We start from the raw sequence: 72089 nt of genomic DNA, 5'->3' as shown, positions 1-72089 counted from the left end.
CCACAACAGTGAGAGGCCCACGTACCGCAAAAAATAAATAAATAAATAAATAAATAAATGAATAAATTACCTTAAACGTGAATGGATTAAATGCTCCAACCAAAAGACACAGGCTCACTGAATGGATACAAAAACAAGACCCATATATATGCTGTCTCCAAGAGACCCACTTCAGACCTAGGGACACATACAGACTGAAAGTGAGGAGATGGAAAAAGATATTCCATGCAAATGGAAATCAACAGAAAGCTGGAGTAACAATACTCATATCAGATAAAATAGACTTTAAAATAAAGAGTGTTACAAGAGACAAGGAAGGACACTACATAATGATCAAGAGATCAATCCAAAAAGAAGATATAACAATTATAAGTATATATGCACCCAACATAGGAGCACATCAATACATAAGGTAACTGGTAACAGCTATAAAAGAGGAAATCGACAGTAATACAGTAATAGTGGGGGACTTTAACACCTCACTTACACCAATGGACAGATCATCCAAAATGAAAATTAACAAGGAAACACAAGTTTTATGTGACACAATAGACCAAATAGATTTAATTGATATTTATAGGACATTTCATCCAAAAACAGCAGATTACACTTTCTTCTCAAGTGCACACAGAACATTCTCCAGGATAGATCACATGTTGGGTCACAAATCAAGCCTTGATAAATTTAAGTCTTTTTTTTTTTTTTTTTGCGGTACGCGGGCCTCTCACTGTTGTGGCCTCTCCTGTCACCCAGCACAGGCTCTGGACACGCAGGCTCAGCGGCCATGGCTCACGGGCCCAGCCACTACGCGGCATGTGGGATCTTCCCGGACTGGGACACGAACCCGTGTCCCCTGCATCGGCAGGCGGACTCTCAACCACTGTGCCACCAGGGAAGCCCAGCAAGATCTTTTTTGATCCACCTCCTAGAGTAATGGAAATAAAAACAAAAATAACAAATGGGACCTAATGAAACTTGAATGCTTTTGCACAGCAAAGGAAACCACAAACAAGATCAAAAGACAACCCTCAGAATGGGAGAAAATATTTGCAAATGAATCAACAGACAAAGGATTAATCTCCAAAATATATAAACAGCTCATGCAGCTCAATATTAAAAAAGCAAACAACCCAATCCAAAATGGGCAGAAGACCTAAATAGACATTTCTCCAAAGAAGACATACAGTTGGCCAAGAAGCACATGAAAACTGCTCAACATCACTAATTATTAGAGAAATGCAAATCAAAACTACAAGGAGGTATCACCTCACACCAGTTAGAATGGGCATCATCAGAAAATCTACAAACAACAAGTGCTGGAGAGGGTGTGGAGAAAAGGGAACCCTCTTGCACTATTAGTGGGAATGTAAATTTATACAGCCACTATGGAGAACAATATGGAAGTTCTTTAAAAAATTAAAAATAGAACTACCATATGACCCAGAATCCCACTACTGGACATATACCCAGAGAAAACCATAATTCAAAAAGGCGCATGCACCCCAATGTTCATTGCAGCACTATTTACAATAGCCAGGTCATGGAAGCAACCTAAATGCCCATCGACAGACAGATGCATAAAGAAGAAGTGGTACATATATACAGTGGAATATTACTCAGCCATAAAAAGGAACGAAATTGGGTCATTTGTAGAGACGTGGGTGGATCTAGAGACTGCCATACAGAGTGAAGTAAGTCAGAAAGAGAAAAACAAATATCGTATATTAACGCATATCTGTGGAACCTAGAAAAATGGTATAGATATACCAGTTTGCAGGGCAGAAATAGAGACACAGATATAGAGAACAAACATATGGACACCAAGGGGGGAAAGTGGTGTGGGGGTGGTGATGGTGGTGGGATGAATTGGGAGATTGGGATTGACATGTAGACACTAATATGTATAAAATAGATAACTAATAAGAAACTGCTGTATAAAAAATAAATAAAATAAAATTCAAAAAAAAAAAAAGACTATGGGCATCTAGCAATTCCAAATTTGGTGACATGGTTAGGGCAGAACCTGACTGGAGTGTGTTCAAGAGAAAAATAGAGACAGTGAGTGAAGACTCTTTTTAAGAGGGTCTAGAAGGAAAAGAAGTAATGGAGAAGTTGCTGTAAGAAGAAGTGGGATCCACTTAATGATTTTCCTTTCTATGACATTTTTTAAGGTGAAAAAATATGTTTGTGTGGTGATGAGAATCCTCCAAAGTACCTGGAAGGAGAAGATAAAACCAGGTCGAGAGATTATTATGTATTAGGCTGATAAATTTGAGTCTTGTCTCATAAGCAATGAGGATGCACTGAAGTCAGTAGGCACATGCATGTTCAAAATTGATACGAAGTTGGTATTGTTAAAATGCAGGTCAGTGTTTATTGTGGCTTCAGTTAGGTTCAAAGTAGAAGACATGCAGAGATGGAAGGTGATTCAAATGATGTTACAAAACAGAATCTAGCATACATAACAACCAATAATGTTATGGAGTGGAGGGAAAAAGAGTGAAAAGTTCAGGTAACGTGTAAACTTTCATTGATAGGTGATTAAGAGACTAATGGTACTATTCATTGAAACCGGGAAATTGGGGAAGGGTGGGGTATGGACCAGGTTAACTAGTTGAGATAAGCAAGTATTAGGATGTTCACAGGACATCTGTATGGAACATTGTAACAGGCAGTGGAAAATAATCACTGTGTTGAAGAGAATTAACTTAGGAAAACTCTTGGGCTGTTCTGAATGTTTAAAAATCATAAAAGTTAGTAAACCAAATTAAAATAAAAATATAGCCAATGCTTTTGGGCCCATTTTCCTTTAACGTGATTTTGGAGGCAATGAGCGATGAGCATGATCACACAGTTATGCAAGAATCCTTTAATACTTTCTTAAGAAACTAAGCCATTATATAAGAAATAAAATAATACTTTCCTAACATCCTATATTATCACTTGAGAAGTACAAAGTAATATCACTAATTGGAAATGTAGGAGAAGTTATACCTTGACATTTTGATTCCAGAAGATACCGTTCGTTTTTTGGTGTCTGAGATATGAAGAAACCCTCATCAGAAATGAGAGTGACAAACAGTGCCCTTGAGAATTCTCAAATAACAGGTATAAATAACCACTGCCCAAGTCTATTACTCCAACTTGCCTTCACCTCAGTCCTAGTGTCTACACCTGCACCTGACCTGTGGTTCTTCTCTACCATTAATACCATTTTGCCCACACTTTGGTGTCAATTCTTAGTTTTCTGATACTTACCTTTCCAGATGTCCTAACCCTCACCCCAGCTTTACACTTAGCCCTTCAGTCCTGTTCTCAGCCCTGACCATCTCCTTCTGTCTACCCCAACTTCTTTTCATTGAGTCTTTCCCAGTCCAGTACTGAAAGCATGTTTCATTGCTTAATGGGATGGGCCACCTAGATAGGACATATTTAAACAACTTGAGAAAAGCTTGTAGTTCAGTTATCAGCTACCATGATAGCCTCAAGGTACAAGAACAGAGGAGTTATGCCCATTGCATCCCAAAGCATGGGCAGATAAGAAGGAAAGGAAAGGAGTAGAAGAAAAAGGTGGAGAGAAGAAAAGATAAAAGGAAGAGCACACACACAGAAGCAGAAAGAGAGGCTACATTTATCCTGGCCTGGATATTTATGCCATAGATCTCAGGTCAGATGTCATAATATTCCAAATGCCAATGCAAGGACTGCTGCCAATCCCTAATTAATTTTTTCAAATGTGTGTGACATGAGAAAGTAAGCTCAATTTAATATATTTTTCATAATTCAGGTTTGTTCAATTTATAACTGTCACTTATTCTGAGAATATATCCTTCCTATGTTTTGTATTAAAATGCTCCATTAAAAGTGATAAAACCAAATGACACTATTTATTTTTAATTCCTGGCAAAATTAAAAGTGGACAATTATGTGAATGAGTGTGCTTGTGTGTATAGTATGTGTAGTTTATATATCATTTACTCTAAAAAAATATCCCCCAATCTGGCAACTACTGTCTAACTTACTTCTGTATCAATATATCGCAACATGCAAGTTAGGCAGAGGTGTCTTTGAGTAAATAAAAGAACTCATCAACATAGCTTCATTATATATATACACTTCAATGAGTTTAGTTAGCAGCTACTGTTATCTTTACTTAAGTGGCCGAATGAAGCAGAAATAAAGTAAGTTATATCTTGAAGACGTAAAGAATAAAGAACGTAAAGCATCGTAAGAGCCATCATCACCTCAGCTGCTCTAACATCAGTAAGTTTGGGTACCAGCCTGGCTGGTAATCCTGAACCCCATGGAGGAATGGTTTCATATGAATTTAGGCAGTTCCCTATATTTTTCTTTTCTTATTTCCATGGATGTTCCTGTTTAGATTGGTAAACATTGGTAAACATCATCTTATTTGGACTGAACTTAAATGTTTCCTAGTGTTGAAACAGTTCTGGCTTGATTATCTCTTGTGGATAATTCTCCCCATTTTTGTTTTTTTTCTCTTGTCTCTACTTACCTTGCTAGGCAGGAGCTTCTAGGGAGCTGAACTGTGTTTGCCTACGTGTGAATGACCCCAGTTAACATATCAGAGGACCTCCTAATGTTCTCTCATTTTCTTCTGGTGTCTCTTAGTCATTTATTCTGCGTGACCTTTGGTATAACTTCCCTCCCCTGCTCTAGTCTTATCCAAGAAGATAACAGTGTCAGCTCTCCAAGTGTCAGCCTACAGTTCAATAATGTGGATCAACTTCTATTCCAGCTCAATCTTCTTTGCCTGTATAAATACAAATGAAAAAGAATTGCGTCCACCTCTCCTTAACATACTCACTCCTGACCTTTCACATTTTCACAAGTCAACATTTGCAAAGCCGATAGTATGAAAGGAAAAAAAATAGGAGGGAAGAGAGAAAGTATAACCTAGCATTTTCACTTTGCGGGAGAAGTATATTTACTTACAGCAACAGCTGACCTTTCTCAAGAAGGACATCTTCAGGCAGGTGGTGTTCCTGTTAATCATGAATTATCATTCTGCTCCTAGCTTCCGGACCTTCTCTTCTCACAAATATGAAGATAACGCAGTAACACAGGGGCACGCCAGATTCTCTTAGAATCACTGAATGCTAGTGCTGAAAAAGCATTTAGGGTCATCCTGTGCACAAAGTTATTCATTTCAAGAGCAAACATGACTTGAGAACTTTTATGTGCGCGTGCGTTTGAGGGGATCTGCCAGGCAATGTGCTAGGTGATGGGAATATACAAATGAAAGAAACAGTTTCTGTCCTCTTGAGTAAATAAATACTATCCTGAGAGGTTAAGTGACTTAGCAGAGGTTATGTGTTTAGAGGCTGTACTATGAGATAGCCTGATTCCTAGTATTACACCTTCATCCTCTTTCTTCAAGTCATATTTATTTACCCTTCCAACTCCAAGGCGATTAATAACAGCTTCCCTCATGCTCCTACTAAATTATCATTGCATCGTCCTTCTTCATCTTTGTGCCCACCACTGGCCAGTAGAGTGCCTTGAACATGGTACATGCTTATATTTCTTGTTAAATTTGTGTAAGTTTCCCCTGGGGGTAGACACAACCATAGCCTATGTTGATGGAATTGTGTGTGTGGCAACAGTGGAGATAGAGAAAATATGTAATTGTGGAGGATTGGGCTACTGCTCCCAGTGATTTCATGGTTCAGTGATTTGGAGGTTGAAAAAGGTTTAAACTGAGTCATGTACACACCGGTAAAGGACAGTCTTTTCAAACTTGCTTGATCCTTGTCTGCCTTGTGACTTTCAAACAACTGAGAACCTGAGAACTAATCATCTGCATCGCTTCTCAAACCATATAGGAAAGTAAATAATGCTTGAGAAGCATTGTTTTCTTGGCTTGCAGATTATAATACATTTTCCCATACCATTCATGTCACTGATAGACAAAAAGAATTGCTAGGCCCCTTATTATAAACGTATACAAGGTTTCATATACGTGTACTTATGGAACGTTAAAGTGTAGCAAAAACACCTGGCCAAAGAGAATCAGAAATTATCTAGAGCAGGAACATGGATAATTCTGAAAGATAAAAATTTCATTTAACTTTTAAGTTTTGCATCAGAAAGTGTTTTGTGAAAGTATAATAAATGATTTTATTTTCTATAAATGAGACGATTACAGCTTAAAGAGTTTGTCAGGATGTTCACCACGAATCAAACTAGTTTTCAGGGAAAACAGCTGGTGATGAAAATAGAAGAATAACTTACTTAAAAAAAACACAAAAACCAAAGTTTTTTATAGAAAATAAATCAGATTAGAAGTGAAACCCTCAGAAAGATATATTCAAAACTGAAACCAATTCTTTATGCTTATTGTGGTTGTTAAAATAAGTAGAAACTAGGTGTAATAGAATTTTGCTGTTTCTAGCCACCTGAGATTTATTTGTCCTTTTTTTTAAATTGTATAGTATCCCACTCAATGTAGATCTCCATCCTTCCCTCATGAAGTCTATGCACTTCAAGACTGAGTAACTTTGATATTTTCACTTCCTGGTTCAGAGGTATTCATACAACCTAAGTTGGTTCAATGTGATGGAAACATAGGTCTTCTTTGGAAATATCTCTCTTCCCTGCAGGATACAGTGAGAGAGCATGTTCCTATGTAGCCATTTTAAGAAAACCACAGGGAAAAGCTGAGGAGGGTGGTATCAGCTTCTGGGAGTAGAACTAATATTGGAAAAAGACAAACCAAGTCTTGGTAAGTCTGTGAAGAAACCACGTTAAGATTCTCATAAAATCAGGCCTAACCCTTCAGTTTTTAGGTATAGATGAGTCCAAAACTATATCTTGATTGTTTAAATCAAACTGAGATTTATTTTTTGCTTCTTGACAAAGGTTTATTACTAATACTTAGGGTCACCACAGCCCCAAATCTGGCCCTTGGCATGTTTAAAACTCAGTTGTTTTTTAAAAGATTTTTATGGGAGTATAGTTGATTTACAATGTTGTGTTAGTTTCAGGTGTACAGCAAAGTGAATCAGTTACACATATATATGTATCCACTCTGTTTTAGATTCTTTTCCCATATAGGTCATGACAGAGTATTGAGTTGAGTTCCCCGTACTCTACAGTAGGTCCTTACTAGTTATTTTACATATAGTAGTGTGTATAGGTCAATCCCAATCTCCCAATTTATCCTTCCACCCCCCTTTCCCCCCCGGTAGCCATAGTTTGTTTTTTACATAATCGTAAGTTTGTGATTCTGTTTCTGTAAAACTCAGTTTTATCCTTGTACCTAGAAATAATCAAATCCTTGGAGAATTTTAAAGTTATAGTGAATAGTTTTCCGATCATAAATTATCAAAAGAAGTAGGTTTCTGCTCCTCCGGTGATTCCATTTTCTCACCGTCCGGTCCCTGTGCAGTCTGTGTGGACCCAGTGGCTCTGGTGCCAGAGCTGGGTGTGAAGTGAGCGTGGGCTGCGTCTCTCCCTGGGTGAGCTGGGAGCCACTGCCTTGGCGGAAGGTAGGGATGAAAATGGAGAGGCTGGAGCCAAGGCCACGTGCCAGCCAGGCCTTCTCCTAGGCTCAAAGGCAGTTACCACCCTATCTGGCGTGGAGTTGGGGCTGAGAGCAGAACGCCTGAGGGAGTTGGGTTTCTCCTTGGGTGCGATGGCGTTTCCACCTTTGGTTGGGGGGACTATGGCTGCACTTCTGGGTGCTGGTTTCACTTTTCCCCAGGTATGCACTCCTGTTAGAGGCTGGGTCGGCCCTGCCCTGCTAAGCTGGTCTCGCTCCCTCCCACGTGTGCGCGGGGATGTGGGTGCCGGCAATGACTGGTCAGATGCCAGGCCCGGGTCTAGCCACCCTGTTCCCGCTACGTGTATGTGATCTCCTTGGCAACAGCAGCCTGGGCATTAGTGGGGAGCAGTGCCAGAGCAAGGGGGGCTGGAGCAAGAGCCTGGGGCACGCTGGGGTAGTCTGGCCCTCCTGCCAAAGCCCCAGGCAGTTTTCAATCTGCTGCCTCTGCACTCTGAATGGGAGGAAGCACGTGGAATCTTGGTTTCTTACAGCTTCTCAAACCAGTTAAGAGGACTTTTCTTCCCAGCGCTGGACCTCAGGGCTGCGGTGCCTAATATGTGGCTCAAACCCTTCACTCCCCAAGGAGACTCCCCATCCTGTGATATCCCCTCCCCTTCCGGGTTCCCCGCTAGGGATGTGGGTCCTGACCTGATCACTTTTCCCTTCCTACCAGATCTTACTTTACAGCCTTGGTGGTGGAAGAGCCATCCGGAGGCCTTCAGGTCACTGTCAGCAAGAGCTGTTCTATGTGTAGTTGTGGTTGGATGTGTCCTTGAGGAGAGGTTAGCGCAGCGTCCTCCTTCTCCGCCCTCTTGGTCCTGCCCCTTAATCTTGTTTTTCTTCATTAAACATTTTTCCCCCTTAAAGCATCTTTACAGGTTAATTTTAGAATGCATTCCTTTTCCAGAAACAATCTCACTCATCACATGACTTTTTAAAAATAATTTAAGGGGCTTCCCTGGTGGCGCAGTGGTTGGGAGTCTGCCTGCCGATGCACAGGACACAGGTTCGTGCCCCGGTCCGGGAAGATCCCACATGCCGCGGAGCGGCTGGGCCCGTGAGCCATGGCCGCTGAGCCTGCGTGTCCGGAGCCTGTGCTCCGCCAAGGGAGAGGCCGCAACAGTGAGAGGCCCGCGTACCGCAAAAAAAAAAAAAAAAAATTAACTAATTTTCTGAACATATTTTTAACTAATGCTGGGGCTACTTCGCTGATAGCTCCATGTGCTGACCATGCTTATTCACTGAATTTTAAAAATGTTTTGTGAACTCAGTTTATAGGCAGTAGATGTCTTGTCTAGGAACCAGCATTTTTGTGGGCAGAACTGGAGTCAAGCCCTACCCCGCATATATTATTTCAACTGTTTATGTCTTAGTTTTTTCACTGGTAAATTATCAGTAATAAAAAACAGTTACCTTATAGTCATCTTAGGAAGATGAAATGAAATAAGGCATTCAAAGTGCTTAGCACTAGTTTTCAATACATGGTAAACATTCAACTATTAAATTTTCACTATTAGTTTCACTGTCGTTCCTGATTATTATGCATCGATACTTAATCAGAGATTCTTGATGAAAAAAGTATGCTGGTTCAATATGATTATTTATATTCTACGAAGCAAAGCATTTATTCTAATATAAATGAACTAAACATACAGCCATAGCAACAACCCACAGATAAAAACTGAATGTAACAATTGTACTCCTACAGATTCTATAACCAAAAATACTTCTTAAAACCAAACTTCTAAATTGGACTGATAATCATTCTTAGAGGCACTAGGAATATCATTGGTTTCTGTTTCTGGTTATAAAAAGCAACCAAAAGCAATGATGAAAAACAATATTGAAAATGACTGTTTTTCATGCATGTGTGATTTTTTTTTTTCAAAAGTCTTCCTTATAAAGAAAAGACAGCATTGGAACATAGTGGTTAAGAGGAGGGACTCTGACACCAAGTGCCTGGATTCAGATCCACGTCCTGCAGCTTTTCATGTATGTGATCTTAGACAATTTCTTCACTTCTCTGTATCCTAGTTCTTTCATCTATACAATGGAGAAAATATGAGCATCTATAACATCAGAATATTATGAAACTTAAATGAGTTATTCCTTCAAGAAATTCACAATAAGCCCAACACATATTGAATATCATTAGTTATTAACTTTCCCAACAATTCTTTTAAATACCCAAGGCAAATATAATTTTCATTTTATAGAAAAAAGAAACTGACTTTAGAGCCACTTTTTTGACCAAAATTGTAGTACTTATTTTGTGATGGTGCAGGGGTTACAGTACAAACTTTCAAACTCCTAAACTGGTAATATTAATGCAGTAATGTATTATCTTTCCCACTGATGCAAAAAAAAAAAAAAAAAATAGTACAGAGAACAGAACTAATGGGCAGATAACTTGTTCAGGATTCATCACCATGTATGATTGTTAAAATAAGGACTTTCATACCAGCTGATAAATACCCACTGCCCTGAGCTTCCCAGGTGCCCTTTCCCAACCCCACCCACCATCAGTGCCTGCACTGATCTAGTCCTTTCCTCCAGAAGCCCTGAACCTTTCTCAGTTAGCAACTGAAAGATTAATGTCTACTACAGGAGCCTTTGGGTGCTGTTTGCTGCCTCCTCGGTTCTGATTATTTAGTGCAAGTGCAGTTCCTGTTTTAAATATTTTTAAAATCATCACTGGGTGCTAAAGACCTCACAGGAATGTTATGAGGACCAAAGGAAGTTACGTTTATGATGAGGATGATAAACTAGAAGATGCAGGGTATAAAGATGAGCTTATTTGATCTATTCTAGGCACATTCCTATGACACAAGTCTGAGCATCCTTGAAGGGTGACCTAGTGTTAACTCATCTCTCTATATTACAATACCCATTAGGTTATTTTTAGAGATCATCAAAAGTTATCAATGAACTTGAAGTCAACCGAAAATAAAAAAATTCTTGTCAACATTATATCTATCTATCTAGTCAATTTCATTTCCTGCCAAAGTGTCCAGAAAAAGGCAACCTGGAATTAATAATTAAATCCATTAATTCCATGGATTTGGTTTTGAGGACAGTTACCTCTCCTCAGGAATCATAATGTGAAATTATCTGAGTTAAATTTCTAGACAATTTTCTTGGTAGATAGAAATAGTTTTCTTTGAAGAAACAGCATTCTATATATAGTAAAATGATATTTTTCTTTTTCCAAAGCTCCAAATTTTGTTCAGTTATTTATATTTCTAATTTCATTTTCCATTTTAACATGTTTAACCACATGACATCTTTGCCTCACTAGAGAATGGAGTGAAATATAGAAAAATATAGTATAGTAATATGGGAAAATGCACGTTTCTCGAAACTAAGAAAATAGGTCATTTAAAATGTAATTCGGTCTGCAGTATACTGGGGGCACTTGGATGTTAGCTGTAATGTGTGCACTGCAGTTCATGCATACCCATTACAGTTTATTTAAATCTAACTACATTGCCTTAAAAATAATTATTCTTCTGCTTTAGAAAGAAAACAACATAAGCATTTTGGAAACTGTGTCTTTTGTCTTAATTTTAAAGGTATTAATGGGAGAAGCTGTGTTTCAAGAAAGTGAAACAGAGCAGGACACTGTGGTTCCTTCCCCCCATGTGCTCCACCTGCCTTTTGTGGAAAAACTTTAGCCAACGAATAAGTTTAATCAGAGAAGTGAGAAAATGCAGAAACAAAGGAAAACAGTCCAACAAGGCTAAATAATAATAGTTTAGTCATTAAGCATAGTTAAGGACCTTTAGTTCCTTCTCAGGTGCTATAGATAATATTCTGAGCTGTATCCTGTGAGCTGTCTTATAGATACCGAAACCCCTGCCAGGTAAAGAAGTTAACTACATGATGACCAGTCTGACATAAGCTGGCACAGTTCCAAGAATTGGCCTCAAGGACATGGGAAAAAACCGACCCTGGAACTGAAGACTAACTGTACTTTAAAACAATCAAGATGACACTGGTCAGATCACTGCATGGCTAATTTCAAGATGATTGTCAGAGCTGATTGTACTGTTTCTACATGTAGCCCCCTCCCTCTGTCTATATAAGCTCTTGCCCACTGGTTGGGGGGGATTCAGCCTTTGGACAGGAGACCACCCCCCATTGCCGGCATCAGAAATAAAGCAAACTTTCCACCAACTTACCTCTTTGTTGGCTTTTGAGCTGCAAGCTTTTGAGCAGCAAGCATCCAGACCCTCCACTAACAAAAGGACAAGAAAACGGAAAAGTGATTAAAATGCTTGTGAGGAGTGGAGAAGAGAAACTGAATTTGCATAAAGTGACATACTTGAACGTTGCTTTTGACCACCTTCTCTATTACATTTCTTCATTTTGCATAATAAAATACATTTGTTATGCTGACATGGCACTAACACCACTAGCTCAATAGTAAATGTTATTGAGATTTTTTTTTTTTACACATAACTGATTTGGTTAAATTTATTCAATGAACTAGTTAGTTTAGTATTGTGTAGACAAAAGTTTCATGCATGGCACAGAAATGTAGACATGATTTTCAACTTGTGTTAGTGGTGTTTGATGTGAAGCAGCAGAGGGAAAATTTTTAAAACTTGCCATTATACACGCACCCAGTTATCGGCCCATCACGCAGAAGCTGTTTTCCTCAAGCCTAATAGGGCATGAGGAACCTATAACCAGGAACCAACAAACATCTGTTTATACTATCCTGAGGTCTAGGCTGAAGCCCATGGAAGCTGTGTTTTGGGGAAATGAAGAGTGGCCCAAACTATCAGGATGCTGCCAAAAGCCCAACCCGTTGTCACTGAAGGCTGCCTTAAAATGACACAATTCAAAAACGTCAGAACAACCTCTTCAGAAGGAAAACAGGTATGACTACGTAATGTGGTCAACAGGTAAACAGAGCACAATAAACTCTAATCATATCATTTCATCTCTTCCCTTCCTAGACTCATTTGAAATAGAAGCAAGAGAAAAAGCACTCCCGGCGTTTGTAGATGACACCCCAATATTCACAACTATCAGGCTGCTAAGTGCATGCCAGGCATCTTTAGAGCCCAGCGTGTTTGCAAACTCACTTTCTTCCCGACTCTGACTTCACAGTAGGCTGTACCATTTTCACATACGACGCAAGATTCATTGGAGCTATGATTTAGAGAAGTTTCAAAATAGGGCACAGTGTCACCTGTCTCAGAAAATTTCCCTTTAAAAGCAAATCCCATTCTTGGAGTAATTCATCCATGTTTCCTTTTCTTCTTGAGTAAATGAAAAAGTTGGAAATAAAACACATTATCTCCCCATCTGCCTCGACCCTATCAATTTTGCCACCCGCTACAATCACTTTTCACACCACCCCGCCTGAACCAGAGGGACAGCCATTAAAACACTACCACAGGGCTTCCCTGGTGGCGCAGTGGTTGAGAGTCCGCCTGCCAATGCAGGGGACACGGGTGCGTGCCCCGGTCCGGGAAGATCCCACGTGCCGTGGAGCGGCTGGGCCCGTGAGCCATGGCCGCTGAGCCTGCGCGTCCGGAGCCTGTGCTCCGCAACGGGAGAGGCCACAACAGTGAGAGGCCCGCGTACCGCAAAAAAACAAAAAACAAAAAAACCCACTACCACACATTGGAAGCCAAGGCTGCTCCAGCCCACAGCTGAACTTAATAAAACCGTTAATGTCAGAGCCTGCCGGCTAGCATCCCAGGAATGCCACTTGCTCAAAATCCTTCCATTCCAGCCATGCATGTGGCATTTCATCCTTCTCCCCATGCAGAACCATGCCATCTGCTATGAGACACAGATATGCCACATGCCAGGTGACATTTTCCTTTAAATTTTTTTTTTTTTTTAAACTGGGAAATATACTCAACAGGCAGAGCGCAAGAAGAAATTTGTGCACTACCTAGGCCTGTTTTTCCAATCTCTTGATATTTATTATATCCTGGCTCTGCTTTTGAACGGTTGGTGAGTAATTTATGGGCAGGCAGCCTTAAAAATAAGTCTTCAGATATGTAATAAAAAGCTCTGAGCACTGGCGCACTAATAAACCGAGGGGTGACTGTGGAGTTGAATTACAAAAAAAGAAAAAGAGTCATTAAATCAATAATACTGAGGTCTGATAGAGCTGTGTGAAGTCAGTAACATCATAACCTTTTATACTGACTTCAGCGTGGGAACATGCTATTATCTGCGGCAAGTGATGGTAAAAGAATTGAGATCTGATACATTTGATCTAACAGGAAAAGAGAGGGGAGGTTTTGGAGATGCGTCTTGCTTTTGTCCATTTTGGATAAGGATTCAGTTCTACATGCATAGAGGGCCATGCATTTAAAGTCACTCCTAGGCTGTCGTGGAGTCAAAGGAAAATATGGGAGAGTCTATTTATAAACACAAAAAAAGAGAGAGAGAGCTTAATCCTTTTCTCCATGTTCAATTCAAATTACGGCTATAAAATGTCCTTCCCTTCAGGGACCTCTGTAAAAATCTTAAGCTATGGATTTGGCGTTTTTGTATATAAAAGAGAAGTAAACTACAAGATTCATACATAGGTTCTCAGTAGCCTCTCTACGGAAGGCAACATGTTTGGTTAGGTACCAGAGCCTGTCTTAAGCCAGATCAGCTACATTACGACCCACTATACTTGGTGCATACCTTAAGACTATCTTATTGATTCTTATTTGGTATAATTAGGAGTGCTAGCAGTGGGACACCTAGAAAACTTTAGATTGAAGTATGCAATGAGCATGGCACTCAAGCTTAAATACGATCAGAATTAACTTTCTCCATATACAATTACTTGGTCAATTGTTTAAACATACACAGATTATTTCACAGTTTACTACTTCTGGAATTGACTAATAAATAATAGGCTTATATTTAATATATTCTTAATTATGTCATCTGTCCTTTTATTAACTATTAATTTCCTCCTTGACTTCATACATTCAAATATCCATTCACCTCACTTCACTAAAATTTGCCCTGAAGCTATCGATGACCTCCCCTGACTAAACTCCCTAATGCTGACTTTGGCAAACAGATGGATTCCTTGAAAACATCAATCTGATCATGTCAATTCTAACGGACTCCTGCCTTCTCCTGTCCTCCGTCTCCCAGCCCTGACAAATTACTTAAACGCTGATGTCTCAGGATTTTTGCCTCTGGTCCAGCCCACCTGACACCAGGGTACCTTCTGCTCAATCCTCCAGCTTTCCTGTATTTTTCTTGTATTTGTCATGGTCGCTCCACCTTTGCACATGTGACTCCTTTTCTGAATGCTCTTCCTTTTCTCCTCCCAACAAGGTGCTCGCATGGTACCTCTTACTCCTCAGTTGTAGCATTTATTGCAACTTCAGATTTATGCTAATTCTTTGGTTATTGGGGAAACTTGTTCTTCTGGACTAGTTTGCACACTTTCTGAAGCCATGAGAAGCATATATTTTGCCAAACGTCGAATCTCTCGCATCTAGCATTCCACTTGGTACATAGTAAACACACAACAAAAATGTGCTCCATGAATGAATGGAAAAGTTTCATTTCTGCTATGCTCCTTTCTGACTCACATTCCACTCCTGTTCACTAAGTGCCAGGAAGTTAAGAGAATGCACTTGAGATGAGGATGAAGAAAATTAGCTTTTGATTCAATCATAAAATGCATATTGTGCCTTTTCCAAAACAAGTTGAACAAGACAGTTGTCACTCTACTCAAAGAATGTATTTTCTAACATGATGAAATGCAAAAGAACAAATAAAGAAAAAATAAGGTAAACAAAATTATGGATTGTGAAGAGTGCTAAAAAGGAAATACATAAGAGAATGAGAGAAAGAAGACCAGGTTTGTTCTTGGGGTGGAAGCATCTCTGGGAAGAGCAAGGTGAGACACCCAGGAGGAAAAGAAATGAACTGTACAGAGAATGAAGGGGGAGAACATCACAGGTGGAAAGAATAGCATATATAAATACTCTAATGTAACAATTGACCTGGCATCTTCCAGAAATAGAAAGAAGTTTAGTAAATTAGCATAGAGTGGCAAGCTTAGATCGAAGATGGTCAGGGCTCTGCAGACTCTCAGAGGAGTTCAGAGTTTATCTTAAATACAATCATGGCTACTGTAGGGTTTTTAAAAGGCAGTGCCGTCCTCTGGTTTACATATTACTTTGGCAGGAAGAATGGACGTGAGTGGGCAAGAGCCATTAAAAACTGGCCAACTAGAAGGTCAAGGACTACTGAAATAACATGGTATGGAGAAGGCTATGGCAATGGAGATGGTGTAGTGTGGACAGATTTGAAGTAAAGTATAGTGAATGTAGAAATAAGAGGACTTCCTAATGGCTGTGGGTGTTGGGATGTACAAAACATGCAATTAAGCACCACTTGAGGTTTCCAGCTTCAACACCTGGCTAGACGGTGGTGACATTTGCTGAGATGGGAAGCTTGGGGGAGGAGAGAAAGGGGGCAACAGAGCCAAGCAAGGCAGATGAGAGTGGGAATTAAAGGGTCAGTCTTTTTTGAACAAGATATTTTGTCTTTCTGCTTATAAACATCTCTACAAAGCTGTCACTATGCATTTGTATCATCCAGTTAAAATGATAGATCTTTATGCTATACTGGTTACTGGAAAATGGGATCTTATCACCTTTCTCAATGTCAACTATATAAATAAGAGAGTCTAAACCAGATACGAACACTGGATTCAGTGAAATTAGTTCAATATATAAGGTCAGTGTCTGCCCCAAGTCTGCAAACATCCACAGGAAACATCATTGTAACAGGTCCATTGGAGGGAAGAGCGGAAAGCTAGTAGGTAAAGAACCAGAGGTTCTAGTAGTTCCTCCACTAATTAAAAAAGAGGTCATTTAGCAATGGAGCAGAGAAGTGAGCCCCAGCTGATCAAAACTTGGAGCATCAGAAGAGAGTCCCAAATATGCTGTGAGATGAAGAGAGGCTGTGAGAGCATCTAGTCAGTATAATTCAATTAAAGGGAATGGGCTCCAACAGGGTAGCAGCACATGAAGTCACTGGAGCAAACTTTTGAAAGACAAAAGCAATGGCAAACCTAGAAGTCTGGAACTCCTTGTTAAAAAAAAGTCAGAAAAAATCCCCTTGAAAAGTGCAAAATAAAGACATCACCATTTCCACAGTTGTAGTTTTCAACACAATGGGGAGGACACAGGAGACGGCTGGTAAGTATTCTCCCTTCTTTTTGACTAATGCTTTCTCACTTTCTCCTCTCAAAATAGCGGCCTTCGAGTAATTAACTGAATCCCAGCCATGATATAATAAATTTTAGACACTAGTCACTCCTTTAAGACCTATTGCTTTTGATTTTGATAAGACACAGAGCACTTTTAAAAGGCAATGAAACTAGGGCATCTCTCCTTAGGAAAAATGCATTTAGAATTACATACATTTATTTACATATAATTTCAGGGGGCTCACAGCACTCCTCTCCCTCCCCCCAAACAGATCTTGCAGAAATAGGAGGATATCAGGTGAAGAGCTCCTCTTGTTTTAGCTTTAATGAAAACGATCTGGGGTTTCCCTGGTGGTGCAGTTGTTAAGAATCCACCTGCCAATGCAGGGGACGCAGGTTCGAGCCCTGGTCCGGGAAGACCCCACATGCCGCGGAGCAACGAAGCCTGTGTGCCACAACTACTGAGCCTGTGCTCTAGGGCCCGCGAGCCACAACTACTGAGCCCATGTGCCACAACTACTGAAGCCCACGCGCCTAGAGCCCTTGCTCCGCAACAAGAGAAGCCACCGCAATGAGAAGCCCTCGCACCGCAATGAAGGCCCAATGCAGCCAAAAATAAATAAATTAATTAATTAATTAATAAAAAAAAGATCCGATAACAAAAATGTGGGTTTGGGATCAGTCTGGTAACAATCTGTAGATTTCCTCTGTTGTGTTGGCAGCTGAGGCTGGCTCTCCTTTCCTGTTGTTCTGTGGCCATAAATGACAAATTGTTGTCTGAGGTCCCTTTCAGTCTCTGGGACTCCCAATATTTCAAGAGTTTTTTGATGTTGCTGCAAATGAAGTTTGGTCTCAAAAGGCGTAGTGGTACCCTTCCAAGTTTAATAACTAGCATTTATCACACACTTCTGTGGTTGGACATACTCACACCAACCTATGATGTAAGTACTGCTATTTGCTCCATCTTATATTTGAAGAAACGTCAATAAAGGAACTTTCTGAATGATAACCATTCAATCCTCAGAACATGGAAGACTACAATTCCCAATATACTTGCATGGAGATTGGGCCATACTTCTCGTTCTGTCTAATGGAAAGTGAATGGAAATGTTTTTCCCTTGTCCCCAAAATGTTCTGTGTGATGTTTTAAGTTTTGCTACACATTCATCAGCCAGACGAATGCATACATTCAGCAGAGCACCTATGTGATGCCAGAAGTCATCAGATGGAAGGGACACGGACCCCCTAGTCACCACCTGGGGTAAAGACACCCAGGAAAGCCACTCAACCAGGAACATCTGAGCTGGATTTTTTGAGAGCTAGAAACAAATTCACTTTTATTGTGTTAAGCCAGTGAAATTGTAAGGGGGTTGGCTAAAGCAGTGTGTATTAACAGCCCTGATTAAGATAATTATATACAATCATTTGACAGAATGAGATCAAAACCCAGGTTTTCTTACTTCAAAACACTCAAGTATAATGGCAACACTACGCAGTAACCTAAGTGCTTTATCTTTTGATAAAGATACAGTAATTGATTTGTTGCTTGAGAACCACAGATTTTTAAGGAGAGCTAAGAGGGGCCTGTCCCAGAAATTCTGTTAGTAGAATAAAATAAGGGAATATTTGCGCAGTGTGTCTTAGAAGAGAAAGGACAAAGAATGCTTTGAGAATGTTTCCCCAGCCCCTGTCTTAAGCATATGATGCTCTGGCTGTAAAATCCTTCTCCTAGTTAGCTAGGAAACTGTGAAGAAAACAACTTGAAAACTTGAAAAGAAATCACAATCATTTCCACAGAATGGGTCTCTGAACCTTTAGGATAAAAAGAGATTTCTGTGAGAATTAAGATAATTACTGAAGGAAGATTGACAGAAATTGTTACACCAGCATGAGTGAAATCTGGAGCTGTGTTAATGAGAACTGGGACACAGAAAGAAAATCTTGATGGTACGTAAGAGAAATAAGTGGCTATCACTTCAGATGGAATGCTATTAGGTCCTGGACTCTTCCAGGAGTTTAAAAAGAAGTAAGAAAAAAAATAGAATTTTCTTGAATAAAAGGAAAGAGGAAAAAAATAGAGGATCTGGGATTGAACTCTATTCTGTATCCTGGGAAACAGAAAATGAACAGATGGCCATAAAAATGCAGAGATTTACAAATATGAGAAAAATAAAGAATTTTATGACTATAAAAGTGGATCAAGTTAGTTCCTCATACTGGGAGATATTAAAACAGAGTGATGCAAGAAGAACAGTTGGCAGTGGAAAGAATAGTAGGTAACCTCTTGGTTAATAGCTTAAATCTAGTTCCAGATGACTAAATGATGTCTGGTTTTCTCATTAGATCAGTGGAACATATTGTTAGAATGATTTCTTTGTATATTGGTAAAGAAGAGAATGGGGCAATGACATTATATCCTCTTCTTTGCTGAGAAGGTGATTTCTACTGGCAATGGGCTCTCTTTGTACCTTAGAGATCGGTCAACACATGGGAAGAAGAGGCCAAAAGGCCTCTAGGGCTCTTTTCTGCCATTACCCTCTGCTCCAAGTTAGGCTTGGAGAGTGAAGCAGTGCTATCATGTATTACTTATTATCTCGTTCTTCAGAGGTGAATCTCTTGTGAAATTATAGGCATCAAAAGACCATAGACAACTCACTTATAAAGATGTCACTTCTCTCCATTTTGACCTAATAGGTTCAATGCAGTCAGATCAAAATAAAATGTTTTTGTTGTTGTTTTTCTTGACAAGCTCATTTAAAAGTCTATATGGAACTGCATATAAATGCATTCTGAGTTGTCTTCAGAATGTGTAAAGAGCATCTACGAACCAATAAGAAAAAAAAACAGGCAATACGATAGAGCAAAAGACTAAAATGAGCATTCACAAAAGTGGATTCCAAATTACCATTACATGTTTGAAAAGCTGCCTGACTCTACCAATAATCACAGACATGCTAATTAAATAAATTAGATAATACTATACAAACTCTAATACCAAGTGTGGCTGAAGATATGGAGCACAGGTATGCTGTTGGTGGGAGTGGAATTTATATAATCACTTAGAAAAATATTTAGTATTATCTACCGAATTTGGACACATACATATGCTGTGACCAGAATGTCCACATGCCCTAGGTTACACAAGATAGACTCAATTTATACCTATTCCTCTGGTATAATGACTAGTAGTACCTAGTACTGGTTTGGATGATAAATTTTATTCTACCAATAATGGAGATATTTCAATTAGGTATACACCCAACAGAAAAGTGTGTATATGTGGTGCAAAGGACATGAACAAGAATGTTAACAGCAGGACCATTCTTAATAGGCAAGTACTGGAAACAGCCCTGATGCCCATCACAGTAGACTAAATAAATAACATTTGGTAAATTAATTCAATAGAATGTTATATAGCAATATAAAACATAACAGTCTATTTTAAGATGATAGTTTAAGTTTGAAAGCATTCTAAAGCTCTGTATTTGTACTCTGCCTTACCCACATTTTGTTCTTGATGATACAATTTACATCTTTTTACTTCCTGTATCTATTAACAAATTGTTATAGCTATAGTTATTTCACTACTATGTGTAGCTGTATATTTGGTGTGTCTATGGAAAAAGTGAATTCAGGAGCCTGCTACATCACCAGCTTGGACTGAATGATATAGCAATAAAATGAACAAATTACATCTACATATACAATATAGCTATACAGGACTTCCCTGGTGCAATGGTTAAGAATCCGCCTGCCAATGCAGGGGACACGGGTTCGAGCCCTGGTCCAGGAAGATCCCACATGCCACGGAGCAACTAAGCCTGTGCGCCACAACTGCTGAGCCTGCGCTCTAGAGCCCGCGAGCCACAACTACTGAAGCCCGTGCGCCTAGAGCCTGTGCTCTATACCCCAATAAAAAGAAATAGCTAAAAGCTAACACAGTAAAATATCTGATTATGTGGTTGATGAATTATAGGGTGAGTTGAATTCACAGTCTCACTAGTCCTGTTATCTAAATATGGGAGAGGATTAATTGTCAAAGAATGCAATCCTAAAACATAGTTTGGGGATATTTGGTTAGACTCAGATGACTCTGGATTACTCAAATCCTATAAAGTTGCAATACCCAAGGACCATTCCTTGACAGAATAACTCACCCACATCTATTCTCCTGACTTGTTGAGAGACCTTAAAATAAACGTGTGTGAGGCAAGAGCATATTGAGTGTCCCAAAGCCCCACCCCTATCAACTCTCTTCGCTCCCATATACGTATATATAACTCAAGTCAGGTCTCTAGTTGGAAAATACCTAGTAGGTTTTCATAATCGTAATGGGAAGATACAGTCAGTTAACATCAAGAAGAAACTCTTTTAGGTATATTTCACTTTATTTTTAATTAAAGTACAGTTGATTTACAACATTGTGTTAATTTGTCACTTTTTAAGTCACCTATTCCTTTGAGACGTATCCCTGAGTGCTTACTCCGTAACGGCAGTGTTCTAAATACTCGGTATAGAGTAGTAAATCAGATGAACACAGTCCCTGCTCTCATAGTAGAGAAACTGAATGAAGTGAGGAAGTGAGCAGACCATAAGGAGAGCTGGAGGAAGAGCATCCTGGCAGAGGGAGGAGAATTTACAAAGGTTCCGAAATGGAAATTAACTTTGCTCTATTAGGAAGGCCAGTGTGTCTAAGGCAGAATGGACCTGGCTGAGAGTAATAGGAAATGGAATCAGAGAAGCAGGCAAGATTCCAGGTAATATAGGACTTTGTGGACCATCATGAAGACTTTGGATTTTGTGCAATCATTATATGACCACAGTGGCTATTACTTATCTGAGAATATGCTTTAGAATCTCATTATTAAAATAACAACATGCACTGTAGGAGGCTTTTGATATGTAAATAAGGAAAAGGAACCAGCCTGGTTACATATCCCAGAATGTCAGAGCCAGCCCCAGAATCTCCAGGAGTGAGTCCTGACCATTAGTATCTTTTATAAGCTCTGCAGGTAATTCTAATGCACAGCCATGGCTGAGGAATATTTCCATAGAGAAAATATGAAAAAGTATCCGAAGAATATCTTTTCCAAAGGCTGGAGAGGAAGGAATAGCTCCTGATTTCCATTCTATCCTAGACACTAACAACCTGGTTCAGTTTATCTCTGAGTCTAAGTGTTTCAATCATCTTACAAATAGGCGCTACTGCAAGATAGGCTTGTGCACATTGAAATAATAACTAATAAGCCCTCTCCTCTCGGCAATTAATTTCTGAGGTTTCTAAAATATTTATAAAGCATATATCATTTCTTGGTGTTATGTATAATATAATATTTGCCCTAAAGGAACTTATATTCCAAAACAGATACATTTAAGAAGAGGCTCAAACACTCCAGGGAAGTATTTTCATTATTTATTGGAATTGCAAAGTTTTATTTTTCTCCAAATAGCTTAAGGTGCATTACCTACTCTCTAACTTGGTGAGAGGATGGACACACCATCCTGAATAATGGATTTTAAGTGACATGTTTACATTTACATTTAGGATCTCCCTACCTTTCTTGTTTCTTTGATTTCCTTTTTCTTTTTTGGGTTGCCTAAAAATCTTTGCTCAACTATCATTTCAATTGAGTTGAAGAAGCAGAACTTTAACAATGACTTAACTTTCATAGCTGTGAAATTCTCAGGCATTAGAAATGAGATTCTGCAACTCTGGGATACAGACTTGAAGCTGACTTCAGGTTGGAATGGTACCACACGTCTGCATGGGACGCTCAGCATTTATACTAATGTTACCTAGAAGGCAATGCTGCTTCATGTGTTTCCCTTGAGTCTGGCACTGGGATAGCGAATATCTATTATCTAGTTTGTAATCTTTGAACACAGTTAAGCATCATCAGTCTTCTGTTCCACTACAAGGGAGAAGTTAAAAAACATCTAGAGGGGCTTCCCTGGTGGCGCAGTGGTTGAGAGTCCACCTGCCGATGCAGCGGACACGGGTTCGTGCCTCGGTCCGGGAAGATCCCACGTGCCGCGGAGCGGCTGGGCCCGTGAGCCATGGCCGCTGAGCCTGCGCGTCCAGAGCCTGTGCGTCCAAAGCCTGCGCGTCCGGAGCCTGTGCTCCGCAACGGGAGAGGCCACAACAGTGAGAGGCCCGCGTACCGCAAAAAAAAAAAAAAAAAAAATCTAGAATATCTTTCTGTGCCCTGATTTAAGTAGAAGTTTAGCTCAGACTATTTAGCTGAACCTTTTATCAACCAAAATGTAAGTGCCTGAAGGAGGGGGTCAGGTGCGTCTTGCTCACCATTGCAGCCCGCAGTACCCAGCAATTTATGAGCCAAAGCTAAGGCTTCCCATAGATTTCAGCTGAAAACATTGGGGCAGCTTAACAAACATGGTAATGTATGTTTTGAGGAAATTAATGGCCTCTCAATAACAGATTAAGAAACTATCCCAAAGAAGTACACAGAGGCTGATCTTGAAAAATGAAGGGTTCATCCAGAGAAGAAGGAAGCATGTACCTGGTAAAAGAAACAGTCATCCAAAGGCATGAATCCAAGAAATCAACAGCACAATCTGGGACGTGGAAGAGATGATGGCTTGAGCAGAGTATGCTGTAGGGAAGAGCCTGAAGATGTGACTTCAAGGAAAGGCAAGGACTTAGGCATTTGGGCTCCACTAGATAATTTGTACTCTATTCTACAGATCAAAGGCAGTCATTAAAGTATTTTAAGGTGGGAGCTACCAAGATCACACTTGCATTTGAGAAGAATCACTCTTGGGACTCTAAGATTGAAGGACAAAGTGAATCTGGACATAGGGAGACTGTCAGAAGATAAAAGATGAGCCTGATAAAAGTAGCATGAGTGGATATTAGACGTATTCAAGAGATACTAAGGCGTAAGTAGAAAAAGTTTAGTCACCGTTTGCATGTAAAATTTGGAGGACAAGAGATGTCTCAGGTGACCATTAGGTTTATGGCTTATAAAACTGAGGGGTGGGGCTTCCCTGGTGGCACAGTGGTTGAGAGTCCGCCTGCTGATGCAGGGGACACGGGTTCTTGCCCCGGTCCGCGATGATCCCACATGCCGTGGAGCGGCTGGGCCCGTGAGGCATGGCCGCTGAGCCTGCGCGTTCGGAGCCTGTGCTCCGCAACGGGAGAGGCCACAACAGTGAGAGGCCCACGTACCGCAAAAAAAAAAAAAAAAACACACAAAGAAAAACAAACAAAAAAACAAAAACAAACAAAAATAAAAAACTGAGGGGTGGAGTTGCCATAATTCTAAAAAAAAAAAAAACCATAGATGAGAAGCAGCAGATACAGGGGTAAATACGGTAAATTAAACCTCAAGTAGATACCTGTGTGATATCTAGGTGGCACACTCCAGTAAGCAAAATAAAATGACTACCATTATTGAAGACCGATCAGACACCAAACATTACTCTACTGTAAACCTCATCCAGTTTATACCTCATAATTAATCATAATAAGAATTATTCTCTCAGAGGCAATTCTCTGAGTTTTTAAATGTTTAATTAAGACCAGTGCAACAATAATGTTGAGTGTCAGCGTCACAATAAGAATTCACATGTACCTGAATCGAAACCCCAAATTTCTATTCTTTTCCAGTGCTTCTGTGAAATTTAGGAGACAGATCAAGACTGGAAATAATTATTTGGGAGTAATCCAGCTATATACTATAGTGAGAACCACAGTAAAAATATTTTATACAGGAGGGTGTGTATAGTGACACTAGTAATTGTTAGTTACTCCTAAGACCAAAATGTTTGTCCTCCTTACCTTTTCCTGATCCACCACATTTTAGTATTATTCCTTCTTTCCTAATCCATTCTCACAGCTGCTAGATTAATTTTTCTAAAATCCAGGCCAAATTATGCCACACATTGGCTTAAGTAAGCATCCATTTATTCAACAAATATTTGAACATTCAGTGTAGGCCTTCTAGATAAAACATCAAAATTCTTGCCCTCAAGGAAGTCACAGTCTCTTGGGGAAAACATTGAAGCAAGAGGGCAATTTAAAAATAGTGGAACTGTCAAAACAGAGCTAAGTCCATTGTTCTACAGCAACACAGAGAAGAAGTAACTAAACTACACTGTCATTGCAAGGGTGGACATCCCCCCCAAAAAAGATGCTCTATGAACTCTGTTTAGAAAGTTAGGAAGAATAGAAGAAAACGGTATCAGGGAGCCTTTTTGACAGACAGAACTTTATTGCAAAGCAAAAAAAGTATGATGCCTTTAAGAAACTGACAGATTAGGTAGGGGTAAATGAAAAGAGCTGTGGAAGAAATCAGGTGACAGATCATAAAAGGTCTTGTGTGCTTAGCTCAGGAGCTTGGATTTTATCCTGAAAGAAATGAGAAACCATAGAAAGGTGTGTAACAGAGGGATCTGAACAGATTTACAAGTTGGAAAACTATTCTCACTCTGATGAGTAGATAAGCATGAGATGAGCCTAGGAACAAGGATATCAGTTAGGAGGCTCTAGAAATAGCCCAGATAGAAACTGATAACATTGATTATTGCTCTAAATGAATTCCTTAGCCTGACATTCAACACACGCGACATTCTGACTTTTACCTTCTTTCCAAACCTTCTGTTCACTATCCCCTTTCCAATAGACTATGCTCCCATCAAAAACCATCTGGTTGTTTTACAAGTATTACTCTCATCTCCTGTGTTTTGAACCCTAGACCCTGGTTCAGGCTATCTTTATGGTTTGGCATGCTGTACAGAATGTTGTAGATGATCGATCCAAATTGAGACAATTGATCTTTAAAAGGCAGATACTTTAAAAAAATTAAGTTCAAACATTTTATAGCCAAAGTCACATCTTACCTTGAAGTCTTGCCCAAATGTTTTCGGAATTCTTTCCTTAAAAGCTAAAATAGTTTGAGAATTCAGTCTCTATGTTTAGCCTTTTAAAATTGATCTCTCTGAGCTCATGGTACCATTGTCACTATTGGACAAAAAAAGAAAAATTTCTTTGCACCCTACTAATTGATGGAAGTGTCAAAAATGATGCCAATTCTGGTTAAACGTCATAAATAAATTCATGAAGTGTGACTGCCTTTCTGATTCCAGAACATCAAATTCCCACTAATTGAAATCAGACTACTCTCTCAGCTCTTGCTGCTACAGGATTATTATTTTCCAATTTCTTGCTAGGTATCAAAATGACTTAGGAAACTCCAATAATTAATGCTGCTGTTTGGCCCCTTTGAAGGCTCTTGCAATCCAAGGGGGGTTAAAAGGAACTTCAAAACATGGGTTCAAATTCAAAGTGTCTTGAGGAAACGGTTTAGAAATATGTTTTATGCCAAAAGGTAATAAATAAATAAATAAATAAATAAAAACTCTCCGTGGCCAAACTTTATTTTTACATAGTTGCAGAAATTATAGTGTAGCTAATAAAATGAGAGTGTCATACACCTACTACAATATAGTACAAATCATGAATTATACAACAGGCAAAAATAAGAAACTGCAGTGGAGTTAAACCTATATGGAAATAAATAAAACACACAAGCAAAGTAGCCATCATGTTGCTTCTATTAGTAAAATGTGCACGCACAGGGGCTCTTCAGAAAATGAATGTAATATGTTAACAGCAATTATTATTTTAGAACTTCACTGCAACTGGGAAATAGTTGGTAATTAACAAGTAATTAGAACTGCAAGTTCTTTGGAAGGTAAAGCAATGGTTTGTAAAAATACTCATATACATTGCATGAAAGGATAAATCAGATCTAATAGACATTTTTTGGATTGGATATAGTAGAGTGTCTCTTTATCATAATTCTTGATAATTGAAGGAAGTCTGGTGTTTTCTTGTGGTTTTGTATGTCTGCGCATCTCTTTATATGATTGGGGTGGGGGTGAGGGTGTGTGATTTACAATAATAAATATACGCTTGGTCTTAGTCTCGATTCTGGCACAGAGCCCCTAAAACTCCTGGAATTTCCTAAGTGGTAAGAGCTATAAAGGTGTCTTGTAATTCATTACAATCCCCTTTCGATCACACCTGAGTTTATGTTAATGAGGTGACTTTTCGAAAGCCCCTAAGTACGGCTGCTGAATGCCAGGGGAAACCAACCACGTGATTATAGGGTTGAAACTTTCAGTCCCACCACCCAGACCTCCTGAGTGGGGAGAGGAGCTGGAGATTGAGTTCAATCATCAATGGCCAATAATTTAATCAATCATGCCTATATGATCATGCCTTTATGAAGCCCCCGTAAGACCCAAAAGGACAAGGTTTAGAGAGCTTCCGGGTTGGTGAACACACAGAGGTGTTGGAACATTGGTGCACCCAGAGAGGGCATGGAAACTCAGCACCATTTTCCCCATACCTTGCCCTATGCCTCCCTTCCCTTTGGCTATTCCAGAATTATATCCTTTTATAATAAATTGTTAATCTAGTGAGTAAACTATTTTCCTGAGTTCTGTGAGCATTCTAGCAAATTAATTATACCTAAGAAGGAGGTGGATTTATACAACCCACCGGCACTCATAAGCACAGGTGACAACCTGGACTTGGAATTGGCATCTGAAGTGTGTGTGTGTGTGTGTGTGTCTGCGTGTGTGTGTTGGGGGGGTGCTCAGTTTTGTAGGGTCTGATACTATCTCCAGGTAGTGTCAGAATTGAGTTACACTGTAGGACACCCAGTTGATGTCACAGAATTGCTTGGTGTGTGGAAACCCGCACACACACACATTTGGTGATGAGAAGTGTCAAAAGTACTGAGTCCAAGCAATAAAGGAACAGGAGGATGTGAGGTTTTCTTTACCAGGTGTAAACTGGAAATGTTAAAATCCCTTTTTTTTTTTTCCTGGAGAAATCAAGCGAAGTTCATTTGCTCTTACTCATCCTTATTGAGTGTTCATTTGTGATGAAGATTGTTTTATGTGATGAATAATGTTGACTTATATTTATGTCTCACCTCTTGTCTTTAGGGTCATTAAAAACAATGCAAAGAGGGCTTCCCTGGTGGCACAGTGGTTGAGCATCTGCCTGCCAATGCAGGGGACACAGGTTCGAGCCCTGGTCTGGGAGGATCCCACATGCCACGGAGCAACTAGGCCCGTGAGCCACAACTACTGAGCCTGCGCATCTGGAGCCTGTGCTCCACAACAAGAGAGGCCGTGATAGTGAGAGACCCGCGCACCACGATGAAGAGTGGGCCCCTCTTGCCACAACTAGAGAAAGCCCTCACACAGAAACGAAGACCCAACACAGCAAAAATAAATAAATTAATTAATAAAAACAAAACAAAACAAAGGTCTAGTCTTTGCCAAAGAATGATTGAAGTTTAAAAAAATAAAATAAAATAAAAAGTTACCTGCAATAATACTAGTTCCTAAAAAAATAAAATAAAATAATAAAAAAATAATTTAAAAAAAGCAATGCAAAGAATTTACTTATGAAACTACATGCCATGCTGCCTGATGTGATAAACCATATGCCCTACATTTCTCCTTATGCTCCACCACTTCTCCATGTCGCAACCACCTTGCCCAACCAAAAAATCAACTTTGGAATTGAATATTTAAAAATAATTCAGTCAAGGGCTTCCCTGGTGGCACAGTGGTTGAGAATCCGCCTGCCGATGCAGGGGACGCGGGTTCGTGCCCCGGTCCGGGAAGATCCCACATGCCGTGGAGCGGCTGGGCCCGTGAGCCATGGCCGCTGGACCTGTGCGTCCGGAGCCTGTGCTCCGCAACGGGAGAGGCTACAACAGTGAGAGGCCCACGTACCAAAAAAAAGAAAAAAAAAAAATTCAGTCAAGACATTAAAAAAATGGAGGCATTCAACTAGAATCTGGAAAAGACAAGAATTTTTTAAAACTGGAGGCATTCAGCTGGAATCTGGAAAGGACAAGAATTATCAGTCCTCCTGCACTACATTCGCGAGTCTATCCCTGGTGGGCCATATACTGCAGCCAAATCTTGTCTCCATGATTTCCCTAGTGGTCAGGGTATTTCAAGGGCTTCAGAAAGAATCAATGCACTACTTATGTGACTCACTTTTCACCTTTATTAGTCTGTCCCACAAGTAAAGGCAGGGTTGGGCTAAAGGAACTTATTACATTTATTGGCCAGAATTATATTAGCCACTCAACTTTTAAAGAGGCCACAATATTTTGTGATCCGTGATGACCAGAGTAGCCCTCCTTAAGCTAAGAGGAGTCAGATTTCAGTTCTTAAAAAGTATTAACTGGTTATCTGAAAAAAAATAAAAAGGCAGAGAAGTCACTTGATCCTAAGAAGTTCCTGGAAACATGAAGTTTGCTCTTTCAGATCTCAGCATTTAGACTTAAGATCCTCTTGTCTAAGACACAACTGATAAGTGTCAATGAACATGCAGTAACTTCCACAGTTCCATCAGTTTAATTAGATGCACACCAGGAAGCAGTGTCAGAACCTTCCCATTGTTTGATAAATAGAACATTGCTTTATAATACATATGCCGCATGCTTTTTCTCAGTATTTTGCAAACAATATAAAGAATTGCTTGCAAATTCCCTTAAAAGGATCTACTTAAAATGTCCAACTCAGTGACTAATTAGCAGATAGCTATCTGTAAATTAATTTATCACATAAATTCCAAAAAATGAGCTCTAAAAATATGACATTTTCAGCAGATCTGCTGGAATTAAGATCATCCCTTAAATGTTAATATTGCGTTTATGTCTTGATCTGCCTACTCTAGACTCTAACCTCACCCAGAAATTAATAGACAGAGTTAAGCTTTATTAAGCAAGATTTGATATTTGTTAAGAAAATATTTTATTGAAACAAAACACCTCAAATCATAAATGCACAATTCAGTAAATTTCCCCAAAGTAAGCACAAAGATGTATTCGGAGCAAAGGTTCAAAAAGAGGACTCTATGACCTTTCTCCAATCATAAACCCCTTAAGATAACCAATATCCTGACTTCCAGCATCATGCATTAGTTTCGCCTGTTTCTGAATGTTGTGTACATAGATCCATATTGTACATGCTCGTTTGTATATGAAGTTTTCTATGTTATGCTTGTAAGATTCATTTGTGTTGATGTATAAAGCAGTTCATTCTCATTGCTGAATTCTCATTCATCCCATTGCATGAATGGGCAATAATATTATTTGTCTATTCTGCTAATGAATATTTGGGTTTTTGCCAGTTTGAGGGAATCACCATGTTGTGATTATAACATGTTTTTCTGTTCATGTATGTATGCTCTTCTAAAGGTATAAACTTAGGAGTGGAATTGCTGGGTGATAGTGTTTGCATATGTTTAACATTAACAGACACTTACAGTTTTCCAAAATGATTGTACCAACTTACACTCTAGCTAGAGTGTTCTTTCTTCAGTGTGACATCTTTGTTATCTAACTGTAGTGTTTAGTTTCTTTGCACTTTCTGTAATTAGTGATATATGAGGATATATATCTACTGTTTCCCTTTGCTCTCCTTTCTTGCCTTCTTTTGGGTTAATCAGTTTTGTTAATTACTCAATTTTTCCTCTGTACCAGCTTGTTGATTACATATATTTTATCCATAGCTAGATTTATTGCTAGGTAATATAAATTAGGATTTTTATAAATTCCTGAACAATGCTAACATCTTAGAATATTTTTACTTCATTTATGTCTCTGTCTTTTTATTACTGTTATATTTTATTTCTACATATGTTTCAAATCCCACAAAACATATTATTATTGTCTTGTACCATTCTTAACACTATGACTCTATCTGGAATTATTTACAGTTATCTTCATATTTACATTGCTCTTTATTTCTTGCATTTTCCTAGTTCCAACTCAGGTCATTTCTCGCCTGCCTATATAAATCCCTTTAGTATTTTTCTTAGTGTGGTTTTCCAGCAATAAATTCTCAGATTTATTTATTTATTTACTAAATTATTTATCTATTTATTTATTGGCTGCATCGGGTCTTCGTTGCTGCGCACAGGCTTTCTCAAGTTGCGGTGAGCGGGGGCTACTCTTCGTTGTGGTGCCCGCGCTTCTTGTTGCAGTGGCCTCCCCTGCTGTGGAGCACAGGCTCCAGGCCCGCAGGCTTCAATAGTTGTGGCGTGCAGGCCCGGCAGTTGTGGCTCACGGGCTGCAGAGCTCAGGCTCAGTAGCTGCAGTGCACAGGCCCAGCTGCTCCGCGGCATGTGGAATCTTCCCTGACCCGGGCTCGAACCCGTGTCCCCTGCATTGGCAGGAGGATTCCCAACCAGTGCGCCATCAGGGAAGCCCTCAGACTTATTTTTAAAGTACTTACTTTTCTTTTAATTACACAAGATATTTCCACTGGGCATAGATGTGTAGGTCAGTGTCTATTTTATTTCAGTACTTTTAAGATATTACTCTATTGTCTTCGGCCTGCCATGTTTTGCTGAGAAGTCAGTTTTCAGTCTTTCAATTACCCTTTGAAGACAGTGTGTATTTTTTTTTTCTGATTGCTTTAAAATGTTCTCCTTTGTCATTGGTCTTAATCAGCTTTTCTCTGGTGTGTAATTCCACATATAATTCTCTTTGTATATATCTAGCTTGGGGGTACTAATGTACTTTTACATTCTCTTCTGAAGTTTTTCATCAGTTTCAGAAAAGTATGGGCTGTTATATCTTCAAATATAACTTCTGTCCTATTCTCTTTGCTCCTTTCGAAATTTCAGTTTCACATATATTTGATGATTTAATCATGGCTAATATAGCTCCTTTACTAAATATACGTGTATGTGTATATATATCTCCTTTCTATATCTTTTGTATTTTCTCTTTTTGGCAGGGGTGTGAGGCTTTCTGTGCTTCATCCTAGTTGCTGCCAAATAACTTACTCCATTTAATAAAATTAATTCTTTCTTTCACTTTATCCAATTTGCTTTTAAATTCATAATTTCAGCTATTGTACTTATTAGCTCTGGGTTAGCAGTTGTATTTTTTCTTATAGATTCTATTTCTCTGGTGAAAGGTATCATCTTGCCATTTATTTTTAAAAATATATTCATCACAGTTATTTTAATGTCAATATCTGATAACTTCAAAATCTGGTACATTTATAAATCTATTTCTATTTTTTTAATAAGCCCAGTAATTTTTGATTTAATGCCTGATATTTCGTAGAATATTTTACAGAAACTAGAGATGAAGGTGTCTTCCTCCAGGTATGGTCTATTCTATCTACTACTTGGCAGTTATAGTGGACAGTACATTGCCTAAATTCCATCTGGGCCGGGCCAGCTGATTTGAAGCAGGTTTTCAGGTTTTAAAGTGTTTACTCCATTTTTATCCGGATCACTCACACTCCTAGGCTTCTGTGTTTTAGGGAGTTCCTAACTGAGACTCTGGTTGTTTACTGAGGCTTTGACTCCTTGCTTTTAAACAGTTTTCTTCTTAACTTTTCAATATGTCATACTGTGAAGCTTAAGGTTTGGGAACTTTTTCTGACAGTTTGGCAAAAAAATGTTGCTTTTGAGTATTTTGCCCATGCCCCATTTTCCTGTTGCTTCACTGACATTTTGGGGGTGATCATCAAATACCAAGGATTTAACAATATTTTATATTCTTATAATTTCTAAATTTAAATCTTCAGTCTTAATCTCTCTATTCAACTCCCTATCCAAATACAAAAGGATCATTTCTACCTGAATGTTATGTAGGAAATGTATAAATGCTGACTCACTTTGCTGTACAGTAGAAACTAACACAACATTGTAAAGCAACTATACTCCAGTTAAAAATAAAAATTAAACTCAAACTTTTCTCTAAATGGTGTTCTTCTCCTGTATTCCATAGTTGTTAATAATATTCATCAAATTATACAAAAGTAATATTCCACTTGACTATTTGCATCACCAAATATTCTCAGTTCGAAATTTAGTTATATATTCATCTTATTATGTTTCTTCTATTTCCACTCTATTTTCCTAGCTAGGATTCTCTCATTTAATTTTTAACACTGTTTCCAGAATCACCTGAGGCATAGACCTGTACACATCATCTTCCCATCCACAACTCTTCATTGAATTAAAGTTCTTAAAAAGATAAGTTTTAAATTCCTGAGCATTAGTGTTTTACCAGTCCTTTCACAATTTTACCCATCCTTCCCCTTTTTGTCTTATTCCCAGAATCTCATGTCCAACTTATTCATACCAAATCTCATTGATTCCCAACTCTACCACAACTTAATTTCTCCATTCCTTTCCTCTTGCTATTATAGCCAGCTATAAAGTTGTTTTCTTCCTTTGAAAAACTGCTTCAAGGTCCATAATAAATAGTCACCTTTCTGTGAAGCCTCCCTTTTCCTGTTGCCAGCAGAATTAACAATAATCTTCTCTATCTATACCATGAGTGTACCCCTATTTTTGAAATTAGAACCTTGTATTATAATTATGGGTTTATCCCTCACTGAACTATAAATTCCTCCTTAATAATAATCACTTATTATTAAATTTAATATTTCCATAACTTAGCATAGTAGATGACAACACATTCGATATTTAATATATGTTAGAATAAAGTTGAATAAAGTTAAGCTTAATATATTAAAGTAGGTTGTGCTGGTGTCTTATAGTTGAGCTGAGGTACCATCAAGCTGGTGAATCAGGATCTATTTCTAGTCAATACAACCATCCATTGTTTAGTTATACATTGTAAAAGAGCAAGTTTTCCTGTTTGAATCTTACTTTTAGCAGCTAGCTTTCCTCCAACTCTTACTTCAGTTTCACAGGTTGCACCATTTAACCTTATTTAGTTGTCTCGCAAATGCCGTGGTCATATAAACAAATTGAAGAAAAGTAAATTCATGGATGAGCAAAGAGCAGTCAACGCTCGGTATCTGCAGGTTCCACATCTGCGGGTCCAACCAACCGTGGGTTGCGGGTACAGAGTGCCTACTGTAAGGGACTGGAGCATCCACAGATTTTGGTATCCAAGGGGGGGTCCTGGAACCAATCTCCCGCAGACACCGAGGGATGACTGTGATCTCTAGGACAGAAAGAATAAACTCAAAATGTGAAACCAGTAGAACTGTCAATGAGTTAATGTATTTTTAAGATTCGAGCATGAAATCCTGTGAAACGCACATTTCAATAATCTTTATCTTCTTTATGAGCACAGAGCTTCAACCAAAAGGAAGATTAGGATAGAAGCAAAAAGATCTTCTTTACTGTCATTAAAATGATCTATTTCCTCACCCATTTCCTTCTTTACTTTCCATTATTTCCTTGACACCTATCCTCTTTTTCCCTGAAAGATACATTTTAGCCATTTTTATGTTTATCCTCCGCATAACTTGATTTTATTTCTCCTTAATGTGTATGAGAATTGCACCCATCTTTCAAAATCTGGCTCGAATTCTTTTCTTAATCATTCCAACTTAAAGATATCAGTATAGACGATCTTATTCTCAAAGCAGAAATAGAGACACAGACGTAGAGGACAAACGTATGGATACCAAGAGGGAAAGGGGTGGGGAGGGATGAATTGGGAGATGGGGATTGACATATATACACTATTGATACTATGTATAAAATAGATAACTAATGATAACCTACTGTATAACATAGGGAACTCTCCTCAAAGCTCTGCAGTTACCTAAATGGGAAGGAAATCCAAAAAAGAGGGGATATATGTATATGTATAGCTGACTCACTTTGCTGTACAGTAGAAACTAACACAACATTGTAAAGCAACTATACTCCAGTTAAAAATAAAATAAAATAAAATGTAAAAAAAAAAAGGTATTACACTTGCACCTGAATTTTGGTCCCATCTACTATCTACAACACTCTTGTTAATAATCACATATTGCCTTTACATCTGGCTCTCTTCTTCCCCAGGTGTACTTTGCGTGATGAAAAAAACAGTTAATATATAACGTTTCTTTTGTTCATCCTCACACATCTCACAGAATGCAAGTAACCCCAACAGACACTTAATAAACATTAGCAGTGTTTAAATGACTTTGCATCTATCAAAAAGAATCAGCAAGAGTTCAGAACTACAACACAAGCAGCTGACCGTGCAAATTTCATCTGAAGGGTCTATTAATAAGACCAATATTACCATATTTACCAATACTATTTTCTTTCTCCTAAGAGTTTGATTAATATTTTCTGTTAATTAAAATGTTTTTGTTATGTTTTCTGAACAACTTTCATATTCTATGCTAATTTTTATATTGTTTATTTATGGTCACTTTTTAAAGATTGAGATATTGATTCAGTTTTGTTCTCATGCTGAAATATACATTCTTTGGGTAACTTTTACTAAAATCAACATGACTCCATGCATGTTGCTTTCACTCTGTTTACCTTTGCCTTTTTTTTTTCTTTCTCTCCTAAGGCTCATTTAGCTCAGACACAATTTTTAATTTCCCAGGAGCTTGTGCTTGTTTTCATATCATGTTTTTCTCTTTTTTTTCATCTCTGTGCATGGAAAGAGAAATGACTTGACAAAAACAGTTCTGTTCAAAAGAGCAAAACAGTACTAAAATGTTGGAGGTAGGGGAAGGTGAAGCAGAACTCAACATCTGTCAAGGTAATTTGTTTCAAGAAACAGTAACAATTTAGCTATAAGTTTTTAAACAGAATTTTCCAAGGACCTGGAAGATTTGATACAGGGGACCTTGGCCAGCCCTAACTTCATGACAATACTTTTGTCTACAGCAGTCATAGTTAACTCCAGTGCAGTCAAGAAAGCACATTCTCTCTGTTTAGTTTGGGATGGGGATAAACAAATTTGTGTAAAATACAATCTTTATTATCTAAAACACATATGAGTTACTCACTAGAGTTTTTCTAAGTAGAAAACACATTAATTTAGAGTGAACTAAAAATTGCTACATAGTTGCAACAAGACTGTTCATTTGTGTAGCATCTGCCCCTTACTGTTTATTTCAAGGTTCTCAAAGAGGAAGCCATCAGTATTAACAGCTTTAAAGAAGAGAAAGAAGAAACAGAAAATATCTCTCATTTGATTCCATAACAATTGCCATAGAACAATTTTCCTCTGCCTTTAGTCTCACAATTTTCCTCTGCCTTTAGGTGTATTCCTTTACAGCCCTCTCTCTCTCTCTCTCTCTCTCTCTCTCTCTCTCTCTCTCTCTCTTTTCTATATTCTATTGCATCCTGTCCTACCTTCCACTATGTATTCAGAAAAAAAAATATTTGGGAACTAGTTTTCTTTGAGGAGAAAGGAAGAAAGAATGTGATTGAGATTGGGAGAAAGGAGTAGCCAGGAAAAAGAGAGGGAGAGGAATAAAAGAGAAGGAAAATAAAAAAAGAGCGAGAGGAGAGGAGTATCACAGGCAGGATGCTTCTCAGAAGTCAGGGAATAAAGGGAAGGAAGCAGGATGAACAGCACCAGACCCCAGCAAAGCCTCTCTCCACACACCCCTTAAGGACATTACAACAAAGGCACCCTGAGTTCTCCAACAATCATGGGTGTTGAAATCTGAATGTAGGTTGTTTCTACTGCTGATACAGTGCATTTGTCTTCCACACATCTGCCTCCTGTAGCGTAGTATTGATCCCAAGGAACAAAGGTTACCACTATGGTTTCAAGAATAAGAAGTGAATATCTTTGGAAATAGGTCAAAGGAAACGCTAGCGTAGTAAAAAGTCAAATAAATAGCAAATTCAAAGAATTCATTATTAACAGAATTTCAGAGCCTGTACATAGCCAGAAAAAATGTCAAATTATTTCAAGAAGAACCTTTAATTGCAGCTTAAATTTCTAATCAGATATTGTAAAAATAACTTTAAAATGAATAGAATATATAATTTTTATATTCCTTTGTGATTTCATTTAATTATTTTCATGAGTTACTTTGTCAAAGTTTCCCCGTAGTTGAATCTGATACTAATATACAAATGGGATGCTATGACTTCAGTTTGATTCTAAGATCTTAGGAGATCCTATTAAAGATTCCCATGAAGAAATTAAGAGAACTTTCTATGACATTAACAAAGCAGGATACTCTTTTCTTCTTAGTAAATGATGAAGGACATTAAACAAAGAGTTAATGATCTAATTCCAGACTTGACAAGCACACAGGTGGTAGTGTTTCCCCCTCCTGAGAGCAAGGAAAATTTCTATTGAAAATATAAACTGCCTGACTCTGGAAATTGCATCCTTCTGCTTTTTCACAATGTTTATAGACGTGTCTCAACAATTCCCCCTGCCCCCCACATCTGTCTTTCCCTCTAGAGAAGACACCATATTCAAAGAAACAGCTTCATAAATCATGGCAGGCAGTCCAAGACAGGCATAAAGTGTAAAAATATGAAAACAAAAACTCTGAAACAAGAGAAGACTCAGCACATGAACCATTCCTTCCACATCCATAATACCTTCTCCAGAACTTGATCAGGTTCTCAGAGAAAGAAAAAACAACCAAAGTATAAATAAGTTCTGATATTTAAACTCTCCTGACAAATTTTTTTCCATGCTTGTTAAAGGGTCAAGTAATAGAATCTTTCTGAAACTTCATGAATAAAATAAAAGTACTCCAGGAAATTGAGGAAATGAAACATTTTAGGGTGACATGCTCTGGAATAAGTAACATTTTTGGGTGGATGAAGATAAGTGGGAACCTTTCCAGAAAATGGAATCCCTGGAATCCTCTGGAACACAGAGGTCCTGGCAACTGGCCCTAGAGCTCCAGAAAATGCAGCCAAGCATGATAGAAGAGGCAGTCTCCTAGCAATGTCTTGACAACTAGCTAAATAAAGCAATTATCTGAGAGAATTGGCAATAGGGTGGCCAACCCATACCGCTTGCTCAGTTCTGTCCTGGTTTTAGCGCTGAAAGCTCAGCAAGAAATCCTGGTATTCAGAGATAGGTACAAACATTTGGCGGGAAAATACAAACAAAACAAAACAAAAAATGGGACATTTCAAAAAAAAAAAAAAAACCCATGGGTTGAAAGTAATACTGTTTTTAGTGTCACATGAATAAGGCAGAGGTTACTCGCCTTCTGTAATCACTCTCACTGATTTTCCCCCTGACTGGTGATGTTAGAAATCATGATTCGTCCATCACCATAATGTATCACCATTGTTGTATCATTCCAACTGCTGTGACTTAAGTGTGCAGCTTAAGTATGTTGTAACCATGAAAACTAACAGTCCATCTTTGACTTTGCCTGAGGACAAACTGCTCTGCTTTTTATCCAGATGGTGCTAGTTTAATTTTTAACATTGTCAATATTGGGACCACATTTTTCTAAGAGGTCAGATAATGACAATGAAAATGGTGACAATATCAATGCTAGCATGACCCAGACATCACCAGAAAAGAGGGATAAATAGCTGTGTTCATTTAGAGACAGGTGAAAGGACTGGGAAAGGAAATAATCAAAAACAGAACGTCCTGCCAATATGCCAAATATAATTTTGGTTTGGGCATGGTGGAGAAAGGATATGAAAGCAAATATAGAGCCTGAATCTCATAAGTTAGGCATGAGAAAGGTAAATACTTCTAAATCAAGCATTTTTTTAAATCTCACCAAATAAAACCAATGCTCATTTGAAAATAACAGGTACTGGATGACCGTGGACATACCACAAGGATACACACACACACTATCCAATTCTTCCCTTAATTTCTCAGTGCAACTAAGTTAAGTGACAGTTCCTGATTCCGATTTTGCAACTCATAAAATGTGGACAAACAACAGTCAAAATTTTGATACAGGTGTGTTAGCCCCTTAGGTATTTATATGAATCCATTTCCCTGAGAAAGAAAAGTTGAATTGATGATGATACCCAATACGTTTAAAAATGGTGGCATATTTAACATGGAGACCCTCCATATTAAAGATAGATGCCAAGGTCGTAACTGACAAACAGCTAGTCTACCAAAACGAGATTATTGATACAAAATAAATGCACATTTTTGGAAAGGTGAAAACAAATGTATACAAATTTGAAAACCTGTTGTTGCCAGTAAGTAAAATCTCAAATATTCTACGTTCAGACATTTTCGTGGAGAAGCTATTTGGCTTGACGTCATCGCTTTGGACTGACACCAGGATTCAATGTAAGTGGGTGTGAGAAAAGCAGCCTGCAACTGTTCATAGTGAGTTGTGTGTTTGTACTAAGTTTTTTCACCACGTAAAGGAAAAGAAGGAAGTTCTAAAAGCTGCAGACACTTCAAAGAAGTATCGTTAGAAAAAGAAACAAGATAAAAAATACCCTATAATATGGCACAGAAAGAAACATGTATCTTTTTAAAATTAAATATAGGTAAGATCTGTGTACTTAGTCCTATTCTGCTTTTAAAGTATATTATATTTATATATCTTAAGAAATAAAGTAATTTTGCCTACAAATTTATACACCCACATAAAAGATTTTTAAAAAGTTAAAAATAAGCCACTAAACCAGAGGATAAAAAGAAACATTACAAAATATTGTTATGTTCTCTCATACACATTACTCAATTAATCCTACCATAAATTACTACTAATTGTCACTGTTAACTAGTCCTATTTTTCTGCTTAAATAAAAGCATGTATATAACAGAAAAGTAAATAATAAAGTATAATATAAATTTCATGTAAATACATATTTTACATAAGTTTATGATTGAGTCATAAACATACATATATAAGTATTTATTATATATTCTATTACTTTGTATTTTTGGTATGGCCATGCCGCAGATTGGCTTTCTAAAAAGTTGGCCACCTTGTTGGTAGAGAAATAGAATCCCCGTTTGAAGGAAAAGAAGATACGTCAGTGAGCTTTTGCAATGTTAACAAACAATCCCCAAATCTCAGTGGCTTAGAACAATGAGGGTTTACCTCATGCATGCTTTTTCCAATGCGCTTTGGCTGCATCTCTGCTGTCCATTCGTCTTCACTCTGGAAACAAGGCTGATGGAACGGCTCCTCTCTGGGACATGCTGCTCTGGTTATGGCAGAAGGACAATCAAGCTTTCTCAGATGTGGCTTGGACCTCCTTCTGCCGGCATCTTATTGGCCAAAGAAGTCAAGTTGCACTAGCAAATCACATGACTAAGCTAGATACCATGGATTGGGAGTGTATAATCCTCCCACAGGGTGGAGCAGAGAGTACTTGAGAAAATTAACACGGCTTCCTAAGTATTCTCACTTGGTCACAAGTATTTGTTTCCCTCCCTCCTTCTCCCACAACACGCTAACCCCTTGCCAAGGTAAACAACCTCTAGCTCCAACTGGAGGTAGCTCTGCTCTTCGTCTTCTTTATTCTGAGACTGAGCCTGAAAGAGAAACCCATACAGGGGGCAAGCTGCTCTTGTGATAGGGGAAAAGAGTAATGGTAGAGCAATGCTATGGCTTTCAAACTTTCTGCTCACACATGGCATGTGTCATCCTGGTCACACTTTATTGACCGGTGCAAGTCCCATCACTGCCCCTCGTATCAGTGGGGAATGATACCATCTCCTTGGTTACCAAGTAGGGCCACAGATACTTGGAAACAATAGATAACCTTCCCAGAAGGAGAAAGACAGACAACAAGGCAGAAAGAAAGGATTTGCCATAGAATAGAAGACAGAATACAGTGTGATCCTATGAGCCTCTGGAGCAGCAACCCTTTTATCAGGTGCTTGAAGCTTTGGTTTCAGGTGGAGAAAGGATTGATCAAGACAGCCAGCTGCCTCATACAGCATGTGAGTTTAAAATAGAGTTTTCATCAAAGCATCCTAGACATTATAGCAATAGGCACACCTCAAATCAATATTGTTTGTATGGTGCCTACAATTCACAAGCTACTCTTCTTCATAAGGTTAAACAGGTATTTGCAACTATTATCTCATTTATTTTTTTAAGGTTATTTAAAATAATATATGAAGATAACTGATCAGTTTAAACATTCTTGATGAAAGCAACACAAAACTAAGAATAAAAGGATTCCTTTAAGCATTATAAACAATGTATATTTTAAGTCCTCAGTGAGTATAACAATAAAGAATGAGCATTAAAAGTGTTCCCATGATGGCATAAACTACTCAGATTACTCAAGGATGCTTTGCTGCCTCTGTTACTAAATGTTTTCTGAAATTTCTCCTCCATACAGTAAGATCTGACACAAGATTTTAAATAAGTGTTTGAAACAAGATTTGAAATAAACACTGACAGGACAAAACTCATCTGATAGGCTATAAAAGATAAATAGTTAAAAATCAATAATTTCTTATATACCTTCAGTTAGAAGATGTAATTGGAAAAAGATATTCCATTTGCAAAAGCATCATAAACTATAAGGAGAGATTGAACATTAAATATATTGTCAAATGGAACCGAATTTGAATCCCAATTCTGCCACTTACTGTGTGTCTCATCAAATTGTTAAGTTTTCTAAGTTCCAGTTTCTCTCACTTGCAAAATGTAGATAAAATAGTACTCATCTCATAAGATTGTTGTAGAGGATAAGTAACAAAACTTTTGGAGAGTTTTCTGTCTGTACAGTGCAATTCTCTGGAGTTTGTATATGCTATCTCAAATAATCCTAACAATGGCTCTATGAAGTGGGTAATATCTTCAATGTTTTTTTTCAGATAAGTAATATGAGACCACAAAATGCCAAGTGGCTTGCACAGGGTCAGTCAGTACCAGTAAGCAAAGCAGTGGTGGGATTTTAACCTGGGCTGTTTGACGCCAGAACCCTAAACACTGCATACGATTCACTGATATTTATTGAGGGGTTACTGAGTTCTTGGGATATATCAATGAACGAAATAAAGATCTATGACCTCAAGGAGGTTACATTCTAGCCAGTGGAAAGAGATGGAAAACATACATAATACATAGAATTATATAGTATGCTAGAAGTCACAAGGGCTATGGAAAAATTAAAAAGGTAAAATCAGAGTAAGGAGGAAGGCTTAGGAGGTGTGGAACATGCTTCATTGAGAAGGTGAGATATAAGCAAAGACTTGAAAGATACCAGGAACTAGAAAAGAAGGCATTGGAGGAAGACCATTCTAGGCAAAGTGGACCAGAGCAAAGGGGCTATGGAAGGGTGACACTTAAGGCAGTAACAAGGATGAAAGTGCAAGAGTGGACTGAGCAGGCAGGACAGTAGGAGATGGAAACACAAGTAAAGAGGAGCCAGTTCTTTTTTTTAATTTTTAGAATTTTTATTGGAGTAGATTTACAACATTGTGTTAGAGCCAGTTCTCTATGAGCTTTGACTCTAACATGGAGCGCCATGGCAAGAATGACAAAGATCTAACATTTAAAAATGTCACTCCAATTGCAGTGTTGAGAATGGATTACAGGGGAGCAAAAACACAGCCACAGAAACCTGGTCAAAACTATTGCTGTGGGGCTTCCCTGGTGGCACAGTGGATGAGAGTCCGCCTGCCGATGGAGGGGACACGGGTTCGTGCCCCAGTCCGGGAAGATCCCACATGCCGCGGAGCGGCTGGGCCCGCGAGCCATGGCCGCTGAGCCTGTGCGTCCGGAGCCTGTGCTCCGCAACGGGAGAGAGGCCACTACAGCTAGAGGCCCGCGTACCGCAAAAAAAAACAAAAACAAAAACAAAAACAAAAAAAACTATTGCTGTGGTAGGAGAGGAAAGCGATGCATTGTACTACCAAGGCAGTAGAAGGAGCGGAGGTACTCTAAAGAGAACATATAGTCAGATTCTATCTATAGAAAATAGACGCAAGAGGGAGGAGACATGGGGATATATGTATATGTATAGCCGATTCACTTTGTTATAAAGCAGAAACTAACACACCATTGTAAAGCAATTATACTCCAATAAAGATGTTAAGAAAAAAGAAAATAGATCCAACAATTGGATTGAATGTAAAGTATGAGAAAGATGGAGTAGTCACAGATGACAAGTTTTTTATCTAAATTGACCTGAGCATATAGAAGGATGAAGCTTCCATCAGCTGAAGTAGGGAAGGCTGCGACAGAACCATATTTGGTAGGAAGGACCAGGGTTTCACTTTGGGCACGTTGAACGTGAGATATCTCTTAGCCATCCGAGTGGGGATGTGGAATTGCCAGTTAGATATGTGAACGAAGAGTTTAGCAGAAAAGTCTGTGCCTGAGGTATTAAACCATGAGACTAGATGAGATCAAGGAGGATGTAACTATGAATAAAGAGATGAGGACCGAGGACAGGGCTGGAGTGCTCCAACGTTGGGAAAACTTGTATATTTGATTAATATAAGCAAATTAAATATTCCTAAGACCAATTTGGAAATATGTATCAAAATCCGTTGAAAGCTGTCAGGAATTCCGGAAGAGTCTACCTCAAACCAAAATTTTCTCTGATATAAAAGGACTTGACTTGCCTCCATTAATCAATATTAAGGTGCAAATATCACTGGGAAGGGCAGTAAGTCAACTGTTATCAGTCAGAAATGGTTGGTCAGGGCTTCCCTGGTGGCGCAGTGGTTGAGAGTCCGCCTGCCGATGCAGGGGACGTGGGTTCGTGCCCCGGTCCGGGAAGATCCCACATGCCGCGGAGCGGCTGGGCCCGTGAGCCATGGCCGCTGAGCCTGCGCGTCCGGAGCCTGTGCTCTGCGGCGGGAGAGGCCGCGACAGTGAGAGGCCTGCGTATCGCAAAAAAAAAAAAAAAAGCTTGGTCATATTAGAACCATTTTCCAGGACAACTAGTTGGTAACAGCATCACATAGACTAAACACATGATATAGAAATTTTAATAGAGGAAGCAGCCCTGAGACCAGTTTAAAGAGCAAATCCTGCCCAGAGTCAAGAGGATGCTTTGTAAGTAGGGAAGTGTAAAGAGAACAGGCACATCCAGATGTATGGGCTAGTTACCAAGGTACAGCAAAAACAATAACAGAGTGGGCAGAACACTTCTAAATGTAGATGGCATCACAACGTTGGCTTTTGGTCATCCCACTTTGAAAAAAACAATAAAGAAAATGTACTACCAAGGAAGAGGGCATGACTGTTCAATCCAGGCATCCAGTTCAATCCAGGTTGGTCACCAAGGTGACGTGGAAAAGGCTTTGCATCTCTGCCCCCTCTGGATCTTGTGAGTCGGCTCTCAGTACCAACCATATAATAAAAACGTAGGTCATGCTGAGGTTCAATAAGACTCACTAGCAGATGCAATCACGGAAGGGACCCAGGGGAGAACTTCTCTAGGGTCTCCCGTTCTCACAGCTGTGAATATGGTGAATGAGTTTTTGGCATCCTTTACTTCTTTCTTCCCTTCACACTCCACAATACTTCCAGAAGAACTTCCTAATTGCCTCTGTACATTAAATCTTTCTAATGATAACAGCATTAACTCAGGCTCACTTTTATTTTGGGCCAAATTATCATCATTGTACCATACGGAATTAATTAAAATGTAGCCAGGAAAGGCTGCTGTGAACGACAGAAGCAGAGTTTGATTCTAAAAACCGGTGGGAATCATCAGTGAGACGGGATGAGCAGCCAGCAGCCCAGCGCCAGAGCCCTGGCTGGTATTTCAAGAGCTATTTGTAAAGGAGGGCATAGTGGGCTGGGGGCAAGGGACAGTGAAGACAGAGGAAACATGGGTAAGAAATTGAGACAACAGTTTTTAAAAAAAGCTTGGGCTGTTCAAGTTGGGAGAATCATTTGGTGTAATTGCATATGTTCGGCATTTAATATCTCTAGAGAGATTTAGCTTGAGTTGAGACTTCTCACATTTAATGAAGCGAAACTCTCTCCGGCCATTGCAAGACATATCTAAGGATGAAAACCAGTAACTTACAGCTTTAGTGACCTTATTACAGTGTACTTTGTGCTTGCCTGCTCTGCACTCTTATCTGGGCCATTATCAAAGGCTCCGTGGAATATTGGCCATTAGCTACATGCAGACCAAGGGGCTTTGTCTTCAAGGGCTGTGAGCGATGGGTGAGATAGATATTGAATATTTTATTTTAACTCCTAAGAAAAATCAAAATAGCAACATGCTCTTTGAAACTCTAATATGCATGTGAATGGTGGTGATGAGGCAAAGTCTCCAATAACAAACAAGGCTTGGTGCAAAGCCTTCTAAAAGATGAGCTAATTACACTGACAGCCCAAATAACAATGAATATTCTCCACTAGCTGCTGAATAGCTCCTGATTTTGAGATGCCTAACCTACATCTGTGCTATGGAGATGGAAATAACAACGGGACAGAAAACACCGTCATGTTTGCCAGATGCCACTGGCTCACAGTGGGAGAATGAGGCATTCAGGTTCTCTCATTTGGGTGGGTCTTATTGTCAGGAATTAGCTCCATGGAAGAAGATGCACTTCAACACAGGTGCACGCATGCACCATTCATTCAACAGGTACGCGGAGCTCCTACCGTATGCTGGGCAAATTTCTAGACCAGGAGTTGGCAAACTTTTTCTGTAAGGGACAAGATAGTGAAATTTTGTGGACCATACATGCTTTCTGTCACATAGCCTTCTTCAGTTTTTTTTTTTAAACAACGCTTTAAAATGTAAAAACAATTCTTAGTTTGGGAGGTCAAGTAAAACCAGCTGCAAACTGTAGTCTGCTGATCAATGTTCTGGGCACTTGACCAAAACTGCATGACCAAAATAAAATAACCACACGCACAAAAATCCTGTCCTCAAGGAGTGTGAAGGAAGGAACGCAACAGAAACACACCATTAATATCATAAAAAATATATTAAAAAGTGATTAGTGCTAGAGCACAAAGAAGAAAGTAGATCTGGGGATGGTGGGGGGATAATTTAAAGAAAAAGAAATAGTTGGAAGAAAAAGACTTTCTTTCATTTGAGATTTCGTGACTTGAGATCTTGATGACGAGAGTACCTCTTGGATCTGAATTTTCATGCTTCAGAAGAGGTTATCTGGTTCATGGAAATCCCAGGTATTTTAGAGCCAACACACCTGAACTTAAGTAACAGCTCTGTCACTTGGGAGTGGTATGGCCGTGGGAAAGTGACTTCACATTGTTGGACTTTCCTTTCCACATCTGCAAGATGGGAACCCTCATGCATGTCCTGCCATTCTACAAGTTTGCTGTGAGGCTCAACTGAGTTAATCAACATGCCAGTGCTTTGTAAGTGGTCAAGCAGTGGTCAAAATAGTGGTCAAAAGACAGATTTTCATGCCATCCTTATCAGAGCTGTAGCTACTAGAAAGGTGGGGTTTTGTTGTTGTTATTTTATTTTTAGCAATTCACCCTTTATTAACATTAGGCCCTGGGTCCCTTGGAGCTGGTGCTATTTTATTTTATTTTTGCTTATTAATTTCATGAAAATAGTCTGTTTGAAACAAATGATAAGAATATGGTTTTATGTTTCTACAGTAAAGACAAGGGTATAACGAAAGAGCAGCTTGTGAATCAACAGAAAAGGTGTTCTCTTATGTGAAGTGATTTGAGTAATTCCATCCAAAAGTCCCATTTAGCATAAAATATTATTTTACAAGGACTATTAAAGTGCCCACAATTTGAAGTATGAGTCACACTGTCTTAACTGAGCGGAGTCATGTGCTGTCATGAAGGTTCCCATAAATATGAAGAACTTGGCTTGTGATGGTTAAAGCTATGTATTACAATCTGTCGTTAGAAAACAATCGACTTCTTAACTAAAACAAAGCTGACCTCCCGGATGAAGATTTATCCAAAGCATGACACATTGGGTTGGAAAGCAGAAGTTCAGGGACATCTGATAGAGTGTTTGTACAGTTGGGTATAAGAATTACCAGGGCAGCAATCTAAGCAGTGTGGGCAAGACAGAAGTTCACTGGGTACTGTTGGCTTAATTGAGGCTGGAAAGTGGACAAAAAAAAAAAAAAAAAGGAAAGCATATAGACCCCAAATTTTGGCTTTGACCTTTTTTACTTTTTTTTATATAAGGCCAATCTTGGGAACCTAGCAAAAAATAATGTATGAGTTGAAGAAAAACCTGCTGTAGGTTTCATGGAATTCTATTAACTCTTACTCATCCACATAACCCTTGAAACTGAAAAATAAACAGGTGTTACATCCTCTTCCTTCCATTTAGCAGGTACTGCAGAGTTTCCCTGTGTAGAATCTGCTAGTTTTATCCTAAAATATTAACAAAGATAGATTCTAAAAGATAAAATACTTTAAAGTCATTTTCCTTGAAGGAGTCCCTATGATGGACTCCACAGTGCACTTGAAGGGGAAAAAAAGTACCACAAAATTCATAAATGGTGAGTATACCTTATAAATGCCATGGCCTCCATGATATGAGGGCATGTTAAAAGGAACGGTATCCTAAAAGGGCACTAAGAGAGCATACCTGAGACTGAGCCTGTAATTAAGCCATTAAACAAAGATCTTTTCTTTGCAGTGAATCAAAAGAAATCTCTCTCCTCTAAACACACACACACACACACAAATAAAAAATACACTTACTTAAAAGCTATCCTTTTTAGAAGCAATGAAAGACAAGGTTTACTTTCAGAGACTTCCTCTGACAGCCTGTTACAAAACTATTCCCTTTACCTCTGCCTGAGGCCATTTCCTTTCTAAAGATTTCTTCCTGTATAATTCAAGAACCACTGCCAAGCTCTACCAAATGTACTTAAAAATAAAGCTTCTAACTCCATGTTAACTGGCATTTGCCTATGTTTCTTCTCTTGTCATCACTGATCAGCAGGATATTTATATGTAAACAGAAGATGTCTAGGTTCTAATCAGCCTGCCCCACTCCCTATGGTGACTCACTAAGATACACCAGCACCATCATGAATCCTTTCTGCTCTGCTGTGTCCCAGGCTCTGCTGTGGCCACAGCTGTGAAGCTGAGCTGTCTAGAGAGGCGGCTGGTGAAAGGCAGGTCCTAGGTCTCATTTTTGAGTCAGTTGGCCAACAAACTATGGCAGAGGCACAGGCTTTGCACACATTATTTTAAAATCACAACATCCATATGAAAAAACTCCTCTTATCCACTTTTTAGTACTCATACAAGTCTTTGGCACATTGAAAGAACCCAATAAATATTTATAGAATAAATATTGCGTGGTTTTTTCCTCCTGATATGGAAACTCAAGTTCAGCAAGGTTAACCAACTTAATATCAGATGAAAACACAGATCTGAGCATTTATGTTTGACCTGGTCTTTATCATAGACTCCATCCTGTGAAAGATTTTACTTAACAAAGCAAAATGGATTTGCTAAATGCATTGATTTGCCAGTGGATTTATCGAATACATACTTTAGGTATCAGAGATATAAAACTGCCAAAGGAATCTGAATAAAATAATCAGCTTTACCAGTTGGAATTGATATACTTTCAGTCAAAACAAGAAATCTGAGATTGGCTTGTGCAGCCAATCACGGCATCAGAGTATCTAAAATAATAAAAGGAGCTCACAAACCCAACTCACTGTGAGGATCCAGAGAACTTGGGTGGGGACTTACTAGCTAAATAAAATTCTTATAAATCTGTCAGTTGTCATTGGGGATAAAGACCTCTAAGTGATTGCCCAGCTTCATGGTGAGGCGACAGCATTATTTGTGCGTATAAGGAAAAACCGTGTGAAAAGTCAGGATGAGTGAGAAGATCTAGATTTCTAATTTTTACTTGGCCGCTAACTAGAAAGTGAACTTTGACAGGTCACTTAGCAGCTGTGATTGCGTATCATGTTTTCTTGTGCAGGTAGGTATGGCTGTTCTGGGTACTATATAAAATCAAATCCATGAAATTATTTTTAAGCTATAAAATACTATATTGGCTTAGATGTTGTAAAATAGTGCGATTACTTAGTAAAGATCTGAGGAAAAAGGTTAAATATTGTTATAAACGTCATCTATCACGCTCGTCAGCTTTTCTGCTAGAAATATGAGTGCTCAAGGGGAGAAGATCAATGGCACAGAAATGTTCCTTGTTGCAGTTATGTCATCTGCATAACCATTTGATGAACCACGGGTAAATGGCGATGGGAAAAATGAGGAATATTTATTAATTCCTAATTTTAAAAAGAACAAAAATATTTGATTGCCATTCCATTTGATAGCTTCTAGTAAAAGTACTGTGGGATATTGATTATTCTTTCCATAGTGAGGCTTGCTATAGGCACTGGCAGCTGAAGGATGGAGAAGGGAAGAACTTCATTAATAAATGATCCCTGACTGATCACGGTGCGTTTGAGTTCAGGCAAGGAGGAAAAACTAGATATGCAAAAAAACAAAACAAAACAAAAACCACTCTGCTTTCTCTTCCTCCTAAATTCAACTCATTTAAAATACCAAAACTCAATCCGGATGTCCAGATTGGGATTCACCCAATTTCTCCCTCTCCTTCAGCCCTTCCTTCAGCTGTACCAGACAATCTAGTTGATATTACCCCCAATTATGTCTTGAATCTGGACCCGCTTTTTGTCTACCAAGCCTTAGGTAAGGTCTTCATTATGTACAATAGCCTCCAGGTTGTTCCCCCTTTTATTCAACTTTCATGTAGAAAATATTCTTCATTGAATTGACATAGAATTCAATTTTCTAACACATAACTTTTATCAGGTCAATTCTCTGCTTATAGCTATATATGGATCTATCTATCTATATATATATCTTCAAAATGAGTTTTCTCTTATTTAAAATGCAGAAAGCCAAAATCAAACTTAAAAAAATCCAAATGAACTACAAAATCTCAGCTTTTCTAGACTGAAGCAGAAAACTGCATCACAGGGCCACCAAGTAACCTGAAGTCTAAGAACAACAAAGCACCTGATGCAAAAACATCTAGTACTTTATTAGATGCTTGTTGATTACATCCTTTGAAAATGAGGGTTGTGCCCACTTTGCCAGTGAAGGCTCTACTCCACCTATTTGGTAACTCACAGCTAGCACTTCCGTTCTTTGGTTAAAGCAATATGTTCTTATGTTTAAAGGAGTGAATATTTAATGCATTCAAGAACAAAGCAAGTAAAGAAAGAGAAGGAAACAATTGGGAACAGTGAGGACTGTGGAGCATTGGCTAATTCATGCCCTTTCTAAAGGCTTTTGTTGTTAGGTGCTATGTGAGAATGCAAGCCAACTGTTGTCCATTTTTCAGATTTCTCCAGAGAAACTGAAATTCCCCATTTTGGGTTAAATCTCCCAATTTAAAATATTACAGTTGCTTACCTTTTTTTTTTTTTTTAACTCTTATAGAAACAAAACCCTGATCTCTGTTCCAAAGTTTACTTATCTTATTTAAGATAAGGACTGAAACCAAGGATGACAATTTAAGGTATAGTTACACATTGCACAATGAATGTTTCCTCAAAAAAAGAGCATGTAGATCAAATATAATTAAATCAAGTTCTAAGTGCATTGGAGATACTTGTGATTTAAAGGAAGCCCATGAAAAATCCTTTTGTTTTGTAAAGAATTATTCCCAGTTTTGTTTTGATAAATTATTATCGAAGGGATAGAACAAGACTGTAGAAAGAGTAAAGAGAAAAGGCAGTGGTGTCATACAAACAAGTATCAAATACTAGGTTTATGACACACAAATTTTGTGGACAAAACCTTATATCATTTTTTTTTTTTTTTGCGGTACGCGGGCCTCTCACTGTTGTGGCCTCTCCCGCCGCGGAGCACAGGCTCCGGACGCGCAGGCTCAGCGGCCATGGCTCACGGGCCCAGCCGCTCCGCGGCATGTGGGATCTTCCCGGACAGGGGCACTAACCCGCGTCCCCTGCATCGGCAGGTGGACTCTCAACCACTGCGCCACGAGGGAAGCCCCCTTATATCATTTTTGTGCAAATTAAATCAGATAATGTATTTAATACAGTTTTAGTGAAAATTAAATAATATATTTAAGCACTCAGAGAAATGTTTGATTAAAGATAGATATTACTCTTATAAATAGGTCAATTCTCTGGTTTGTATAAGGAATAGTTCATATAAACATTAATAAATTCCAATTTTAGGGAGATGTGAGCATAAGAGAAAAGATAACTTAGGTATATCATTACTGTTTCTAAGTATCGCAGTATGTATGAAGCTGACAGTTTCCTTCAACTTAATTCTCTTCCCTAGGCCTGGTCTTGAGACCATGGGGAGATTGTCAGAGTTTAGTCAAACATGACTAATATCCTTGATCTAAAGGTTACTAAATACCATAGCAGGTCATCACTGTCTCGAGAGACCTTTAAAAACTGGATAGACAATTTTGTCTTGTAAGAATTAGGTGTTGACTGACCAGGACAAGACAAAGACAAGCCAGTTGCCCCCTGGCTTGTGATTTCTCCCTTCTGCTGATTTTGATTGACACCTATATAATCTTGGACAAAAACACCTGGCACTTCAGTGACCTCAGCTTTCTCAACAGCAAAGAGGGACTGATGGTGCCCTCTCACTTTTAACCTCATAGGAATTATGAAACAGAGATGAGACACGAAATGACGTCATGAGAGACCCTAGAGCACTCTGGAGACGGGTGCCTTGAAAACACACTGTCATGCCATCCAAACTTAATGTTGGCATTGACTTACAGAATTCTGCCTACTGGTATTTAAAACTTAGCCAGTGGCACTAAAACAGCCATGTAGTCCACACACATGTAAAACCTCCTCTCTTAAATTTTGAAGATATACAGCAATTGTTTTGGTTTTAATTTACATGTTTATATATCATCTTGACTACTTTACTGTGTTTATTAAGTAATGTGTGTACCTTCAGGGTCATAAAATATATTCACAGCTTTGTAAAATATCCTTATAAGACAGATGTGCTTATTCATCTAAATTTAACTAAAATCAGGTGATGAGAGGAAAAGAAATGGCTTAAATAAGAACTACACATCAAACTCCTGCTTCTCTATAGGATAAAAAAAAAATCATAAGAGAGTGTACTATAAGCTAGACAAGGTACAAAAACCATAAGTTTTTGAACCCCATTAGAAAGTTGAGATGCAATCAATCATCAGAGAAATGCAAATCAAAACCACAATGAGATATCATCTCACAACTGTTAGAATGGCTATTTTCAAAAAAAGAAATGTTGGTTAGGATGTGAAGAAAAGGGAACCCTTGGGCACTACTAGTGACAATGTAGATTGGTGCAGCCACTATGGAAAACAGTATGGAGGTTTCTCAAAAATTTTTTTTAAAATACTATGTGATCCACTTTTGGATATATACCAAAGAAAATGAAACAAGGATCTCAAAGAGATATTTAATTATATATATATTTATTACTACATTATTCACAATAGCCAAGACACAGAAACAACTTGAATGTCCATCAAACATAAAGCATAAAGAAAATGTGGTATATGTGTCTATAATGGAATATTAACAAATTGAAAACATAAAGAAAATGTGGTATATGTGTCTATAATGGAATATTATTCAGCCATGAGAAAGAATGAACTCTCACCGTTTGTGACAACATGGTTGGACCTTGAGGGCACTATGCTAAGTGAAGTAAGTCAAACAGAGAAAGACACATACTGTATGATCTCACTTACACATGGAATGTAACACAGCCAAACTCATGGAAACAGAGTAGAATGGTGGTTGTCAGGGGCTGGGAGGTGGGGAAAATGGGAAGATGTTGGTCAAAGACACAACCTTCAGTTTTAAGATAATTAAGTCCTGGGGCTCTAATATAAAGCATGGTAACTGTAGTTAACAATACTGTATTATATACTTGTATTTTATACTTGAAAGTTGCTAAGAGAGTAGACCCTAAACATTCTCATCACCCGTGGGGGGGGGCACTATAACATGTGAGGTGATGTAAGGTTAACTAACCTTATTGTGGTAATCATTTCACAATGTATACATGTATCAAATCATCATGTTGTACACCTTAAACTTACACAATTAAATGTCAATTATATTGGGTTGGTCAAAAAGTTCATTTGGGTTTTTCCATAAGATGTTATGGAAAAAACCGCATGAACTTTTGGGCCAAACCAATATCTCAATAAAGCTGGCAAAATAAAAGTGATATAAAAATATGTCATAAATTAAAAACTCCCTCAATGTGCTTAAACACACTCAACACAGCAGAAGAAAGAATGAATGAACTTAAAGAAAGGACAGTAAAAATTAGATAAAGTAACAGATAAAAAGAAGAAAGAATAAGACAATCAGAAGAGAGCATCAGAAATCAGTGGGACAATATCAGATGGTCTAATACATCAAATATATCAAATATACCAAATGAGAAGATGGCGCACTAGCAATATTTGAAGAGATAATGGCTGAGAATTTTCCAAAATTGTCAGAAAGCATCAATCCACAAAGTAAGATAAGTAAATGAAGCAGGACAAATACAAAGAAAAAAACACTTGGTCACATCATAGTCAAACTGCAGAAAACCAAAGATAAAAGGAAATTTTAAAAAAGCCAGTAAGACAAATACAAATACATACAGTGAGCAAAGCTATGAATAATTGCTGACTCCTTTTCAGAAGTAACAGAGGACAGAAAAAAAAATAATAAATGACATCTGTAAAATACTGGAGAATTTTTCTAACCCCAAATTCTATATGTAATAAAAATAGCTTTCAGAAACAAAGCTAAATGAAAACATATTCAGAAAGTCAGTAGCTGACAGATTTGTCTCCAGTAGACCTGTACTACAGGAAATGCTAGCAGAAGATATCCAGACCCAAGGGAAGTAATAACAGATGGAAGTCTGAATCTTTGGGAAGTAAAGAAGAGATCTAGCATATATGGTAAAAATAGAACACATTTCATATTCTATTCATAGATAGATACATACAGACTACATACAGACATACATTGATAGATACATAGGTAGATATTTGATACATTGATAATGACATAGATGCATAGATAAATACTTGTATCTATGTTCTTAAATTTATTTAAAGAGCCATTAACCATTTAAAGCAAAAATAATAACAACATAGAATGTTGTTTGCAGATAAGTCGAAGTAACATATAGGGCAACGAAAGTATAAATGGCTAAGGAGTTGATACCATTGAAGGGGTGATTAGTATAAATATTTTATTTCATCAAAAAAGATAAAAGGAAAGGTGTCACAGAGAAACAAAGAACAGGTGAGATAACTATAAAGCGCATATCACAATGGTAGACAAATTGAACTGTGTGAAAAACTAAATTAAATCTTAAGCTACCAGTCACTCCTATTAAAAGTCTGAGGTTGACAGACTGAATTTAAAAAAGCAAAAACCAATTATATGCTATTTACAGTAACCACACTTTAAATACAAAGACACAGCTTGAAGTTATAGGGAAGAAAAATATGTACAATGCAAGTTCTAAGCCTAACAAATAAGACAGAAAATACTACCAGGCAGAAAGAGGGGCTTTCTAGAATGGTAATGGAGAATAGTCATCAAGATGACATAGAGATCGTACTTGTGGATGCATCAAACAATAGAGCTTTAAAATCAATACAGCAAAACTGACATAGCTAAAGAAATAGGTGAATCCACAGTTGTACTTAGAGATTGTAACATTATTCTTTTGAATAATTGATAAAACAAGTAGACACACACAAAGAAAGTAAAAATATAGAGAATTTGAACAATACTGTCAACCAATTAGATCTATTTGATATTCATAGAAGATCGCACCCATTAACTTCAGAATAGCCATGTATTGCATGTGGAATATTAACCATGCTGTGCTAGACCATCCAGAGGTCTCAATATTTTTCAAAGAATCAGTTATTTGGAAAATTCCCAAATATATGAATATTGATCAAAAACAGTTTTGAATAATTCATAGATCAAAAAACTCCAACAAAAACTAAAATATATTTTGAAATGGATGAAAATAAAAGCACAACATATTAAAGTTTGCAGATAGCAGCCAAGGCAGCTCCTAGAAGAAAAATTTTACCTTTAAGAGTATATATTATTAAAGAAGAAAAGTAGAAAATCATTGAAATGTAACTTTAAAAAACCTAGAAATAAAAAAAAAAAATTACAGTAAAACCACAGTAGAAAACAAAAATAATATGAGTGGAAATAATTGAAATAGAAAATATACAAACAATAGAGAAAACAACCAAGTAAAATTTGGCCTAACAAGATTGATCAATGAAAAAGAAATAAAAGATCAGTACCAGGAATGAAAGAGAGTCTGTCTCACAAAGTATAAATACGTGATGTGTGGGGATTTATAAACAACTTCTTGCCAATAAATTTGAAAACTTAAAATGCACAGATACCTTGGAAAATTTAACTAACCCAAACTAAAATAAAACAAAATAAAAATCTTAACACTATATCAAAGACATTAAATTTGTAACAAAAAAACCCTCTAGATGTCTTCACTTACTGAATTCTAGAAAATAGGCAAGTGAGAAATAATACTAATATACACAAACATAAAAGAGTGAATGAGGATGAAGCTCCTGACTTATTTAATAAACCAAGAATAACTCTAATACCATTAGAATGAAAGAAAACTGCAAATAAACATCCCTCATTAAATAATAGAAAACAAAGTCCAGTAATTATTGAAAAACTAACACATCAGGATCAATGAGATATATCATAGGAATGCTTACTTGTTTTAACATTTGAAAATCAACCCATGGAAATCATTGCACTAAAAGAATAAAGAAGACTGTGATCTTCGAAAGTAATGGAGAAAAAGCATTTGGCCAAATTCAATTACCAGTCATGAAAAAAACTCTCAGCTGACTAAAAATAGAAGAAAACTTGTTTAACCTTATAAGATGTACCTACAAGAAACTTACAGCTAATATCATAATTAATGGGAGACAATCACCACTTTTTCTTTAAGACTGAGAACAAGACAAAGATATCTATTCTGACTGCTTCCATTTAACCTTGTGGGGCAGGCCCTAGCCAGTGCAGTAAGACAAGAAATAAATGTCATTAAGATTGAGAAGAAGTGAAATTGTCTTTATTCTCAGATGCAATTGTTGCATACATGCAAATCATTATGGAATAATTACAAAAACATCTCCTGGCACTAATATGGAAACTTAACAAGTTAACAGGATACAAAGGCAATATTAAATAAAATTATATTTCTCATATTGGCAACACACAACTGAAATTGAAATCTTAAAAGTAACACTGTTTGTAATATAATAAAAGAACATTAAACACCTTGAAATAAATATAATAAAAATGCTTAGGACCTCCATACTGAAAATGGTAAAACGCTGCTACAAGAAAATATAGGTCTTACATAAATAAAAAGATATAAATAAGAATAAAAGATAATAATAAAAGATTTCATATAATAGAAGACAGTATATTCAGAAGTTTCACTTTTCTCAAAATGATCTTTAGATTCAACGCAATTCCAATCAAAATTCCGTATTAGAAATTTTTTGAAAAAGAACACAATTTCTAAAAAGAGGAATGGAGCTGTGAGCCACAACTACTGAGCCCATGTGCAACAACTACTGAAGCCCGCTCACCTAGAGCCTGTGCTCCACCACAAGGGAAGCCACCTTAATGAGAGGTCTGTGCACCACAACGAAGAGTAGCCCCCGCTCGCTGCAACTAAAAGAAAGCCTGCACGCAGCAACGAAGACCCAGTGCAGCCATAAATAAATAAATAAATTTATTAAAAAAAAAACAGAGTTGTATCAGCATAAATTAGACAAATTAATCAAAGGCAAACACTGGAGTCCAGATAAGCTCACTAATATTATTGATTCCAACCAAAGTACCAAGTACATTGGGTGAAGACAAGATAGTTTTTTTGACAAATAGTGATAGAACAATGGAATATTTGCATAGAAAAAATGACTTGGAACTTATTTCAACTGTTGAGGCATAATTAATTTTTGATGCATCATAGAGCTAAATATCAAAGCTAGAACCACAAACCTTCTAGAAGAAAACGCGGGAGAATACCTTTGTGACCTTAGGCTGGGAAAATACCCTGTAGGTAAGTCACAAAATACGAACCACAAAAGAAAACAATGATCATTTGGGCTTCTCCAAAATTAAAAATTTCTTCTCATCAAAGACATTGTTGAGAAAATGAATAAGCAAGCCCGGGTCCTGCTCATGCGGGTCAACTAGCAGTCACATCCTCTCAATTACTTCCTCCAACAGTGAAAAAAACCAGGAAATCTCAACTTTCATTGCCAGTGGGTGTGCAGATTTATTCAATCACTTGGAAATCGTTCAGCAGTTTCTCATAAACAAATAGCTACCATATGATCCAGCCATTCAACTCCTAGGTAAATACAAAAGAAACCACATGTGTTTTGTATATAAATGTCTTGTATACAAACTTTATTCACAATAGTTCCAAACTGTAAACAACCCCAATGTCCACCAATAAAGAAATGAATTGACAAATCGCTGTATAAACATAGAATAAAATATGAAGCAAAAAAAAATAATGGAACATTACTTATATACATAAAATGGATGAATCTGAAAATGTTCTGTTCAGCCATCAAACCCAAACACGAAAGAAGACATACTGTATGAATCTGTTTATATGATAATCAAGAACATGGAAAACAATTCGTGGTGACATCAGAAAGTGGTTGCCTCTTGGCTGGGAGCAGGGAAGGGAGAAGGATAAATAGGCGAATTAACTGAAAAGGGGCACAAAGGGTCTTTTGGGGATGATGGGGCTATTTATAGCTCGTTTGGTGTAGTCATTTCATGGGTGTATACTTTATGGTGTATACAGTTGTCAAAATCATCAAACTGAACATTTAATGTCTGTGCATTTTTCTTATGAATTTATATCTCAATAAATGTAATACAAATAAATAAACAAGAGGGAAAAAAATTAGTGGTCAAATTGAAGGAATTTAAGGGTAGCGATACCCTCAGATAATGTTATTCATACCACCCCATGGAAGAGTGAACTCTCACACGTAAACATTCATCTGCTCTGTGGGAGGCTTGCGGTGGGAGAACATATTGTATAGACAGCCTTGCAAGCGGCTGTGTTTATTTTCGGTTTAAGACAAGGAGACAATAACAGGCTGTGAATTTGAGATGAGGAAAATTATTGTGGAAAGAGCTGTTAGGTATGTGAGAAATGGCAAGAGGAATGGGCTTCAGAAAAGAGCAGTCTGAGTGTCTTCTCAAGTGGCTAAGAAGCTTATCAGGGGACAGGAGGCTGACGTTCTTTTGTGCGTGCATTGATTTGCACAATCCTCAGATACAAGCACCATCTTCTCAATAAGCTTAAACAACACTTGGGCCAAACTTAATCTACAAGGGAAAGAAAAACCTCCCTGGAACATACATCCACCCCCCCTTCATGTAGTTCTAAACTCCTGATGGCCAGCTGTTAACGTGAAGAAAAGTGACCTTTATAGTCATCATCATTTGCGTTCATGTCAGTAGAAGTAGTATAATTCCTGCAGTTACTAGCTGGACCAATTAGCAATTTGGGGAACAGTTGAGATTTAAGCCTTTTTTAAATCTAAAGAGATCAAACCATCAGTGAACTGTGGCCAGCTTGCTGTGATGATACCCTATGTCAAATATAAGAATTGATCAGTGATTTAGAAAGCTAACACTGGACCCTTTCTCTACATTTTATGGAAAGAGAGGAAATCATATATTTTAGCCAATAATTATTTATACAGTTTAAACATTTTTAAGTGCCCTTATATTTTTTCCAGTTTTATTGAGATATAATTGACACAACAGCGTTGTATAAGTTTAAGGTATAAAACATAATGATTTGACTTACATCATGAAATGATTATCATAATAATTGAACATCCATTATCTCACATAGATACAAAATAGAAGAAAAAGAAAAAAAATGTTTTCCTGTAATGAAAGCTCTTAGTATTTACTCTCTTATCAACTTTTATACGTAACATACAGCAGTGTAAATTATGTTAATTATATTTATGATGTTGTACATTACATCCCTAGTACTTACTTATTTTATAACTGGGAGTTTGTACCTTTGACTGCCTTCATCCAATTCCTACCCCCGCCCCCCGGCAACCCCACTTCTGGTAACCACATATCTGATCTCTTTTTCGAGGAGCTGGTTTATTTGTCTTTGAAGTATACTTGACCTACAACACTATGTTAGTTCCTGTTACACAACGTAGTGATTTGGTATTTCTGTGCATTTCAAAATGATCGCTGTGATAAGTCTAGTTACGATGTCACCATACAAAGCTATTACATATTTATTGACTATATTCTCCACACAGTGCATTTCACACCTGTGGCTCATTTATTCTACAAAAATGCCCCTATATTATTATCTCATTTTCTCTTTCTCCAAATCTCTGAGGACTAGAGAGTTTTAACTGGCTTGAGCTTTGGTCTTCTCACTTACGAATGGAGATAAACGGTTTGCCCAGCTCACAGGGTAACCTATGAAGCCCTAAAGTGTACTACTTCCCAATACTATATCTCAATTGACGTCATTCCATTCTTGTCTCTGTTTTCTAATTTTTTATAGCAATCCAGCCGCAAGGGTGGGGTGAAATACAAACTCTGAGCACCAATGCTAGTGAAGACATTGCTTAGGAAGAACCTTCCGTAAGCTCACTAAAAACTGTATGTAGCCAGATATCTAAAGAAAGGGGGCAGCCTGCAGTTTCAGACGATCCATCCAAAAGAAAAACAAATACCATGTTTGCGGGGAACGTAGATGGCTGAACGGAGTATAATTCACTGAATGAGCCTTACGACTTGATTCTAGGAAGTTGTCCATGTCACATTGTAGGTGGTGTAGGTGGCAGCCATTTGTGACACCGTTAGGCTCGGTTTGATCCTAGCCTTGCTTTCTCTCATTCTCTTCTGGGTGAACATAATATCTTAACTCCTATTGTTCGTTGTTTATTTTGGATTTGCTTTCGATTTTCCTTACTTGAAAAATCCTTCAGGGTTTACGTCCGTGAAAGGTCATAAAGAATACAAGAGAATAGCTATTAGTGACGCAGCTGAGGCTTGCTAGAACATGGGGCAAGAAGTTGTGGGCAGGGAAAGTGCATGATAAGAAGTTGGGAGTGTAAGGTCGTTTTGATGGGATATGTCCTGGTGGGAAATCCAGTGGGGGTCTGTGGACAGCCCAGACAGAGGGGTGCGTATCTGCAGTGGTAGAAGCCTGGATGGAAAGGGGAGAGCCAGGCAGCATAGGAGGATAATTTCAGGCAAAGAACCAATGTTCAAATACGAATTTGACAAATATTTATTGAGAATATACCATTTGCCACACATAGTGCTCAGTGCTAGGAAAGCAACTGTAAAGAAGAGCAAGAAGTATCAATTATCACATTTGACTCCATGATTTGCAAGATAAATGTACACGTTGAGAGTGTGGAGAAAATGTAGCAACGTGGAGACATGAGCTTATATACTTTTTTTTTCCTTTTTAAAATTTTCTGTTCTGAGTTTTTCTGTTTGGTTTTGTCTTACTTTCAGAAACTCTGAATGACTCTATTGAAATTCTATTTTGAAAATCCGTTATCACCTGTTCCTAATTTCAGGAAACCATCAATCTGTTTCTTTAAGAATCATGAAAAAAATTAGTTTAATTATATGGTGTTTTCTTCAGCAATTTTCTTTAGCGGCACATGGGATTAGAACAATTTTTTCCTGCTGCTCCGTTGCATTCTTCATACTATTGTACCCGCCTCACGTCCGGAGGTCCCATCTCATTCGATGCTACAGCTCTGTGTGCAGAGAGTTGGCATTATTATGATCGGAACATTATTTATTCCTATTAAACAAAAGGTGGTTTTATGTAAGTGTTAAAACATTATTGCTTTTTGACTCCCTGGATCCATCAAATAGCAGCTTGTGCTATACGGCCTGGCAGGGAGTAATCATATGTTAACATTCAGCCCTGATGTACACAGAAAATGAAACTAGTATTGGTTGTCTTTAAACATTAGAAACGTGCTCCCTTCTGATGGCTGTTTTTTTCCCCGGAACAACCAGCTAGAAGTAAGTAAACAGAGAGCTTTCCTAAATTCTGTGCTTGGAAAGAAAGTGGACAAAAAGCTCTCAGAAACCTAAGCCTCGCTCTCCAGCCCTGAGACAGCAGGTCAGGAGACAGAAACTTGGGGGCTTTGCAAAGGCTTTGGAAAAAATCTAAGAAAAAAAGACGCTGAATTAATATCAGTAGGACATGGCAGAGAGAAGTGGAAGAAGTCTGTCTCTAATCCCCAGATCAAGCAAACTGGTCAGCTTCCCCTTATCCAAAGGATATCTTTAAAAGGAGTGAGGTCATCTGTCCACCCTCATTTTTCCTTGGATTTTTTTATTTCTTAAATGCAATTCCAAAAATAAGCAACTAATTTCCATGGTCTTTTTATTATTTACGTATGTTTATGTCTTTGTCATGAGCAACTAATACTGTTATGAATAACTATACAAAGCAGCCTCAGCGTGGTGTCATCAGGAGACTGGGGTCCTAGTCTTGCTGTGCCATTGAATGACTACCAGTGTGACGTTATGTGATACCCAATCGGCAACATCAGCTCAGCTGGGAATATGTTACAAACGCAAATTCTCAGGACCTAGAACTACTGCATCAGAAACTCTAGGAGAGCGTCCAACATTTGTGTTTAGCAATCTATGCTCTAAATATTCTGCTAAGAGCTAAAATATGAGGAACACTTCTCTAAGCAAGAGACGTTTCCTGTGACTCAGTTTCTCCTCTACAAAATGAGAGAATTCATCTAGATGATGTTTTCGATGTATCTTACTTATATATTGATTTTCTAACATGTTAAACTGGATAAAGAATATTTATTGGCCGGATGTTCAGGCAGCATAGTGCCTGCTACATAGCAGGTACTCATGAAATAAGATGGTTAGGAGATGGCCTCTGCCCCGACTGGAAAACACTCACATCTTAATGGGGAAATACTGCAGGACTATTGCCATTTGTTTGTATGAACTGGAGCTACCAAGTAGAATTCTGCTTAGAAGCAGAAGTAAATAACTCTGCTCAGAGGAAAGTGTCGTGAAAGAAATGCATATTTCACAAGACTCTTAAGAGTGAGTTCATCAGAGAATGGGAGAAAGCCAAAGAATATGGCAAATACAAAGGAATTAGGTGTGGAAGAGCATTTTGTCGTGGAGTGTGAGAAAGTGTATGCAGTAAAACAGAAAAAACAATGATTTCCACTGAGAAACTCTGTTAAGGGGGGTCGTGTGCATTTCCCAGACTTCTGTAGCAGGTATAAATTTGCAACTGTGAATCTGTGTATATGGGAATATCACGTTTTTTTCTTATTAAAGCAAATCATTTTTGACTCCAAGCTTCCATTCTGCTAGACTGGCAAGAGATTCAGTCATCTCACTCCTGTATGCATCTGCCTCTCCCCGCCAACAAGGATGGGGAAGATATTGGGCCAAACTGAGTACTCTAAAAAGCCTCAAGTTCGTAGTATTTCTTTCAAGTCTTATGATTCTGTGGTTTCTTCGCCCCCTGGAGCAGCAAGTCTTTGCATGGACTGTGTCAGTCTCCCTCAGATGCCAGGGAGTTGCCAGAAAATAAGTTGTATATTTCTTCTGATCTAGGGGTGTGTAAACCTCTACCCCATGAAAATCTAAAGAAACCTTTCCTCTCTCCTGCTTGCTGCCTCTCAAGATACCCTTGTTCTGGAGCACCCTAGATCATTTCAAATACAGATGAGAGATTAACGGTGAGCAGCTCCTTGAGGGCTAGTTTCAGAAAAATCATGGAAGGAAAAAAATACAGAGAGCAAAACGCAAAGGAATGCAGTCCTATTTTGTAAACCAGAATCAGTGGGACTGAGTTCTTTTTGATATTTGGAGTGCATAATCATATTCCACAAAACAAAACCAAGATGGGGCCACATAGCCCAAAGGACTATTATTTTCATAATTCAAAGAGGAATCTGGGAGGTAGACTGTTTCCCCGGTAAGTTCACCATTTTGTAATAAATGAAAATTTGGCACTGGTAAGAGCTCCACAAATTGAATTTATCTAACCAAACTCAAATCTCTTTCAAGACACCATGAACTGAGGTCTCTGGGGAATGAGTAGCTAAGTTTTCTCCTGATATGGATAGAACCTAAACCCTACTTCTGGGGTGCGGGCTTATTTTCTGATAATTTCAAGAAAGTCTTGGCAAGGTATGGAAGGATTACTTCTGGAGAAAAAGTTCTGCTGTGTGTGATGTTTATGCTGTTTTGTGAAAGGGAGATTTAAGACAGACGTGAATCACGTGCTTTGCTAAGCACTAAACCCTCACATTCGGGCCATTTCATATTTCCTAGTCCTTCCTCCTTAGAGAATTTGAAAGGGATAAACTTTTTTTTTTTTGACCTCGCCACGCGGCTTGTGGGATCTTAATTCCCTGACCAGGGATTGAACCCGTGGCCCCTGCAGTGAAAGCTTGGAGTCCTAACCACTGGACCGCCAGGGAATTCCTGAAAGGGATAAACGTTTTTATTAACCTTAATTTTACAACAACCAGTGAATTTACTCTTCTTAAAAAGTTTTTTTTTTTTTTAAATTTGTATCTCCCCATCTTACAACCCCAAACCCCGGGAAATTAGTCCTGATGGAGACATGACAATTCAGGAAAAGGAGCAGTCCTTTTGCTTAGGAAATCATCCTATGCTTCCCTGAAGAATCACTGTAATTCAGATCTCTCTTTCTGATTTCTTATCACCATTTGAACAAACATATCCTGGTTGTTGTTCTTTTAAAAAAAATAAGTGGTGTTTTCTTCAGTTTTTAAAAAGTACAATAGGTACTGGTTATAAAGCACTGAGAAAATTCAGAAAGGTAGGCACACACACATATACATACAAAACTCATTCATAGTTATAATTTTACCTCTCAGAATTAACCACTGTTAACATTTTGATGTTTGTTCTATCGGACTTTTTCCTACATTTGCACTTATGCACACAAAGTCACCCATTATGCCATCATGTAATCACTTAGACTTAATCACTATTAAAATTAAAAATAGATTTTTGATACAGCTCCACATGCATATACACACACGTTACAAAATTGAAGACACAAGATATTAAGTTGCTACTTACTTTTTTCCACTTACAACATATTACGAACATGTTCTAAAGCCCTTATGAGTTTCCTTAAGTGATGTAAACAGAATTTTACATCAATGTATTTAATTTCCTGTTGTCTTCAGTTTTTCACTATTATTCATATCATTGTGATTAACATTCTTAAAGATAAGTCAATGCACACATCTAATTTATTCCTTAGCATGAAATGCAGGAATTGGATTGTTGATTACAGCTACGCACATTTTAAATGTATTTGAGCAAAAATACATTCTGAATAAAATTTATTAATATATATTCCTAACAAAAATTAGAACATCATTTTCCCACTCTCACAAACACCAGGTATTTTCCTTCTTCTTTTATGCTTGAATAATTGATAGTTGAAAATGGATAAAATTGTAGTTTAAATTGCATTTTAGAGAATTAGTAGTGAGACAGCTTTTTGCCAAATTTTTCATTGTTGCTCTGTATTTCTTCTTTGATCAATTGCTTTTTCATGTCCCTTCAATTTGACCCAGTTTTCCTTTATTTTTCATGGTTAATTTTATTATGTAAACTAACAAAATATCAACAGCCATAAACATAGCTCTGTAAAATATGGTAGTTAATGGACCACCTAGGAACTTACTTTTACCTGTGAATGAGGGACTTGGGGCTCCCCTGGCTATTTGGTGGCATTTATGGGTGAAAAGTGAACATGTTTTAAAGTTTCTATTAGCAAAAATGTCATTTGGGGTTTTCTATTCTAATACGTTAAATGGAGTAAATTTCCTTATGTTTCTATTAGGGTGCAGCTGTCTAACCTCTTCTCCAGAAAATAAGCAAACATGACCTGAAACCTCTTGGAAAATACTACCAGAAATCTCAATTCCTTAGTTCTGTTAGTTTCAAGCAGTCCCCTTAACATTTTCAGATTGCCTCTCTAGTTCCTTTTCATTTTGAGAATATGTGCTCATGGATATATTTTACCAAAAAGAGAGAGATGAGAAGAAGTGAAGATGATTTTTCTTTCCCCCGTACTGGGCTTCTCCTATTTATCATTCTTGAATTATGGTGAAATTGTGCCATGAGAAGTGATTCTTTGTTCCATTTTTTTCTTGGATTTCTTTGTCACAAGACTACCGTATCAAATATTTAAGGTCCTGTATATTCCATGAATAATAGCACAGTGGATGAGATACAATGACCTTTTCAGTATTCTGTATTGTGACTAGCTATAGTCAATCCATTCATTCCGTTCTTTTATGGCATCCCTGAGCTTGAGAGCAAAGAGTGAATGGCCACCCGAATCAAAATATGATGTGCCAGAAGGTCAGAATAGTAAAGTATACTAGTATATTTCATAGAATATGTTAAGGCATTAAAATCCTAATACCTTGCCCCGATTCCAGAATCTATAATGGGAAAAGAAAATGGCAGTCTAGGAATTTGCCCTTGTGAGAACTGGAACAAATCCAAATGGGTAATGACTATTCCTCATCTTAATTACAGTAAAATTTTATTTCATATATTTGAAAGCCTATAGATGGTGTTACATTTTTAAAAGCATATGTTTTGGGGGGTTGTTGACACGTATAATCTCACCACTGAACGTGACAGAACTTGTCTTCTCTGTAGCTCCTGCCATCTGGTACATTATTTTCTATAGTTTCCCACATCTTTCTAATTTCATCGCACTCTTTTAAAAAATGTGTTTATATGTGTATCTGAAGATAGATATACACAGATAAGATATGTAGATAGAAAGATAGATGACACCATTGCCTTTCTTATTTTTCCTTTGCTGTTTATATTTGATAAAAAGGTTTCAACTTAATTTCACAAATGATACTCAGATACAATGCCCTAAGGTCAGAATACTAGTCCAAGGATATTGCTGCTTTTGTTTCTTTCTTCTAATCTTGTGAGAACTGAAAATTTTACCATGCTTTTATCTAGGGTTATTTCAACCAAAAATGTTGTCAAGTGTTGAGCCAATTATAAATAGTTTACAAAAAAATTATCTTTCTGGTAGATGTTATAAAATTAATTCAGAGCATAATTTCCTATCAGGTCTATGCTGAAATTTATATTGAATCAAGAGAGTGTGGTATCTATATTTGTGTGTGTTCTCCCTCACAACACAATGAAAAAATTTATTTATTAATGAGAAGAAATATACTTGCTTTATTATTTTTTCTTTAGAGTCAAATATTCACATATTAAATTCCATTTGTAATAGCAAGAGAGGGCTGGGGAAAGAGACTCAGAATTATAATTAATAAAGGAAAATATTATTAAGCTTTTCTTACCCAGGGTGAAGGTCAATATTTCAATATTCTGCTTTAAATAATCTGTAATTAAAGGATTATGCCTAGTTTCAACTTTTAATTTTTAAATTCCATCAACTTTGAAGCTACTTAAGGGAATACTAGTCTGAACCAATATTATGGCAAGGACTAGCTAAATCGTATTTTTTCTAACACATTAAATAGAGAACTTGTTCATTGATAGTAAATTTTAAAACCCAGAGTAGCTTTTACTATGTACATGCTTAAGAATAGAAGAAAACTAAACATCGTTAGGTTGTTAGGGAAGATCATGAACTTTTTTCTTGATGCCATTGAAGACCATTTTGATGAATAGCCAACATTTATTATCACTAATGACAATACCAAGTTATCCAGCTGGCTTGAGCTTTGCCAACTTCTCTTTGCAATCTCTCCTGGCTCCCATATGTATAGTTAATTGGTTCATTTTCTACTGTCATCCTTGTTGCCGACCACTTGCTCCCTTGCAAACTGTGCAAAGAAAAAGGTAGAGGAAAAAGTACTTTTCAGTTTTGTTACTTTCCCTCACACATATAGATTAATCTGCATGGAAACACCGTATGTTTCCACAGTTGGCCTTTTCTTAGAATGTGTATACTAAATTACCTAACAGTGAAGTGACAGTGACCACAACAACAACAACAACAACAACAACAAAAAAAAAAGAGAAATATATATGAAATCCTAAAGGATAGGCCCACACTCTACATTTCTGAAGGGGAATAAAGGAGTTTAAAATAGTTGGCCAACTCTTCAACAATGCCCCCAAAGCAGGGTCCTTTTTTGTTTATTGTGTCACTTTATATAATTTATTTTCTACTGTGATAAAATAGGGTAATAAATGTTTGATTACCACAGTTTTAAAAAATCAATCATCCTTAAAGAAGATGTGGCACATATATACAATAGAATATTACTAAGCCATAAAAAGAAAAGAAATTGAGTTATTTATAGTGAGGTGGATAGACCTAGAGTCTGTCATACAGAGTGAAGTTAAGTCAGAAAGAGAAAAACAAATACCATTTGCTAACACATATATATGGAATCTAAAAAAAAGAAAAACGTGGTTCCGATGAACCTAGGGGCAGGACAGGAATAAAGACACAGACATAGAGAATGGACTTGAGGATACAGGGAGGGGGAAGGGTAAGCTGGGATGAAGTGAGAGAGTGGCATGGACATATATACACTACCAAATGTAAAATAGAAAGCTAGTGGGAAGCAGCTGCATCTCACAGGGAGATCAGCTCAGTGCTTTGAGACCACCTACAGTGGTGGGATAGGGAGGGTGGGAGGGGGATGCAAGAGGGAGGAGATATGGGGATATATGTATATGTATAGCTGATTCACTTTGTTATACAGCAGAAGCTAACACACCATTGTAAAGCAACTATACTCCAATAAAGATGTTAAAAAAATAATCAATCATCTTGCATGAAATCCTTAGAAAAATGCACTCCACTTTCCAATTCTTTAAACAAATTATTCTGTGAATAATAACTTTTTTTTTTTAACTTAAAATGGTCCCTGTGAACCTGCAGTGGGGCAGTAATACCTTCTGGGAATATTTTTAAATGGTCTCAGACTTCTGGATTTTGAAGTTCTCATGCTTGAGATAATACAGACATACAGTCTTTCTACTGAAACTCATTTAAGGGGAAGTTTTCTTTCACCATATGGTTGATGCCCTCTCCACCTTCTTTACTTCTTTGGTCTTGGTTCTCTGCCAGTGGTTGAGTCTCTGACATGTGAAGATATGTGAAGAATTACTGTATAGACCAAACTTCCAGGTAGGCAAATAATTTAATATGTTCCTTAAGTATGTTTCTTAAGTATTTCCTTAAGTATGTTCCTTAAAGTATGTTCCTTAAGTATTTGTTCAACATTTGTTTAGACAGCAGCCGAAGGATGCCTTTGGGAAGGACAGAAAATGGAATGCTGATAACAGAACTCATCCTTTCTTCTGCTATCTTGACCTATTCACTTTGCCCCCCCCCCCATTTTTGTACCTCATTCACCAATTTTTCTTTTACATTAAGAAAAAATCAATTTATTTATTTTATTTATTTCTTTTTGGCCGCGTTCGGTCTTTATTGCTGCGTGCGGGCTTTCTCTAGTTGTGGCGAGAGGTGGTTACTCTTCATTGCAGTGCGCGGGCTTCTCATTGCAGTGGCTTCTGTTGTTGCGGAGCACCGGCTCTAGGTGCACAGGCTTCAGTAGTTGTGTCATGCAGGCTCTGGAGCACAGGCTCAGTAGTTGTGGTGCACAGGCTTAGTTGCTCTACGGCACGTAGGAGGATTGTCCCGGACCAGGGCTAGAACCCGTGTCCCCTGCATTGGCAGGTGGATTCTTAACCACTGCACCGCCAGGGAAGCCCTCTTTTACTTTCTATTGTAGAAAGGTAGGGAGAATTCAATGTGCCGATATCCATTATTTACATTTAACAGTTGGTACCGTTTTGCCATATTTGCATCACCCATTTTATTTGCTGATGTATTTAAAAGCAAGTTACAGACAGTAAGGCCGTTTCGATTTCCCGTATTTCAACATGAGCCTTCATCAAAATAAGGATATTTTCCTGTGCAAACACAAAATCTTTCTTACACCTAAGATGATTAGAAGTATTTTTAGGTCATCTAACAGCCTGCACTTAACCAGACCCAGGTTCCTTAGATGGCGGCTATGATACGGATCGTTTGGCTTTACTCAAAACCCATATTTTGGAGCATTGCTGTAACTCTGATATCAACTCAAACTTCTCAGCTTTGTCCTCCCAACCACATGGGGTGTTCCTTCTGAGAATGATTCTGGTGAATGAGACTGTCTCTATTGTATGAGAACCCCAATAATACTGCAGTGTAGCAGTGACCCTTCAGCAGCCTCCTTTTCTTTTTTTCTTTTCTTTTCTTTTTTGACATTCTAGACTTTGGAGGTTTTAAAGATGCCCTAATTGTGTTTTAGGGTGAGAAGTTATCAGAACTCAGCATCACAGTTGGACTTCAGGAAAGGAAGAAAAGAAGCAAGGACAAAGCCAAAGTTGTGATGGAGCTCGTAAAACGGGAAGAAAACAAAGTCATTTAATATCAGTGAAACTGACTTTTGCACATGAAATTCTAAGCTCTGTAATTCTGCTGCTTAAATAAATAAAAATATGGATCTTAGATTTTTGGTCAAAATGAGTTTAGCCGCCTTTATGGTTTGAGCAGTTTTCTGTCCATTCGACCTCTTTGGCAGTAGTTACAGTGTTTTGACTGGAGTTAAAACCCTGTGCACCACATGCTAACTGTAGGCATTAAAAGCAGCCATGAATCAAGGTTAAGACAGGACGTATCTTCAGGGCTCTGTGCCCTAAGATGTGCAGTGGGAATGAAAATTGCAGTTATTATACACAGTTATTCCCGAAGGGAACATGAATCTGGAAGAGCAGAAGCTGCCACTAAGACTCGGGAGTAGAAGATAAAATGTCCTTTTTCGTCTACAGGACAAAAACTGATGTTCAGACTAAAGGTTTCCAAGAAGTATGCTAATCAAAATAGCTCTAGAATTATAAGCATTTGTGATGGTGACATTAAAGCCTATGTTTTACTGATGACAACTAGACAATATTTTTCCTTTGAGAATTAAATACTTCACAGTGGTGATTCTCAGCCACAGGGTTGCCTTATTTACCAAAGGACCAGTGGAACTGTGGGAGGAAGGGATCATACATCTAGATGGCAGAATATTAAACATAATTTGCAGTCCGGCTTAACACTGCAGAAGCCAAAATAAATAAATGACCATTATGAGGAAGATGCATGCCCTTATGAACATGGTCCCATCAAGAACATCAAGATGAAGAGAGTGTGTATTATTCTATAGAAATTCAAACAGGATCAGCATTGCCCTGACTGTGTTCAAAACACAGTCCTGCAGTTTACTGCTGGAGTAATATTGAACAAGTTACTACAACTTTTTAAAAATCTCAGCATCTTCATTAATAAAATGGGAATCTACCCCCAAAAAAAGTGGTTGTGAGGATTAACTAAGTAAATGTAAGAGAAGGTCTTTTATGACACAGGTTAGCTGCTATCCACATGGCTTCCTCTGGTGGGGGCATTGTCAATTTGATATGTTATCACTCTGACAAACATAGCTTAATGCCTTACTGTGGTAGCCAGCCTACAAGACGACCCCAATGATCTTTACCTCCTGGTGTTACATGGTTTTGTGTAGCCACTTCCACAAGGAATGAAGCCACTGTAGAACAACGAGGATATTGTGGAAAAGATAGCATATGACTTCCAAGGCCAGATCTTAAAAGGCTTGTAATGGCTCCTGCCTTACGTTCCCTTGGATCACTCTGGGGAAGGCCAGGTACCATATTGTGAGGACACTCAAGCAGCCCTATGGAGAGACCCAGGTGTCAAGGAACTGAGGCCTCTGGGCAACACCAGGTGAGCAAACCATCTTGGAGATGAATCTCTCAAACCCTAGTCAAACCTTCAGATGACTGCACCCTGGGCTAAATTCTTGACTGCAATCTCATGAAAGACTCTGAACCAGAATCATACAGCGAAGCCACTCCTGAGTTCCTGACCCAAAGAAATTACAAGATAATAAATGTTCACTGTTTTAAATCACTATGTTGGATTAATTTCTTTCTTTTTTTTTAACATCTTTATTGGAGTATAATTGCTTTACAATGGTGTGTTAGTTTCTGCTTTGTGGATTAATTTCTTAAGGAAGAATAAATAACTAATATATCTTCCACCTTAAGCTAGACTGGAAATGAGTAAGATCCACGTGATCTTGTTATAATGCAATCAAAATTGTCTATCAAGATGTTTTCAGGTTCATCGAGTCCCAATTTCATTAAAAGAGTTTTTTTTTTTTAAATTAATATGTGGCAAGACCATTTTAGGAACAGACTCTCAAAATTAAAGAGAGTTTAGGCAGTAGGAAGATTGAGAACTAGGAAAGTAGATGAGTGGAAAGCAAGTAAAGCTGAAAGGTAATGCAGGAAAGAATCTGGAAAACAACTAAGCAGAAATTTTATTGACAAGATTTCTTCATATGAGAGCCTATAATATCATATGTAGGCTAACCAGCCAAAATCATCTATTTAAGACGATTTGGCGAGATAGTTTTTGACAAAGAATAATCCAGGGTTTGCATGTGGCTTGGTGAAGTGACGAGTCCTCATTGACTGTGCTCCCTTTGGGACGTGTTCCATTGATCTAAAGCTCTACCTGGGCTCCATACGTAGCAGTGGGCTCAACCCACCACTGATACTGAATACATGCAGCTTGTGCGTCCTCTGTAGAGTCCCTCCCATATCCCATTACTCTGTCAAGTGAAAGCCTGGATTGATATTCATTCTTTACCTGTGAGCTAAGAAGTCTGAAGGGTCATATGAGTTTAAGTGCATCAGGCAGCAGTTATGGTTTTTTTTGTTTTTTTTTTCCTGTATGCGGGCCTCTCACTGTTGTGGCCTCTCCCGTTGCAGAGCACAGCCTCCGGACGCGCAGGCTCAGCGGCCATGGCTCACGGGCCCAGCCGCTCCGCAGCATGTGGGATCTTCCCGGACCGGGGCACGAACCCGTGTCCCCTGCATCGGCAGGCAGACTCTTAACCACTGCGCCACCAGGGAAGCCCAGCAGTTATGTTTTAAAGCAGCCTTAGGCTCACAGCAAAATTGGTTCTGGGACTTCTCTGAGGATACCAAAATCTGAGGATGCTCAAGTCTCTTATATAAAATGGCATAACATTTGCATATAACCTACACACACCCTCCCCTATACTTTAAATTATGTCTGGATGACTTATAATAACAAATACAATGTAAATGCTATGTCAATAATTACCAGTGTGGCAAATTCAAGTTCTGCTTTTTGGAAATTTCTGGAATTGTTTTTCAAATATTTTCTATCCTCAGTTGGTTGAGGCTATGGGTGTGGAACACACGGATATAGAGGGCCAACGGTAGACTTGAGGCCCATACATGTATCATAAAATTAGAAAATGTCCTTGGAAATTCTTTTTAGTGACTTTTAGATGCTTACTCAGATGCAAGTTCAGTGCTAGAGGGAAATAGCAAAAGATTCTTGATACTT

This window comes from Aethalodelphis obliquidens, unplaced genomic scaffold, assembly GCF_003676395.1.
Source record: "Aethalodelphis obliquidens isolate GAN/ISIS:26980383/991018 unplaced genomic scaffold, ASM367639v1 scaffold25, whole genome shotgun sequence".
Taxonomy (NCBI): domain Eukaryota; kingdom Metazoa; phylum Chordata; class Mammalia; order Artiodactyla; family Delphinidae; genus Aethalodelphis; species Aethalodelphis obliquidens.
Note: the sequence above shows the minus strand (reverse complement) of the source record.